This window comes from Salvia hispanica, chromosome 2 (genome assembly GCF_029641045.1).
Source record: "Salvia hispanica isolate PSC_SH4W2 chromosome 2, Shi_PSC_v1, whole genome shotgun sequence".
Classification (NCBI taxonomy): Eukaryota; Viridiplantae; Streptophyta; class Magnoliopsida; order Lamiales; family Lamiaceae; genus Salvia; species Salvia hispanica.
In genome coordinates, this window is record NC_142693.1 from 20,457,433 (window position 1) to 20,518,245 (window position 60,813).

The 60,813-nt window shown below is 37.6% G+C and overlaps 1 long non-coding RNA gene and 2 pseudogenes across 2 annotated transcripts; 2 read left to right on the forward strand and 1 right to left on the reverse strand.

Annotated features, from left to right (window-relative positions):
* Nucleotides 1-19,307: 19,307 nt before the first annotated feature.
* Nucleotides 19,308-19,973, reverse strand: LOC148931775 (secreted RxLR effector protein 161 pseudogene; annotated as a pseudogene).
* Nucleotides 19,974-31,779: 11,806 nt separating this feature from the next.
* On the forward strand, nt 31,780-53,317 carry LOC125188886 (polyphenol oxidase I, chloroplastic-like; annotated as a pseudogene).
* LOC125208030 (uncharacterized) lies at nt 50,040-51,883 on the forward strand. 2 transcript variants are annotated; one of them, XR_007174047.2, is made up of 5 exons: nt 50,040-50,353; nt 50,863-50,962; nt 51,121-51,205; nt 51,412-51,590; nt 51,686-51,883. It is a non-coding gene; the product is annotated as an uncharacterized LOC125208030 (long non-coding RNA). The 2 variants fall into 2 exon arrangements; XR_007174048.2 differs by having other exon boundaries at nt 50,041-50,353; nt 50,914-50,962.
* Nucleotides 53,318-60,813: the final 7,496 nt, after the last annotated feature.

Consider the following 60,813-nt stretch of genomic DNA (forward strand, 5'->3'; position numbering starts at 1 on the left):
GAGACTTCAATATTAATGATTAATCAACTGGTTGAGTGCACTCGAGAGAGGGCTTAGCCTAAACTAGCGGCTTTCCTAGTAATCCTAGAGACTTTAATTGGGTAATCGAAGTTGTTGAATTGTTCGCATCGTGTTCGTTGTAGTTGGATCCAAGGCTCTACCGTGTTCTCTTATTTGAAACTTTTCTTTGTTGCGTGCTTTTAGCTTGTTTATGTTTATTTGTTTTTCAAAATCAAAACCAACCTTTCCGGATTCTCTAGATAGTAGTCAAAATCGGTTCGTGGTACTTAAGTTGCACAATTTTTCTCTGTGGATACGATACTCTTGACTTGCCTATACTACTATAGCCCCGTACACTTGCGGGTAATTCTCGAGTCAAGTAGTAGTAGGAAATAAGTAAAGGATAATTAAGTGCCATTAATAGGAATTTGACAACAAGAAGCAAAGTAGTAGTACACATAGACGGACAATATAAACCCTATATAATAATTAGTCCTTATTTTGATGGCATATAGAGTAGAAAACGATGAAATCAGGAAACTTGGCGGATGGAAGAAGCGATATAGAAATCCTAGTAGGTGATTTCATGGCGGGCGACGAATGAGCCGGTGGAGGCAGAGAGCCCCTCCTGAACTCTCTTCTAGAATGTTCCCCAAGTTGTAGACCGCGCTAAGCTCCGTCGTCTTCCCGCCGGCCTCGACCGACACGGTTATCTTCCCCGTGGCGGCGGCGTAGCTGACGGAGGCAGTCACCTCCTCCCCGACCAGCCCCTCGGGGACCGCCTCGGACGCCCTCGACTCCATGTCGATGCCCACGTAGGGCCCGCTCGGGTCCCACTCCTCGTTCGGTAAGACGTCGAACTCCACGGCGAACAATTTTGGGATGGTCCCGATGTACCCGAAGATCCCGAGGTTACCCCGTAGGAGATGGACGGGAAGCGGGACCCCACATGGGCTATGAAGAAGGCCAGGCCCTCGGCCGTGTTGGCGTCCCCGGGGTTCGGCTTGATCAGGAATTTCACGGTGCTTCGGAAGTCCGTGCCCCCTGGGCCGAACGCGAAGGCCTCCGAGTGCAGGACCCGACCTACGCTTTTCGGGGACGCATCGTCGTTGGGGGCGGTGAATGTGAGGTGGAGGTTGGTTGTGTCGAAGGCGAAGCGGGCGTCGCCTTGGTAGGTCAAGGACGTCGGCCGCTCCCCGCCCTTGAAGTCGTAGGCGAAGAACTTGTCTGTTTGTGATCGTGCCGTGTTTGCGAGGACGAGGACGAGGATTAGAAGCTTGCCCATTGTGGGGATATTAGTTACTACCTCCGTCCCCCAAAATTCGATACACTTTGACCCGGCACGGGTTTTAAGAAATATAATGGAAAGTGGGTTGAAAAAGTTGGTGAGATGTGGGTCCTACTTTTAAAGTATTAGTTTTATAATAAAATGTTAGTAGGAATGAGTTAGTGGAATATGGGGTCCACTACCAAAAATGGTAAAAGTGAAGTGTATCAAATTTTCAGGGACGGACCGAAATGGTAAACTGTATCAAATTTTAGGGGACAGAGGTAGTAGGATTTAGGTTTAAGGTTTTGCTTTTGAGTTTAATTGTGTGTATTGGGCTATCTCTTCACCCTTCTATTTATATTAGTTTAGTGTGTAGGAATAATTGAGTGAACAATTACATAAAGCTCTATATGATGATTAACCAAGAAAGACGGAGAAAGGAGCATAAACTGTAAAGCGGAAGCGTACCTTGATCCATCTAGAATTGAACGGTGGAATTGCTTTGCAGCGGCTATGGATCTTCCAAACGATCAGAGACATTCTTCGCAATAGTCTGCCGAGAGAATACAGAGATATCGAATGTTCTTCAGACGTCTAGGGACCATAACCCTAGCTTATATTTATATGAAATATAAACCTCTTTATTTTCTATTCGGTCCCTCATCAAATAGAAAATCTCATATGGTATCTACACTTATTTCCATAACAAATAAATACACTTTAGCCCAAACTTTAATCTTTAATAGATCACTTTAATTGGGCAACTGAAAGATAGTCATACACATTAAATTAGTCCCGTGGAAGCCCAAAATTTCAACATAGTGCTCTATATATTCAATTGTAAAATGTGAATATGCTAGAATATGCTAGTACTCCCTCCGTTCCAATTAAGTTGAGTCGTATTTCCTTTTCGGATGTCATAACTGAGTTGAGTCATTTCTTTTTTTTTAACAAAAAAAAAAATATTCAATCACTCTTACTTTATTCCACCATCAACTTTACTTTCTCTTTATCTTTTCTACTTTATTCCTTTGTCCTACTTTTCAACATAATTTCTTAATCTTCGTGCTCAAAAGATTTGTATCAACTTAGTTGGGACGAAGATAGTATTTAACTATCAATCAAGCTTGTATAAGTTGGGGGTCCATGATTTTCGATTGGGGGTACGATAAATTGTACTCTCTCCGTTCCACAATAGGAGTCACTTTTATTGTGGGTACGAATTTTAAGGAATGTAAGGAATAGTGGGCTGAAAAAGTTAGTAGAATATGTGACTCACTTTTTTATATTGATTTTATAATAAAATGTGAATGAAGTGAGTTAGTGGAATGTTAAGACCTATTTACCATTTATGGTAACAATGAAGTGTGACTTTTTATTGTGGGACGGACCGAAATGACAAAGTATGACTCTTATTGTGGGACGGAGGGAGTAACAACAATATAAAACTTCAAAGTCCGAGTGATTGATTTTTTTCTCTTTGTTCTATTTCTAAAATAAAATCTTTGATTTTAAATATTTTACTTAAGAAACTTTATCGTGTATAAAGAATGATTATTAAAAATTTTATTTTAATTTTTGCAGAACGTGTTATTTTTATTAATAACTATATTTTAATTTATTTAAGGAAAATTTTCAATTACTTTTATAAACAAAAAAAGACATGCAGCCTTACATTTTCTAGAGAATTTATTTCTCATATTTATATCAAAAATATTTTTTATAGATTTATGTGTATGATTTGACATCTACATGATCTTCAAGGAAAAAAAAAATACTACTACAAAGTCATAAGAGAGCTACAAATGAGTTAAATAAAATGTACTGTAATAAAGAGTAAGAATAAAAAAACAAAATCAAAATAGATCTATAAAAGAGTGTAAGAAAGAGGATAAAAAAATTTAACAAAGAGTAAAAAAGGCAAAGTCATAAGAGATCAATAACAAATCAATTATGGAGTGTAGCATGGAAATTTCATGCAAGGTGATCATACATACCTATTTCCAACTGGTCCTCCTAAAGTGAGATCAAACCAAAATAATGGACAAAACATAATACTTTATTTCTGCAGAGAATAACATGAGTTTTATAACTACATGTTCAAAACACAATATAGAGCAATAACCAAAACTACTCCCACTGAACGGAAGTATCCTTAAACAATATAACACCCGTTTGGGCTACATGCCCATGAAAGACCTTGGGTGATAGTCCTTTAATGATTGGATTTGTAATCATCAAATTCATTCCCTTATGCTCTATATGTATTTGTCCATTCCAAACCCTTTATTTAACAACTGGGAAGCTCCTGTTGTTTTAGAATATAATACTGCAGAGTTATTGCCACAACATAACTTAAGTGGTCTTTCAATACCTTACAATATGCAGCCTAGTGACAAAATTTCACAGTCATATTCATTAACTAGATGCCCCAAAACAAGTTACGAATTCTGTTGTCATGGCAGAAGTAGCTACAAGTGTTTGCTCAACACTTCTCCACGAAATGGCTTTACAGCCAACAGACACACGTAACCTAAAATGGATCATATACTGTATTGGCATCTAACAAAATCAGAATCAAAATGCCTAAAGATCTCTCCAAATGATCTGATTTTCTGTATGCGAGCATGCAATGCTTAGTTCTCTATAAATATCTCATAACCCGTTTTGCTGCTTCTTAATGATCCATATCGGGTTATTGAAATATCTGCCCAACATATAAACAATTAAAACCAAATTGAGTCTAATACACACTTGAGCATACATTAGGCTCCCACTCACCGAAGCATATGGAACCTTCTGCATTTTCTAAATCTCAAGATTTATCTTAGGGCACTGAATGAGACTAGGTTTGTCTCCTTTAGTCATAGGGGTATTTCTTTACTTGCAATTATGCATCTCAAATACTTTAGACACCTTTTCACTATATCCCTCCTGTGACAATCGAAAATTATTTCTTTCGATTCCAAATACAAAAGTGGCTTCCACAAGATCTTTCATCTCATATTTCTTCGAGAGAAAATTCTTGGTGTTAGTGCAACATAACCTTATCGAAAATTATTTCTTTCGATTCCAAATACAAAAGAAGATGCATTTGCTCCCACTGAACTTGTGATACACACAAGCATCAATAACATTCTTTCTGAATCCAAATGAAATAACTACTTCATAAAATTTATGGTACCATTGGCGAGAGTCTTAAGAGGTTGTTGAGATTGACTTTAAATGATATCATCCACATGAGATTGAATGTTTACAATAATATCATCTTGAGGTTCTTAATATGCTTCTTCTTCAATGATAGTAATTGATACCTGATCATTGTCAGAAGCAGTAGTGGGTGTCTATACAGAATCCTCCTCAAAAGTAATGTTCCTTAACACATTCTTCCCCCCAAACTCAACATCCTCAAGGAATACTATATTCCTCGTCCCAAAAATTAGTTCTTTTTGTGGGATAATTTGTTTTTTAAAAAACCCCTAAATTTTTCTGGATGACCAAAGTGAGAATATATGCTACAGTCTTTAATGCCTCTCCCTAAAGCGAATGTGACAAGGAAGAATGATAAATCATACTCCTTCATATATCTTTAAGAGTTTTATTTCGTGTTTTAGCTACACCACTCATGCTAGGCGATCCCGGCATGGTGTACAAAAGGACGATCTCACACTCTTCCAAATAGAAGGCAAAAGGTCTTTGACATTGTTCACCTGAGCAGTCATTTCTGTCGTAGTATTCGCCACCACGGTCAGATTTGACTTTCTTAATGCCTTTGTTGAATTGGAGCTCAACATCAGCCCTAAATATTTTGAACTTGTCTAAAGCCTCAAACTTTTAATAGATTAAATGTAGGTGCCCAAAACAAGAATGTTCGTTTATGAATGATATAAAATATTGTTGATCATTCCAAGAAACCGAAGTGAATGAACCACAAATGTCCGTATATATCAATTCTAGATGTACAGCTCTATTAACACCTAATTTCTTAAGTTTGGTCTGCTTTCCTTCGATAAATTAAACACACAAATCAAGTTCTGAAAAGATAAGTGTATTCAATACAACATCTAACACAAGTCTCACAATCCTTTATTTTGAGATATAACCAAAATACTTGTGTCATAAATTAACCAAATTTTCATTATTTAATTTGCTTAGTCCCTTTTGATTCAATATGTAAAGCTTCTGAATATGAAGTAACATAATCGAGCATACAAAGATTGTTATATGCACTTAAGAAACAGTGCCCACAATACTAGAATTATTTGAAGGAAGAACTTTTATTATTTCTGAATGAACAAGATAAACCAAATTTGTCCAAAGCCGAAATAGAAATCAAATTTTGTCTAAAAGACAGTACAATAAAGTATCCTTCAAAACTGAAAAATGCCAGTCTTTAATAACAATCTATAATACCCAATAGCCTATACTTCCACCGATTTGTCATATCATACTTAGTTATATCTTTCAACATCAATTGACTTGCGGCAGCTCAGACAACCTTGCATATGATAACCTTATGTGAGTAGTAGCACCAGAATCTACCCACTAAATATCATTAGGGACTAAAATCAAATTAACTTTAGAACAGACCAAAACAAGAATTATAACTTCCTTTGCACGCCATGTGTGATATGTACAATTCTTCTTTCTATATCCATGTTTACCACAAAAGAAACAACTATCATTACCCATATGTTATTTCTTTTGTGATGAACCCTTATCCATAGTAGCATTCTCAATACACTTTCTCTTAATGCCCTTTACTTTATTTCTTGAGATACTGACCAGATGTGCAACACCAAATGCACAAACAAGTCTTTAGAATTCAAGCTTAAGTGAAGCAACGTGAGACATTTTCATAATGTGCTCCCTTATGTTGCCCTTGCCCTTATATACTTTATTGAGATCAAGCACGCTTGTCTCAACCTTATTGTTTTTCACAAAACGTTTTTTAATTTTGGCAAGGTATTCACTGGCCTTAGTGATATACTCAGATGCAGTGCCTCAAAAGGCTTTTGGGATGCTAAACCCAATGATCAGTAGACTTACAAGATTCAAGTATTCCTACTTCTCATAGTTTTTCCTTTGATAAGAAGTACTATCGTCCGTAGGAGAAGAAGGTTGCTCAATCCTTAGCGCGTAATCCAGATCCATGCAACCCAGAACAATCAGAACATAATCATTCCAATCCATTAAAATTTGACCCATATTGTTCATATTGGAGAAAGCTATAGGAGTAGATATCATGACATAATAGAGAACCAAAACCGAAATAATTGTCATGCTCACATAATAAAATTCAAATAAAAAGGTAACATCTCGAGGTACCAACACAACATTCATATCAAGTCTTTGGACAGTAATATGAACTTGTAAGTGGAAACCTCTTTGTAGTGATCAAACACTGACAATAAGATCATGTCAAGTAATGTCCACCTTTGGGCATCACAATTACTTACACAAAAGCTGGATAATTGTCACCTATTTATCACCACAGGTATATGTGTATCTCGTGACAAATATTAATCTTACTTTTGCATTAAAATACACACACACATCACCGTCCTAACATTCGCAATAAAGAAGTCTAGACAAGAGAGGTTACTTTTGCAACGTCTTGCTTCAACTAATCTACTTTGAACATTAGTAAAACATTACGAGGTTCCGAGCACAACATCCACATCAAGTCTTTTGACAGTAATGTGAACTTGCAAGTGGCAACCTCCTTATAGTGATCAAACACTGACAATAAAATCATATCAAATAGTGTCCACCTTTGGGCATCACACTACTTACACGAAAACTGAATAACTGTCACGTATATATCACCAAAGGTATGTGTGTATCTCGTGCCAAATATTAATCTTCCTTTGGGCCGACTAATAGTCGCATTAAAATACACACATCTATAAAGGAACATGAGATGCACCAAAATTATTGAATTTATAATTTTTAAACTGAATACAAACGCTTGCAAGCAAGTCGTTGTTAACTTTTCGGAACACAGTGGCTTGCCAACGAGTCACTGGGTTCGCGTACCTCGCGAACTCAGCAAGTCGCCGAATCCTGATACCCAGTCCAATAACTCCCTAGCAAATCACAAATTGCTGACTCCTAATGGGATTCCATATAATTTTTCCAAATTCGACTTTTCCATAAAAAATCGATAAAAAATCCGAATTTTGATGTTTCCAAGATCGTAACTGACGAACATAAGCACATCCAAAAGCAACATAAAAACAACCAAAAAAAAAAAACCATAAAACACAAACTCTAAACTTTATGAATTCACATAGCAAATAAGAACATAAATCTTAATCACCCCAAATGAGATTTGCAGTTTACAAGTTACAGAAACTTTTAACCAAACATCCGTAAGCAGAATTCCTAATTTCTCAGTTCATCCAAAGCGATACTGTATACATGGATATAACAATAAAGAACTGAAATATCCATTCCTAAACCAAAAGGCGAGATTTACGCATACATGAACTTAACCAAGAATTTGCAAATTCTCAAACATAAATACGTAGCACACAAGTAATAACCTATTCGTCAACCAAATTAGACTTACCTTACGCCGTGTACATGAATTGAAATATTAATTCCTAAACCAAAGAAGTCAATTATGCAAAACATGTTTGTACAACAAAGTCAATCATGCAATCTCGGTAACTGTGCATAAACATTCATAATTAGAACTCTTCACAATATGAATTGAAATAAGAAGAATCAATTCTAGTACACTGAAAACAGATTCCACAACCACCGAAACATTGATTCAAAATATTATAAACAATTCCTTTTGTTTATAAACAATCAATTTAAGCGGCGGCTATAAATATACTTTAAGAATAAAACCCTAATAACAAGAAAACTAGTAATTCCTAGAATTTCAAAATACGATCAAAATTATAAACCTAACTTCATTTTTTCAATTCTCAGAGAATCATCAATAGAGTGGCTCTGATACCACTTGTTGGAATAATTGAGTGAACAATTACATAAAACTCTCTATGATAATTAACCGAGAAAGACGGAGAAAGGAGCATAAACTGTAAAGCGGAAGCGTACCTTGATCCATCTAGAATTGAACGGTGGAATTGCTTTGCAGCGGCTATGGATCTTCCAAACGATCAGAGACATTCTTCGCAATAGTCTGCCGCGAGAATACACAGATATCGAATGTTCTTCTGACGTCTGGGGACCATAACCCTAGCTTATATTTATATTAAATATAAACCCCTTTATTTTCTATTCGGTCTCTCATCAAATAGAAAATCTCATATGTATCTACACTTATTTCCATAACAAATAAATACACTCTAGCCCAAACTTTAATCTTTAATAGATCACTTTAATTGGGCAACTGAAAGATAGTCATACACATTAAATTAGTCCTGTGGAAGCCCAAAATTTCAACATAGTGCTCTATATTCAATTGTAAAATGTGAATATGCTAGAATATGCTAGTACTCTCTTCGTTCCAATTAAGTTGAGTCGTATTTCCTTTTCGGATGTCATAACTGAGTTGAGTCATTTCTTTTTTTTAACAAAAAACAAAATATCCAATCACTCTTACTTTATTCCACCGTCAACTTTACTTTCTCTTTATCTTTTCTACTTTATTCCTTTGTCCTACTTTTCAACATAATTTCTTAATCTTCGTGCTCAAAAGATTTGTATCAACTTAGTTGAGACGAAGATAGTATTTAACTATCAATCAAGCTTGTATAAGTTGGGGGTCCATGATTTTCGATTGGGGGTACGATAAATTGTACTCTCTCCGTTCCACAATAGGAGTCACTTTTATTGTGGGTACGAATTTTAAGGAATGTAAGGAATAGTGGACTGAAAAAGTTAGTAGAATATATGACTCACTTTTTTATATTGATTTTATAATAAATGTGAATGAAGTGAGTTAGTGGAATGTTAAGACCTCTTTACCATTTATGGTAACAATGAAGTGTGACTTTTTATTGTGGGACGGACCAAAATGACAAAGTATGACTCTTATTGTGGGACGGAGGGAGTAACAACAATATAAAATTTCAAAGTCCGAGTGATTGATTTTTTTCTCTTTGTTCTATTTCTAAAATAAAATCTTTGATTTTAAATATTTTACTTAAGAAACTTTATTGTGTATAAAAAATGATTATTGAAAATTTTATTTTAATTTTTGCAGAACGTGTTATTTTCATTAATAAGTACTCCCTCCGTCCACAAAAAATAGATCATTTTGTTTATGACAGGGGTTTTAATGTAGAATTGGTAAAGTAAGAGAGAGGGGGAGAAAAAGTAGGTAAAGTAAGAGAGATAGGGAGAAAAAGTGAGTAAAGTATGAGAGAGGGAAGAAAGAGTGAGAAAAGTATGAGAGATAAACTTTCCATTTTAAGAAAGTGATCTATTTTTTGTGGACGTCCCAAAATAGCAAAAGTGATCTATTGTTTGTGGACGGAGGGAATATCTTTTAATTTATTTGAGGAAAATTTTCAATTACTTTTATAAACAAAAAAAGACATGCAGCCTTACATTTTCTAGATAATTTATTTCTCATATTTATATCAAAAATATTTTTTATAGATTTATGTGCATGATTTGACATCTACATGATCTTCAAGGAAAAAAAATACTATTACAAATTTAAGAAAACGAAGTCATAAGAGAGCTACAAATGAGTTAAATAAAATGTATGTAATAAAGAGTAGAATAAAAAAACAAAATCAAAATATATCTATAAAAGAGTGTAAAAAAAAGGATACAAAAATTTAACAAAGAGTACAAATAAGAAGACAAAGTCATAAGAGATCAATAAAAAGGGTACATGCAAAATCGAGGCAGATGAAGGGAATCACCAATGACTTGTATATTCATGAGATCTTATCCTCTTGGGTTTAACTAATTGATTAATACAAATATACCACTCTTTACATGCACCACACCCATCTCATGTCTATATTTATATTATACACAAAATTTCAAATTGTTATTATTAAAATTTGTATAGATGCACCTCTATTTGTTGCACTAATTAAAGACCTAGCTATCCATTACTGATTCTATCAATTTATATAGTTAAACAAATTTTACATAACATAATTGTTTTATTAGAGAGGACGTGTCCACATTTAATTGATTTGACCTTTCTATGTCATTTGAATAAGACCTATCAATAATTGCACAGTTTAGTGATACCTCTCAATGATACAAAATTACCTTGAAAAAGCTATTATTTTAATTACCCTGATCTCTTAAATATATAGTAGTAGTACAATTTTGTGAGATGTATATTAAAAAATAGTGTAAAATTTGAATTTGTTTTAAATGGTTGGAGTAAAGCTATTTTTTGGTGTAACATATATTTGTAAAAGAGTATGAGTTTTGTGTAAATGGTTGTTGATGATCTTAAGTATAATATATACCATGCTGCACATGCATCTAATACAAAATTATCAACGTTTATTATATACTAATCCCTATATTACAAATTGAATATTAATTCTCCACATTGAAGCCGACTTTATAATGAAGTCGCATTAATCCCTACCTACTTATTAAATCAATCTTTTACTATCTATCAATCTATTACAATCTTCTTAAATTTGAGCTAAAAATTTGACTTGTACATCTGGAGGATTAATTAAACTACAGAAATATTAAAATTATTATATTTGACAGAGGCAGTCCAATTTGGTGCACTAAAGACCTGGCAGTTATTGATTATATTCGAGCTCAATTACAATTATTATATACACCGCGAGATTTACAAAATAATTAAACAAATTTAGCATATTAAAAAAATTATTACTGAAGACTTGCTCACATTTAATTGAGTTGAACGTAATAGTATCCCATTCTATCGATAATTCTACACTTTATAATGAGTTCTCTTGAAGAGACAAAAATATCTTAAGCGCACATATGACTAATACCTAGAAAATACACTAACTGTGTCTAAATTCTGGCATTCACCATCAATTTTAAATGTGGTGAAAAACATATGAACTTTTAGTATGTAGCCAATTTCATATAACTGCATATGCGGTATATCTAGTAATAAATTTGAATAGCATCAGTGGGGATCCAGAAACTTCGTATTGGGGTGTGATAAATAATTACGGCGACTTGAAAATGTGAAATTCAATTGATCTTTATTCATTTGTTATTTCAATCATTTTTTCTTATGAGTCACTTCATTGTACACAAGAAAAATAGATTATTTTTAGTGATATTAGCTTCATATGCGCGTTTAAGAAAATTTTGTCTCTTCAAGAGAACTCATTAAACTGTACAATTATTGATAGGTGTTATTCAAATGACACGGAACGTTCTACTCAATTAAATGTGGGCACGTCTTCACTAATACTACTAACAAAAATTATAATATGCTAAATTTGTATAATTTATTTTGTTAATCTCGTGGTGTATATAATAATTGTAAATTTAGGGGTGGGTCGATACAATATATCGTATCGAAAATGTTGTATCGCGTTTCATATCGAAAATATCGATATGAAAGAATTTCATATCGTTATCGTATCGAAAGTTTCGATATATCGAACTTTTGATATGGATAATATCAATATCGTTATCGTATCGATATTTCAATATATCGTAAGATCGATACGATATATCGAAATATCGTTATCGTATCGAATACATATATATCGAAAAATATAATTTCAAAACTGAAAAATAACACAAAAATTAATAAAACTTCAACACAATAAAATAAATAGTGTTCTTATTAGGGTTTCATATATATATTTTCTAAATATATGAATGAATTAAATGAATTTATATATATTTATAATTTTAAACTTCAATATGTATCGTATATTCGATATAAAACGATATATCGCGATATAAGGAAATTCATATCGTTATCGTATCGAAAACTTACGATACGATACCGTACCGAAAATTACGATATACCGAAAATTCGATAATTTTCCGATATTTTTCAATACGATACGAGCGAATATCATTTTTTCGGTATTTTTTCCCAACCCTAATTATAATGGACTTATGCCCTAATTATAATGGACTTATCTAATTAATACACCAAAATGGGCTGGCTTTGTCAAATATTAGTACTAGTATATTAATCTTACCATTTCCGTAGTTTAATTAATCCTCGAGATGTAAAAGAATAAAGTCAGCTTCAATGTGGAGAATTTAATATTTACTTTGTATACTTATAAATGTTGATGATTTTGTATTAGTTAGATGCGTGTGCTGCATGGCAGTATATTTTATAGGAGTATATTTTTTGGTTTATATTTTATATTGCGTTCCGTCAGTGTAGAGTTTTATTTGTTTTGGTTCGTCTATTACAATTGAGCTATTTCTCTTTATGATTAAATTCAACATATTTATCGAATTCAAATGTTACATTTAATTGCGAATTAGATGAAAGTCATATAGAATTGCTTTCCGTTGGTAGTAGCAGTAGTTAGCAAGTACTTTCTTTTTTTCCATAGTAGATGTCACACTTTCATTTTTAATTTGTTCTAAAAAGATGTTATATTTCCCTTTTAGAAAAATATCTCTCTCATATTAATGTAAATATATTATTTTCTCTCTCCACCTAACACACAAAATAACACCTCCTAAAATCCAGTGCCAATTCCCAAGTGTGACATCTTCTTTGGGACGGAGGGAGTACTACTTAGTAGCATTAGTAAGTACTCCCTCCGTCCCGGCTAAGATGACACATTGCTTAGCCGGCACGGGGTTTTAGGAGTTATTGGTTAAAGTGTTTAATTGAAGAGAGAGAAGGTGAGTGTAAGTATTAAAGTAGAGAGATAAAGAAAGATGTATATTTTAATAGGAGTGAGAAAAGTGGTTGAGTGTATTAATTGGAGAGAGAAAGTTACCAAAAAAGGAAATGTGTCATCTTAGTTGGGACAAACTAAAAAGGAAAATGTGTCATCTTAAGCGGGACGGAGGGAGTAGTACTCTCTCCGTCCGCCATTAAATGTTCCATTTTTCTTTTTTCGTCCGTCCACCAATAAATGTCTTATTTCACTTTACTATATTTGGCAGTGGACCCTATATTCCAATAATTCATTCTACTCACATTTAATTATAAAACCAATATATAAAGTAAGTCTCACATTTCACTAATTTTTTTATTCACTTTTCTACAGAAAAGTCAAATAATTTCTTAAGACTCGTGCCGATCAAATATGAGATATTTAATCATGGATGGAGGGAGCAAGCAGTAGGTAGCAGTAGCGTTTTCAAGGTAATTTTGTCTCATTAAGAGAAATCACTAAATTGTGCAATTATTGATAAGTCTTATTCATGTGACGTAGAAAGTTCGAATCAATTAAGTGTTTACATGTCTTCTCTAATAACAAAAACTATGTTATGTAAAATTTGTTTACCTATGTTGATGAATCTAGAGGTGAGCATAATTGTTATACAGCTATCTGGATAAGCTCAAATATAACTACTTCCTCCGTTTACTAATAGGAGTACAAAGAAAGTTTTGATCCGATATGAAATTTAAAAATATATTAGAAAGTTGGTGGAAAAGATTAGTCATTAGTGGAATGTAGATTTTTATTTTCATACATTATTTTAATAATAAAATGTGAATAAAATAAAATTAATGAAACGTATAATTTATTACCAAAATTATTAAAAAGCAAATAAGAAATTATAGTGATTGTAATTGTAATAACCGCACCTTTAATTTTTCCTTTCGTTATGTTAATGTCGAACTAGAGATGTATCGTTCTCTTGTTTCGTGAAAATAAATGGAACTCGAGCCTTTGATGAAACTTAATATTGTTAGTTGCAAAGTAAAGGTTAAAAAAATAATCGAACGAACTAAACAAACTAATATACGTTACGGAATAAAAAGAATGCTACAAGGATACGGAGTTTTTCCCCGAATGAAGGTGTTTGCATACATCTCGAATAATACCTTAATTTTACATGATCATCCTACATGAATAGAGGTAAAAATATAAGAAAACTTTATAAATAGTCATGAATGGGCCAAAAAGCTAAGAAACAAAAATCTTTCTTTTGCTACACTTTGGGCGTCTTTCTCCTCGAGCCCAAGTCGCACCCCTCCACAGCGACCATAACCGATCAGCTCGTTGGGCCCGGGGCAGCGAGCCCAAGGGCCCTAGGCAGCAAACCCGTCGAGGACAGCAGCAAGGCGGTCAAACCTTTTCTTTCACCTACAAGAGAAGTAAAAACAAGTTTAGTGACTAAAAAACAAAAGAAAATAAAGGGGCTACTAATTGAAGAAAAGAAACAACATCTCTTTAGCTAAAGAGATGAAGGACTAAGGACTTACCCAAAAGAGGCAAGTCAAAGCTGCCATTTTGCTCCTACAACAGCCGCTGCATACATCCCCCACTAAACACCAAGTTTCATTAATCAAAAGTAGTGGAGATCAAGAAAGTAAGAGATTTTCTGCAGCATGAAAACAAAGAGGCTGGGCAGCCAATAAATTCTCCTAAGTACACCACACTCTGCCTATAAAAACCACCTTCTACACCACCTATGAACTCTCCGACACACCATAAGAAAATTCCAACAACATAGCAAGATTGAGAGGAAGAGAGCTGAGGTTTTAAGAGCTAAAATTCAAAGCAACCGCAGCTTTCATCGGGTAAAACACAAGCACACTCTCTGCTTTTGTTTCGAACATCATGCTAGGCTCAAGAACATGAAATTATGACTATAGGATCCTCACACCAGTAGCTAATCTGTTCTAGTATCCAAATCTTTTCCCTAATGCAAGTCATGAATCTTGCATCTTGTTCATCATACATCAATCTCCCACAAATGAACTCAATCAATAATCAACTCAATCAAACACAATCAAGGTCTTTAATCACATATAGCTACTGCCCAAGTTTTAAAAAAAATGCTAGGAAATGAAAGGGGGTGAAAGAACTTAGCTTTTAGAATTGTGCTTGGGTTGCCGAGGATGATCAGTTGAAGGCGGAGCCTCGAAGGCTGCCGTGTGGGGACTCCACTGTGATTTCCGGGGCAGAGGAGCCTGATAGACTGGGCTGCCCGATCTGGACGACGACGGAGGGCTGCGAGGCGGCGACGCTGGTCTGCGAAGCGGACCGAGAGCGTCTGCCTTAGCCAGAGACGTCGGCGACGGCGTAGTGGGACGGTGAGACAGTCGGAGGTGCTTGCCATTTCTGGGGGAGGATATGGTTGTGATAGGGCTCGTAATTGAGCGACGAGCGAGCTTCGACGGAATCGGGAAGTCTCGGTAAATCACGAGACAGCAGCGGCTGTTCCTTGGGTGGTTCCTCTAGATCAACCTCCTCCTCAACTATCTTGTCCGAAGTGTAATACTTCTTCACACGGTGGTCATTGGCTTAAAACAATTGTCCATCTGAAGCCAGCAATTCCACTGTTCCACTATCATATATCTTCTTAATCATGTAAGGGCCGACCAGTCCATTTAGACTTCAACTTGCCGGAGAATAGAGAAAGTCTCGAGTTGTGCAACAAAAACTACATCCCCCAGCGTGATCATTCGGTCATGGTAAGCCTTCATTCGTTCCTTATAAGTGGATGAACTGTCATAAGCCTCCATCCGAAATTCGTCCATCTCATTAAGAAAAAGACGCCTTTCTTCACCGGCCTTGTGGAAGTCTTGGTTCAACTTTTTGATTGCCCAATATGACCTGTATTCCATCTCAAGAGGCAAATGACAAGACTTTTCAAACACAAGTTGATAAGGGGACATACCTATGGGGCCCTTGTAAGCGGTACGATATGCCCACAATGCGTCATCTACCGAAGTGCCCAATCCTTTCGGTTCACGCTCACCGTCTTTTGAAGAACCGACTTGATTTCCCTGTTTGCTAACTCAGTTTTCCTATTCGCTTGAGGATGATAGGGCGAAGTAACTCTATGCTTGACTCCGTATTGGACAAATCTGCAAAAGATGTTTTTTCTAACAAAAGCAGTGACAACTTTAGAATCGTTAGTTTTGGTTGGAATTGCTTCCACCCATCTAGAAACATATTGTACTGTAAGTAAGATATATTGGTACTCTCCTGATTTTGGGAATGGTCCCATAAAATCTATCCCCCATACATCAAACAACTCTACCTCAATGATGGTATTCATAGGCATCTCCTTCTTCTTCGAAATTCCCCCCGTCTGTTGGCATTTATTGCATTGGAGAACAAAGCTAGCAGAGTCGCGAAAAATGGTAGGCCAATAGAACCCACTTTGCAAGATTTTTATCGCGGTTCTTTGCACACCAAAATGGCCTCCAGTTGGAGACGAATGACATTTTTCAACTATAGCCGCCCAATCCTCTTGAGGGACACATCTCCTAGGTATAGTATCTGCACATCTTTTGAACAAGTAGGGCTCATCCCAAAAGTAAGATCGTACATCTCTATAAAATATCTTTTTCTGATAAGGAGTAAGATATGGAGGATGTACCTTTGCCGCCAAATAATTTACAATATCGGCGTACCATGGGAAAGTGGCTTGAGTGAAAAACGGATGCTCATCTGGGAAGTCCTCGTTGATTTCTTGAGATAAATCTTCTCCTTCCACCGGGTGCTCCAACCTTGACAAGTGGTCCGCTACCACGTTCTCGCACCCCTTTCTGTCCTTTATTTCCACATCAAACTCTTGGAGTAGAAGATCCATCGGATAAGTCTGGGCTTCGCATCCTTCTTTACAAACAAATGCCTAATAGCTGCATGGTCAGTATAAACAATAGTCTTAGTTCCAACAAGATAGGCCCTAAATTTATTAAAAGAATAAACAATAGCAAGAATCTCCATTTCAGTAGTCGTATAATTAGCTTGAGCAGAATCTAAAGTTCTACTAGCATAATAAATGACTCTAAAAATCTTGTCCCTCTTCTGCCCCACAGCTGAGCCAACTGCGATATCACTTGCGTCGCACATGATTTCAAATGGTTGACTCCAATCAGGTGTGATGAGGACAGGAGCACTTACTAGAGCTTTCTTCAAGGTCTCAAAAGATCACTTTTCGTTGGATGGAGGTGGGAGTTTTTCAATGGCTGCAATCTTTGCCCTGTCGACTTCTATCCCTGCAGAAGACACTTTATATCCTAGAATTATACCTTCTTTCACCATAAAGTGACATTTTTTACCAATTGGGAACAAGGTTAGTTTCTACGCATCTCTGCAAAACCTTAGCTACATTGTCAAGGCAATGATCGTAAGATTTACCAAACACAGAAAAATCATCCAAAAAAACTTCCATCACTTTTTCAATCAAATCATGAAATATAGCCATCATACATCTCTGAAAAGTAGCAGGAGCATTACACAAGCCAAAAGACATCTTCCTATAAGCATAAATATCATAAGGACATGTGAAAGCAGACTTATGTTGGTCTTCGGGAGCAATTGCGATTTGATTATACCCAGAATAGCCATCAAGAAAACAGTAGTAATCATATCCCCCTAGTCTATCAAGCATTTGATCAATGAAAGGCAAAGGGAAATGATCCTTCCTAGTGGCTGCATTTAACTGTTGGGGATAATCGCAGCGGAAAATGCAAATTAAATAAATCCACATAAGAATCTATTTAGGTGATTATGTGGGTCGATTCAATTTCATGCTTGAACATGTAGAAACATATAATTGTGCAATTAATCACATAATTTAATTTAAATTATGTTGTTGAATACTTACAACAATGATTCTCCAAAGAATCGAAGTGGCTTGCTACTTCTCCACGTGTAGATCTTGAAGCTTGATTGTGAATGCAAGACCAAAGATCTTCTAACCTATGACCCTTAACTCTATAGATCTAAATTCCTTGTGGGAGGAATCTCTTAGAAATTATAAGAATCTTGAAGGAGAAGACAAGAAAGCCAAGTGTGGAGGCTAGGGTTTGTGATAACATTTATGTCTCCTCCTTACATTCTTATTTATAGAGTTTATGATGGGCTAGGTTAGGGATCTATGGGGCTTGGATTGGGCCTCCCCTATTGGACCTTCTTTACTAATTAAATTATAACCCATAATTTAATATAAGGCCAATGGAATATTTTTTGTGCCACTATAGAAGAAATATGGACCGCCCATCCAATCCGTGATTACAAGCAATCCGGGTTAACCTCTTTAATATATTATTTCCCGTGTCTAAGACTTTCTATATCCATCAATTAATTTGTAGTCTGCTATAGACTTTAAATTAATTAATATCTTTATTTCCAAGAGTTTGTCTTGTACGAGATGTATATTAAAAATATACTTTTCCTTTTCTATTTATTCTTGGATTAAATCCAAACCGGCCGGGTTTCCGAATAATAGAACTTCTCTCGAACACCTCTTGGGGATATAGTCAAACCACGCAGGCACATGATTCAATGTAATAATAAAACTGACACCATACTAGTTATTAATTACTACTACCCAAGATATCAGGAATATTGGGTTGCGAAAAACCCGCACCTATTGATAAGTCAAAGCAGCGTATGATTAAATAACGTGTGTCCTATATTATTACAAAGATTAGGAAATATTAAATCTCCAAGACATCGTCTTACAGTAGATAGCAACAAAGACGTGTCTATACTTTAGATCCATTCAATGCTATACCACACCAGTGTCACTAGTCATTCTCAAGGTAAAGATGACTTTTCGGATGGACACTACAACCTTTCACGATAGGTAGCCAAAGCCTATCTAGGTTGTGAAAAAGTTTTACTTCTACAAGGTACCGGTTGGGCCACCTACTGTGATGACCTGTTCCACGACCCAACCTTCAATGTAGAAGACTTAGACTGATTTTACTTTCCGGCGCTTTAATTATATAATTTAATATATAATTAAATACGGTCAATACCCATTAAAGTAAAATACACAGTGTGAAGAAAACATTTATTATTCTCATTAAATGAAGAGTGTTTACAATATACAAGCAATTTATCAAATTCAAAAACTCGAAAAATGCTTTTTAGTATATATGTTCCAACAATCTCCCACTTATACTCAAAACATGCTTTCGAGTATACTACTGTCAATTTTCTTCAATTTCTCCCACTTATAGAGAAAGCAGGTCTGAGTCTTTAATGTATCTAACACCTATCCCTTCCATATGACGATCAAACGTCCCACCCGAGAGGGCTTTCGTGAAAGGATCAGCAAGGTTGTTTTCTGTTGCAATCTTGACTACTTGTATGTCACCTCTCTGTACAATCTCCCGAATGATATGGTACTTCCTCTCAATGTGTTTGCTTGCCTTATGGGATCGTGGTTCCTTTGAGTTTGCAACAGCTCCAGAGTTATCACAATATACCGTGATGCTCTTGGGCAAACTCTGAATCACACCCAACTCCTTTAGAAAGTTCTTGAGCCATACAGCCTCTTTTGCAGCTTCAGAAGCAGCTACATACTCGGCTTCCATGGTCGAGTCCGCAATGCATTTCTGCTTTGCACTCTTCCATATAACGGCTCCACCTCCCAAGGTGAACACATAACCAGAAGTAGACTTCCTCGAATCACGATCAGATTGAAAATCTGAATCCGTGTACCCCATCGGACATAGATCAGATGCCTTGTAAACTAGAACATACTCTTTAGTCCTCTTCAGGTACTTGAGTATATTCTTTACTGCAGTCCAATGCCCTTGGCCAGGGTTTGACTGATACCTAGCCACCATGCCTACGGCAAAGCATATATCAGGTCGTGTACACAACATAGCATACATGAGACTTCCAACTGCCGAGGCATATGAAACCTTTTTCATGTCTTCTATCTCTGTATGTGTCGTAGGACACATCTCCTTTGATAGATAAATTCCATGTCTGAAAGGAACGAAACCCTTCTTGGAATTTTCCATGCTAAAATGTTGTAGTACAGTATCGATGTAGGATTCTTGAGACAAGCACAACATTCTTTTCTTGCGATCTCTGATCACTTTGATTCCTAGAATGTGTCCCGCATCTCCCAAGTCCTTCATCTCAAACTGGGTAGACAACCAGTTTCTTACGGACGACAACATCTTATTATTGTTTCCAATTAGTAAGATGTCATCCACGTAAAGTACCAAGAACACCACATTTGCACCTTCAACTTTCTTATATACGCAACTCTCTTCTGGGCACTGATCAAAACCAAATGATTTAACAGTTTTATCGAAGCACACGTTCCATGCTCTGGATGCTTGCTTGAGTCCATAAATGGATCTTTTAAGCTTCCACACCATGTGCTCCTTGCCCTTAACTTCATAGCCCTCGGGTTGTTTCATGTAAATGGTTTCCTCAAGACTGCCATGCAAGAAGGCGGTCTTGACATCCATTTGCCAAACTTCCCAGTCCATGTAAGCTGCGATGGATAGGAGAATCCGAATTGATTTAAGCATAGCGACGGGTGAGAAGGTCTCATCATAATCGATGCCTTCTCTCTGGGTATAACCCATTTGCCACTAATCTAGCTTTGAACAATTTAACCTTCCCATCCGGACCTCGTTTACGCTTGAATACCCACTTACTCCCAATGGCAATGCAGCCTTCGGGTAGATTTTCAAGGTCGTAAACGTCCTTATCCTCCATTGATTGTAATTCGGAATCCATTGCCTCAATCCAGTTGAGACTATCCAAATCATTTATTGCTTCTTTGTAGTTCCAGGGGTCAGGTTCCAGATGTCCGGAAACTGAGTCTGAAGACTCTCCCAGACCAATCCACCTTTCCGGTTCTTTTGAAACCCTCCCACTACGACGAGGCTCTACAATCGTAGAAGTAGAAGAAGTTGTATTACGTGGTGCAATATTTTCTTGTGGAGTTTTCTCTTGTGTAATTGGAACGTCATCATCTCTCATTTCTTCAAGAGTGATTACACTTCTGGGTTTTTGATTCTTAATATACTCCTCTTCCAAGAACTTTGCATTTGTGCTTACAAATACTTTGTTGTCTTGAGGACTATATAATTCATAGCCTTTTGTTCCTTTGGCATATCCCACAAACAAACATACCTCTGTGCGAGAGTCCAATTTACTTGGATCTTTAAGCAGCACATGCGCCGGACAACCCCATATCTTGAGATGTTCTAGGTTGGGCTTACGCCCAGTCCACAACTCATGAGGTGTTTTGGGCGCTGATTTTGTAGGTAAGTTATTGTGGGTATAACACGCTGTTTCTAGCGCAAACCCCCAAAGGAATTTTGGCAACTAAGCATAACACATCATTGATCGAACCATTTCAAGAAATGTTCGATTTCTTCTTTCCGCAACTCCATTTTGTTGAGGAGTGCCAGGTGCAGTCAGTTGGGATTCAATCCCAGCTTCCGCTAAGTAGCCCAAAAATTCATCACTAAGGTACTCGCCTCCTCGATCAGATCGTAAGGCTTTTATAGTCTTACTATGACGCGTTTCTGCAAATGCCTTGAATAGTTTGAATTTTTCAAAAGATTCTGATTTGCGTTGCATCAAATAGACTTGGGCTAGTCTTGAATAATCATCAATAAAGGTGATGAAATATACATAGCCTCCCCTAGTTTGAATTTGGAATGGACCACACACATCCGAGTGAATGAGATCTAGTACTTTCTTGGCTCTATTTCCTTTGATCTTAAAGGATCTTTTGGTCATCTTGCCTTCCAAGCAGGATTCGCAAGTTAGAAAAGAGTCTAAGCTTAGTCCCTCAATTTAGCCAAGGCTCGCCAACTTTTGGATCCTTCTCGGATTGGCATGCCCAAGCCTTAGATGCCATAAGTACATATCATTCATATCATGTGGTGAAGTCTTTCTCTTGCGAGAAACAGATATGTTATTCGACTCAACAACTTGATGCGTAGAGCGTATAGTATACAAGTTATTATCCATGATACCTTGACAGATAAAATAATCATCTCTCCTTATAATGCAAGCATCATTGAAAGAAATAGAATATCCGTCAAAAACCAGTTTAGAAACAGAAATCAAGTTCCTTCTAAACGAAGGTATCAATAAAACATTGTTTAATAGCAAAACTCTACTACTAGAAAAGCGAATATAAACAGCTCCCACTGCAATCGCTCCCACTCTAGTAGCATCCCCCAGATGGACAATGATCTCCCCTTCACTTAGTTTCCTTGAATCCTGCAACAAAGCGGGATCGAAACATACATGATCAGTTGCTCCCGTATCTACTACCCATTGATGGGTAGAAACAGTTGCTAAGTAAGTTTCAAGAACATGAGCTTGGTGTTTACCTTGACCATTTGGACCTTTACCCTTCTTGGGGCAATCAGGCTTCCAATGTCCCTTTTCACCACATTTGAAACACTTTCCAGTTTTTCTTGCTTTAACCTTCTTCTTGCCCTTCCTTGCCTTCAATCCCTTGGCAGCCTGCTCCGCCTTGCCATCCTTCCTAGGTCTAGTGACTTTGGAACTGGAGGCGCGGTCAACCAACATAGCTTGCTTGGCTTGGGCATAAATGCCTTCAGTGTTTTGAAGCTCAGTTAGAAGCTCAGCCAAGTTAAGGTCTTGCTTAGTCATCTCATAGTTGACTTTAAACTGTTGAAAGCTGGCCGGAAGACTTTGGAGTATTATGTCCACCTGAGAATCTGGATCAATCGATCCTCCCAAGACCTCAATTTGATTGAGATGGCGCATCATTTCAAGGACATGGTCCCTGACTGGCGTGCCCTCCTTCAACGTCTTATTCATGAGACTCCTAATCGCTAGAGATCTAGCAGATCGACTCTGAGTCCCAAAAAGAGATCTAAGGTTCTCCATGATCTCATAAGCGGATTCGTAGGAATGATGTTGATGTTGAAGCACATTTGACATAGAAGCCAAAATATAGCACTTCGCCATCTCATTGGCCTTAATCCACTTATTGTACACGGCCTTATCTTCCGCGGAAGCATTATCAGCAGGTTTTGCAGGGCAATCGGTCTCAAGCACAAACTTATAATCATCAGCGATAAGGACAATGTCCAAATTACGTTTCCAGTCTACATAGTTAGGCCCCTCGAGTTTGTTTTCTTTCAAGATCACAGATAATGGATTGAGAGACATAATTGATATTGACTGAGAAAAATAAAAGGTATCCATCACACAACCATACATGATAAAAGAATGTAAAAACCATAAAACATTCGAAAATCACATATGCTATTAAAACGCTAAATAAACAAGCACCAAAAGGATGTCATGGATTATTTAGATTTTAAAAAAAAATTCTTGGTCACAATACTGACAGATAGTCCAGAGACCATAAGAATGGCATGGCTGCCTAATATTGCCTAAGCTAGTACCATAATTCTAGTCCTCAAGAATCTTATCTTGCTTTGAATACTCCTCTAAAGAAAGGTCACACGCCACTCAACAAGATTCTAAGACCATGGTTAACATCTTTTAAATAATGCTCATTTCGTGATAATATCGCTCCCACTGGAATCAATATTCCTTCAGAAACATGCCTTTTATTTAAAAGAACCATTTTAGTTATTCAAATCTTATGAAAGCTGTAAATATTACTAATAACATAACTCCTCTAAAGAAAGGTCGAAATGTTATATAATTTACTTCACATTTGAATACTATTTATGGAGACCATATACAACATGACTGTTCGTAATTATCGCTTAGTCATTTTTGTTAGAATGGTTTTCATTTGATTATCATGCAAGCAAATAATTACTTAACTCACATAAGATGTAAATCACATAGGCAAATAAATTTGCACACTTTGTCACATCACACATAACCAAATAAATCATTTGATTTTAAACCACTAAGTGTCTAAAACCAAATAATTAAAATAAATCACAATTTATCCTTTCCATGAACCATGGTACTCCGGATAAAAAGGATTAAATAAAATATATATCCCATTTGAATAAAAAAAATATCTAGGGTATAAAAATTAGGTCAAAACCACACATTGGGCCTTGCCTATTAATCGGGCCATCTAAAACCCTAATTAGGGTTTCGCCCTAAAATAAAAACAACTAGCCGCCGCCGCCTTCTAGGGATCCGCGCCGCCGCCGTCTTCATCGTCGGGACTGCCCTGCCGCCGCCAAGCTCTGGGAGCTGCCGCCGCCGTCAGCCACCAGCCGCCGCTGCCTCGATCTGCGTGCGGTCGAACCCTAGGGGTCTCGACCGCCGCCAAGGCTGCGCCAGCCCAGCCGCCTGCCGCCAACCGCTGCCGTCTCCCCCGCCCAGCCGTTGCCGCCGCCGCCGCCAGCCTGGAGCCGCCGACGCAGCGCTGCTGCGGCTGCTTCGTAAAGCAGCCGCCGCCGCCACATGGCCTCCTGCCGCCGCCGCCGTTTGCTCAGCCGCCAGCCGCCACCGCCACCTAGATCTGCGTGCGGCCGAGCCAGCTAGGGTTTCGGCCGCCGCCTAGGTCATTGTCGCCGGTTCCGTTCTTCGTCTTGTTTGCTCCATTGTATTACATTTCTTTGTATTCTAACTATTACATTTGTTTACAAAAGAAATATACAAGGGAAAAACAAAACCTAATCTACCACGGTCAACCCCCGTGGGTTTACAATAAAACGAAGAACAACAAGATTCAACAATCACGCAATATTGCAAGCATGAAAACAATCATCCATCACATTTTTCAAACATGTAGATCTACACAAGTAGAACACAATAAACATAGATCAAGAATAAACTATCATAGATCTACAATATTCTTAAGAATACTCTTATAGATCTAGAATATTCCATTTAACAACTATATAAAATAGATCTAGAATATATTCTATAGATCTTGGAGTACTCTATTGTAGATCAAGACATTCTTCATCAATCTTGAATAAAATTCATAGATCTAGAATGTTCTTTAGCCGATCTAGAGTATTCACTTATAGATCTAAAATATTCTTCATTGATCCATGTAATTTTGAAAAAACAAGATTAAACCCACATAATCAGAGCCTAAAAGCATGGCTCTGATACCAGATGTTGGGGATAATCGCAGCGGAAAATGCAAATTAAATAAATCCACATAAGAATCTATTTAGGTGATTATGTGGGTCGATTCAATTTCATGCTTGAACATGTAGAAACATATAATTGTGCAATTAATCACATAATTTAATTTAAATTATGTTGTTGAATACTTACAACAATGATTCTCCAAAGAATCGAAGTGGCTTGCTACTTCTCCACGTGTAGATCTTGAAGCTTGATTGTGAATGCAAGACCAAAGATCTTCTAACCTATGACCCTTAACTCTATAGATCTAAATTCCTTGTGGGAGGAATCTCTTAGAAATTATAAGAATCTTGAAGGAGAAGACAAGAAAGCCAAGTGTGGAGGCTAGGGTTTGTGATAACATTTATGTCTCCTCCTTACATTCTTATTTATAGAGTTTATGATGGGCTAGGTTAGGGATCTATGGGGCTTGGGTTGGGCCTCCCCTATTGGACCTTCTTTACTAATTAAATTATAACCCATAATTTAATATAAGGCCAATGGAATATTTCTTGTGCCACTATAGAAGAAATATTGACCGTCCATCCAATCCGTGATTACAAGCAATCCGAGTTAACCTCTTTAATATATTATTTCCCGTGTCTAAGACTTTCTATATCCATTAATTAATTTGTAGTCTGCTATAGACTTTAAATTAATTAATATCTTTATTTCCAAGAGTTTGTCTAGTACGAGATGTATATTAAAAATATACTTTTCCTTTTCTATTTATTCTTGGATTAAATCCAAACCGGCCGGGTTTCCGAATAATAGAACTTCTCTCGAACACCTCTTGGGGATATAGTCAAACCACGCAGGCACACGATTCAATGTAATAATAAAACTGACACCATACTAGTTATTAATTACTACTACCCAAGATATCAGGAATATTGTGTTGCGAAAAACCCGCACCTATTGATAAGTCAAAGCAACGTATGATTAAATAACGTGTGTCCTATATTATTACAAAGATTAGGAAATATTAAATCTCCAAGACATCGTCTTACAGTAGATAGCAACAAAGACGTGTCTATACTTTACATCCATTCAATGCTATACCACACCAGTGTCACTAGTCATTCTCAAGGTAAAGACGACTTTTCGGATGGACACTACAACCTTTCACGATAGGTAGCCAAAGCCTATCTAGGTTGTGAAAAAGTTTTACTTCTACAAGGTACCGGTTGGGCCACCTACTGTGATGACCTGTTCCACGACCCAACCTTCAATGTAGAAGACTTAGACTGATTTTACTTTCCGACGCTTTAATTATATAATTTAATATATAATTAAATACGGTCAATACCCATTAAAGTAAAATACACAGTGTGAAGAAAACATTTATTATTCTCATTAAATGAAGAGTGTTTACAATATACAAGCAATTTATCAAATTCAAAAACTCGAAAAATGCTTTTTAGTATATATGTTCCAACATTAACATCCTATAATCAATGCATACTCTCCAACCTGTAGCTACTCTAGTGGCTATCATCTCTCCATCCTGGCCGGGCACTACCGTCATCCCCCCTTTCTTAGCTACTACTTGCGTAGGACTTACCCATTCCCTATCAGATATTGCATAGATAATTCATGCATCTAGTAACTTTATCACCTCTTTCCTAACTACATCTTGCATGATAGGGTTAAGTCTATGTTGGTTTTGCACACGAGGTTTATGCCCTTCCTCAAGTAAAATTCTATGCATGCATGTGGTTGGGCTAATTCCTTTCAAATCACTAATAGACCATCCTATGACAGACCTATACTTGTTCAAAACACACAAGAGCTTCTCACACTCTTTCTCACTCAAAACAGCGGACATAACAACCGGGTAGGTATTATCTGGCCCTAGGAATGCGTACCTGAGATGTTCGGGGAGAGGGTTTAGCTCTACCTTGGGCGGTCCTCGTGGCTTTCCCATTGCTTTCTTCCTTTCTGCCTCTTCTTCGGGAGTGCGTAATGGCAAGAATGCATTCCCCTTTTGAGGGATTCTTTCCGATTGCACCTTCAATTCTGCAATGATGGTTCACACGTTAGCATCACAAGAAGATAAGTCAGCACTAGATGTGAAAAAATTTATTAGACAAGATTCGAGAGGATCCTGGGTTTGGCGATAAGTGACTTCCACTTCTCCCACACAATCGGTGACGACTTGGATGACACTACATTCTTGGTAGCCTTCTGCCCCTCCTTTCCATAAAATTTCAGGGCGTCATAAATGTTGAATGTAATGCTATCATCGTGTAGCTTAAATGTAAGCTCTCCTTTCTGTACATCTATCATGGCTCCCCCAGTAGCTAAAAATGGTCTTCCAAGAATTAAGGGCACCTTCTTGTCCTCCTGCATATCTAACACTACAAAATCAGCTGGAAAAATAAACTCTCCAACCCTTACCAAAACATTTTTTACTATCCCCATTGGTATTGTTGTGCTTCGATCTGTCATTTGTAGCGTGATTGAGGTGGGACGGATGCTATCAACGTCAAGTTTCCTGTAAAAAGATAAAGACATCAAGTTAATACTAGATCCTAGATCACATAACGCCCTACCTTTCACATCATTCCCTAAAACACAAGACAAAGTAAAACTCCCTGGATCTTTGTGTTTAGTGGGTAGTCCCTTTTGGATGATAGCGTTGAAATTCTCTGTTAAGCCCACTAGCTCGTACTTCCCCCACTTCCTTTTCTTGGCCACCACATCTTTCAAAAATTTAGCGTAATTTGGAATTTGTTGCAGGGCCTCTACTAGTGGAATGTTGATGTGGACTTTGTTCATTGCTTCCAAGAATTTGGCAAACTGAGCGTTAAGTTTCTTGCTCTTCAATCGTTGAGGATATGGGACGGTAACACCGCAGTGTGGTGGTTCTTCTGGTTGCTGCTTCCCAGCCGGCGGGCCGTCGCGACGGGGTGTGGCGGCCGCCGCGTTTTCATCAATGACCAGGCCAGAGTCTATCTCGATCTGCTGGGGTGTAGACTGTGGGTCGCCGTGTTGGGGTGCGGCGGGCCGCCACACGTCTTCGGCAGACGTGTTGCCAGGTGACTTCTCTGCCTCCCTTCTTCCCCTGCCTAGGTCTCCTACATCCGGAGGTTGATATGTAGTTCCGCTATGCAGCTGCACGGCGTGGCACTTTCCTTCGGGTTTACCTCTGGCAGGCTAGGAAGCGTACCTTGAGTGTGCCTGCTTCCTATGGTTGTGGCAAGGATCCCAAGGTTAAATTCCAGCATCCCGACTTGAGTAACAAGGGTTGCCAACCCCCTTTCCAAGGTGCTTGTATTTCTTTCCAGATTTTCCAACCACTGGTTCGTCACCTTTCTATGTTCGAGAACATCTGCGATGCAGATTTCCAAAAGATTCTCCCAATTGGAGCGGGGTTGATCCTCCATACCTGCACATATTTCAGAAGAATTATCAGAATAGTAGTCTTGTGCATCGTAGGAGTTGTCAGAGCAGTTTGGATTGTAGTATGATCCCCCATTGTCGGGGTTATAGTACTCATCGCAAGATTCCCCTTGCTGCTCATCACAGTTGCCATATGGATCCTCCATACCTGTAGGAAAATCCATTAAAACAAAATTAAAATTAAAATTAAAATAAAATGAAAGCGATTAAAATCCAAAGTAGTAAAATTATCCATTTGACGATATCACTCCAAAGTGAATTGTCTTCTCCGGCAACGGCGCCAAAAACTTGATGCACTTTTATTAGCACTATAAATACCTGCAAGTATAAATAGTAGGAATAGTATAGCTAAAGGTTAATACCGAGAGGGAAGGCAAACACAACATCCTCTACTAAGACTCAATTACTATTTGGAAGAACAAAAGGTTTAGGAAAACTTTGAAAATAGAAAACAATAAAAAGCAATGAACAACTAAATGCGAGTAAAACACAGAGACAATCGATAGAGATATGGGAATCCTAGGGATGTGCGTTCACAGTTATGGTTATACAAATTCCAAACTACAATACCCTAGCACAGTTATTACTTTGATAGGACGAGTCGCCTAGCTTATACTCATGCAATGCAAACGTTGATTACAAGATTAGGTTTGTCAATCCTAACACGTAACTCCGAATAGCTCCTAATACCCTTGAAAAGTCCCCACTCTCAATTAACAGTGTCGTTTTAAGGGAAGCTAACTGTAGCGTCTATTAAGTGAATCTAACTTGCTAGAACTCTGTCACAGATATGAAGAAAGCTATATTAAATCATACACAATTGTGTCACTCAATATGCAGCATAAGAACTACTTAGGGAAGATACAAAGTAAGAACAAAACGAATATTAAATAGAAAAAAGGAATTGTATAACCAAAGTCGTTACTAACACATCCCTAGAATCCTATGAGTTTAGTTACACATGGTGAAATAAGCTAAACACATAGATTGAAGGGAAGACAATTTGAACATAAAACTAAAGCAAATAAAACCCGTAGGTTGAATACTTGTCGTTCTTGATGTTATTGAAATCCTTCTCCAACTCCTTGCACAAGTGAAGTACTCTACCTTTTGATCTCTATGAATTATTTTGCAAGTAGAAGCTCTCTCTTTTTGATGAAGCTTGAGGTCTTATTTATAGGAGAAAGCCAATCCTTGTTGCAGAAGGAAAAGATCTTCAAAATATGGTAAATCTTGGAGCAAATCTAGGGCATCTCGGATTCACCGCCTTTCTCCGGCGGGCTACCGCACCTTGGCTTGCGGTCGCCGCGTTGGAGTCCAGAGAGTCAGTCTCTTCGGCGGCGGAGTGCGCCGCACGACTTCCGGAAGTCGTCGGACGAGACTTCTCTTCCAAGCGTATTGTTCCGAGGCGGACCACTGCATTGATCTGCCCGCCGGACGCCGGCAGTCGCCGCACACATCCGCGGCGGTTGCCGGTCGCCGTCTGACTCCAGATTTCCAGACTTTGCATTTTGACTCCCTTTTTCGGCTCAATTATGCACATTTCTTACAAAACACATCAAAATACCAAAATAGATAAAACTATGCTAATAATGGACGTATAGAGTGACTTTGCCATAAAAAACAGACCAAATTACGGCCTTAAAATAGTGCAAAATCAGAGCGTATCAACTCTCCCAAACTTACATTTTTGTTTGTCCTCGAACAAAACAATAAAGACACAAGAATAGACGCACGGAATGCATAAGGACTAGACATCATAATTGCCTCAAAAGATGAAAGAACAGATTAAGCATGTATTAACGCAATCAAATCAAGCAAGGCATATTAGTGCACTTTCATTACTAACTCGTGGAACACCTTGAATTCAGCCCTCACATGTGGTAAACTTCCAACTAACTTGTACTTCACCATCATATCCAACATCTATCTAATCTTTAAATAAAAATTGTTTCCTAGATCATGTAAAACAAAATATATTTAGTACTTTGCATTCAAGATCTATCTTATATTCAAATAAAAGTTGTTTTCTTGATAATGTAAAATAAAATAAATATTATACTAGTACTTTGATAAGATTTAGGTTTCTGCATTTTGCTCAATGCACACTATTGGATTTAACTACCCACTGATCAAGAATAATTAAAAAACACACTCATAGGTTCTAGATCGATTCATTGACTTTATTAGATAGAATAAATCTCGTTTTTGATTGAAAAATTGAACTAGTATTTTGAATTGCCACGAGAAGATTTTTTTTGCTCAAGTAGCCAATTGGTCTTTCAAATGGATTAGGGTTTTTCTTCTCTCTCTTTGGAGGATCTCTAGGCATTATCGTAATAGTAAGATGTCTTTGGTAGTACATTGGAATTGGGATTGCAACTAAAATTAAATTGTAATTGGAATTTTATGTATCACATGGAATTGAGGATAAAGAACTAGAATGAGAATCTTCAATTTCAAATTGAATGTTAGTACCACAAAATTACAATTCCAAATTATATCAGTTTTACAATTTGAATTCCATGTACAAAGTATATATTTGAAATTCCTAAGAATTATAAAAGTGGACACCTTTATACATTGTATACACATATCACACATGCTGCGCACATACTCACACAAGACACACATTGCACGCACACTATGCACACATAGTGCACACACACCTATACAATGTACATATTGAGCACGCACACACATGCAACCCATAATTCATACACACATATGATATATACACACATAGCGCACACAATGCACACATACTAAGACAATACACACACCACACCCACATGACATACAATACATATATCGCACACTGATACTATCTCCGTCCCTGAAAGTTTGTCACAGTTTACCATTTCGGTGTGTCCCTGAAAGTTTGTCTCACTTCACTTTTTACCATTTTTGGTAGTGGACCTCATATTCCACTAATTCATTCCTGCTCACATCTTATTATAAAACTAATACTTTAAAAGTAGGACCCACGTCCCACCAACTTTTTCAACTCACTTTCCATTACATTTCTTAAAACTCGTGTCGGGTCAAAGTGTTACAATAGTTGGGGACGGAGGTAGTAACACACAATACAAACACTGCACATATATAACACACAATATACACATAACACACACACTACATATACAACTTAATACAACACATATTGTACACACATACAATGGCTGAGCTAGGATTTTGATGATGAGAGCTCAAGTAAATGTTAGCAGTTGTGAGGTATTTATCGGTGTCAGCGTTATTGGAAGCAGTTGCGACATTGACACAATTAACAACTTTTTGATGATGGGGAAACAATCTTTATCCATAGTTTGCACAGCCACAAAATTTCAATCAAACTACTCTGATAATAATTTATAATCTTCAGGTGGTCCTGCATGTATATATCATGTATACAGTTGAAATATCATTTTGTATTTCTTGATGATACATGTGCCCTTGATAGAAAAGGAGAAGAAGACGACGACAAATCTAATTAATAATTTATGAGGAATCCCAAACCTATATTTAATAGATGGAACCAACAACTTGTGCACGACTTATAATGCTACTGCTTAATTAATTTCGGAATAATTAGTGAGCTTAGCACATGCCATTAATTGTTATATTTTTAAATCATCTTCTAAATAATTAAATGTAAACCTTCAGTCATCGTGCGTCGTGCGAGTGGTGATGGATAAGTCTCATCATACATAAAATAGATTGAAACATTGAAGACAGAATAATTAATGTCTCATTTAATAGCAATCCGAAACCCTAGTTTGTAAGGGGAGAAGTATCAAATTGATTATTGTAACGAGGATGGAATACAATACAATAGTTATTTTTAATTATCTAGATTCACTTTTGGATTTCGGAAAAGAACCGATAAAGAATTTCAGTAATGAAGCATAACTTATGATATTAGACATTAGTTAGTTATTTATCCTACCAAACATATGGTTGTTGAACATGGTTTCTGGAGGAAAATAATTTAATTCCTAATTATTATATTTATGTGTTTGGATGAAAAATAGAAAGTAATATTATTCGTAGTTATTAAATTCATGTGTTTAATTTCAAAGAACATGAAAAGGAATTTGACTCCTAAAAGGTTAAAAAGAGAGGAAGTTATGTCCCCAAAAATAGTTCTCTTTTGCTATTTTAGTCCATTTTTAAAAATTTGTTACTAGTACATAGTTACACTACTAATGAATGTTGACGTGGGTTCCATCATCAACTAACACCGATTCAAATATTTTTTTCTCTCTCTCTTTTGTACACTACCGGTTTTGCTTAATTTGTGTCGTCCTCCAATAAGTAAAAGTACTTGCCCATATATTTTGTCTAACTATAAAAATCATAATCTCAAAACTAATTTTTCCAGATAACTTAACTTTCCTAACATATAGTCACTCCGTCCCGTCATAAACGAGACGCTTCTTTTAAGCACGAGATTTAAGAAATTAATATTTTTAAAAGTTAAATGGTGATAAAGAAAAAAAATTAGAAGAGTGAAAAGAGAAAAAAAGTAAAAGTGACTCAGTGTATTATTATACGATGGAAGGAGTAACATGTTTAGCCATACTAGTGACTTATCAGTCTCAACAAATAAAACTCATATTATGTGCTAGCACTACCCTTATGTAAAATATAAAATGATTTAGAATACTTCTTAGATCATTCAAACGTCTATTTCATATATCGATGTGTTGATGATAATATTCTTAATTATGTATATATGAAAATTTTCCAATTTCAGTATTCAATTAAATCGGGCATGGTGCACATGGAACTGAATGCTAGCTTATGAAGATTAAGCATATAATCTGACATTAAAAGAATAATATAATACATCCTGCATCCTGCTTGTAGATGATTGAGGCATCCACCCAATATTTATTTGTTGGTCTTTGGCAAGTGTGTACCGGTGTATAAGGAAAAAATACACTAATAATGACATAACATAAAAGATATTGTTCAAACACTTTTTAAGGTACATTTAAATTTGACATCAGACTATATATAGTTTGTTCGTATTGATTATTGAGACAATCAACCCAAAATATGAAGTATAGACTAATAAAAATATTCATTTTAAGATAATAAAATTTAAATTAAACTGTGATTGAAGGAGTGGGTTCCGAATATTCATTTAAGATAATAAAATTCAAATTAAACTATGAATGTGGGAGTGGGTCGTTACAGTATACCGTATCGAAACTACCATATAGTAGTCATAGCCGTTTCGGAAATTTCAGATTGAGGAAATATCATATCATTACCTTCTCGGATTTTTCGGTATTGCCGAACTTAAAAGTATGACCAATTTTCAATATCGATAGCATATCGATATTTCAGTATGTTGTGTCAAATCCGATATATTTCATTCTTTTACAGTGTATCGAATTGTAATACAACGTGGTACAATACCAATTTTTAATGTCCTCTCACACATGATAGAATATTTGGTATAACGAAATATTCTGATGCGATATAAAACCCTTGCATGCATGCAACTACGAGATATATCCATTGGCGGATACACATTTTATGTGTGGGAGGGCTTAAGCCCCTATTAAGCAAATTTGTTATTTATTTTTATACAGATAATATTATCAAAATTTTAATGTTTTGTGTTAATCATTGTGAAAAGGCCTCTATCTTCCCAAAATTATTGTTTCATTAAAAATTTAGAAAGTATAGCTCCTATGAAAATAAATTCATTCATCCACCATCGAAAGTCGCAAAGCATTGAATAGAGGAACTCGCTTACCCCTTATTTCCAGGATCTACTGAAATTGTTAAATAACCTCGTTAAACACATGCTTGATATATATACAAATTATTTTTCAAATTGGTTGTATATACTAATTGTATCACACATTTTCCCAAGAGAAAATAGCGCCACTTCTGTCGCTTAGCATGTGATTCATCTGTAGTTCATATGATTGTAGTCATGGCCTTTCGATTAATTAAAAGGTTACAATATATCAATTCTTTTACTCCTAGAGTATTTCCTTATATGGTATTTATTGCAAATTTAAAAAAATAGAACGAGAAGAATAATGAATGATAAATATTCCGAAATATATGTATCCCAGTAGTTCTTTGATGCAAAATGGAGGAAAATTATTAGTAATTTTTACTCTTTTCCACACTTTTTCATATATATTTTGTAGAATAGATTTTCCGTCATGATGAATTTTTTTTTTTCTAGAATAGGTCTTTTTGGTGCTTTTCACTCCAATTATGGTTTATCATATTGAGTCATAATATTTCCATATATTCCATCCTAGAGATCATGAGATAAAAAAAGACGGTGATCACTAAATTTGATAAAGTATTTTATTTTTTCTTTATTATGATAAAACTACAAACAAAAATAATGCTACACAAATGGTATATTAGTATTAGGAAATAATTACAAAAGTAATCACGAATTTATAAAATTATTTTTCCGATTCGATATGCTATGTATTTGTGTCGGTGGTGGGTGATATATGTATATACTCTGGCTCAAAGTCCACAGAGGTAAAGGCGTGCCTTCACTTTACTCCAATTCCTACAAAAGGTAACTTTCACAAAGTCTTTTTTGAGAAACATAAATTTTAAATCAAGAAGACTAAGGCCATTTTATTATTTTAAAAATTAATTAAGAACATAAATCACAGAAACTGATACGGGATAAACTGGTCACGGCATGAGCCTGCAGAAATCACCACGCCCAAGGCAGCCCACGAGGCCCGAGCCTCGCCCACGATATACCCGAGCTGCCCCAAATCGCTACGGAGACTATGTTGAGTCAAGGGAGTAGTATTTATCTTGCTTAATCATAATGTATTTTCTTTATTATTAAGTCGAATATAATTATAATATTTTCTGGTTTTTCATGTTAGTTTTTTTTCCTGATCGCAAAAGAGAGTTGAACTTCATAGGTCCTAGATAACTTTACAAATATGTATTCTCCTTTCTCTCCCTTTTAAAAAATCTCTCAAAACCCTAACCCTACGAAACTAGGGTTTCATCCCGTCGTCCTTTTGCATTTATTTCATTATAACTTAATCTTTTGATTGTAATATAAGAGCTTCAAAAATTGTATGGATTGGTAGCTGGTTCAAATACAAAATAGATTTATAAATACTGATAAATTTTATGGATTTATTTAGCTCGGTGAGGGTTTCATGCAATAGTGGCGACGCGGGTGCGGCCATGTAGACCGTAGAAACATGCTCCTTGAGCTTGGCGGGCTGGAGCAAGCAGCCTCTTGAACGGCCGTAAATCTGAGGCCACTCCGCTCCAACCTCCTAATTTGGAAATTTGCGACCACGAAGGCACAACTACTGTTGAGCGCGACTCTAACATGGTAATTCGTATCGACACTGACTGCTGCCCGCCCTACACCGATGTGGTCGCCGACTACATGTTCCCAGGGCAGCCTCGAAGGGTTAGGCCGGCTGCTCACTAGATGACGCCTGAATACTTAGCCAAGTACAAGCTAGCTATCCAGAGGATGAAGGATCTCGACACCACGGACCCTGACGATCCCCGTGGGTTCGCACAGCAAGCCAACGTCCACTGCGCTTACTGCAATGGCCCCTATGATCAAGTCAGCTTCCCGACCCTGGATATTCTTCCCTTTCAAGAGGTAATTCCAAAGGGTTCCATCCTAAAACTAATACTCCCCATGTTCGTCTATTCACAATTAATTGACACCAATTTCATTTTTCGTCCGTTCACAAACTCCTGGATATTCTTCCCTCTCCTTTAACTACTGCCTCCGTTCCATAGTAGTGGAGTCATTTTGCCATTTTGGTATGTTCCATAACAACGGAGTCATTTCCTTCTTTAGTAAAAGTCAACACATTTCTTCTCACTTACGTTCTATCTCTTACTTTATTCTCTCTTCATCTCTCTACCTTTTTCATTTCATACTTTATTCTTCCTTTACTTAACTCACTTGACTAAATATTTCTTAAATTGCGTGCTGAAAAGAAATGAAAACTCAACTATTGGAACGGAGGGAGCACAAGTTTCGGTAGTGGATCCCACATTCCACTAACTTTTTCAACCCACTGTCTACTATATTTCTTAAAATCCGAGCAATTAATCGTAGATGGAGTAAGTAGTTGTTACAATTGTCTATTTATTTATTCTATTTATTTATATTGAAATAGGTGGTACCTGTATTTCTTCGGGAGGATCTGCGGTGAACTCATCGGAGATCCCACCTTCGCCCTGCCTTACTGGAACTGGGACCACCCCGATGGCATGTACATGCCCAAACCCTTCACCGAGCCCTACTCGCCCCTCTATGACTACAATGATGGAGAGAGTGTCAAAACTAATCTTAACCAAATGCAACAGGAAATGATTGTTCAATCTGACAACGACGCCCTCACCTTCATGGGCACCCCGTACAGGGCCGTAGATCCACCACACGGAGTTCCCGATGGCAGGCCAACCGAGGGCGGTTCCTACATTGGCATCCATGTCTGGACTGGAAACCCCAAGAATCCTTACAACGAAAACATGGGGAACTTCTACTCTTCAGCATGGGACCCCATTTTCTACTGCCAACACGCAAACATCGACCACTACAAAAAAACGCACAATAGTGACGAAATTAGTAACCATCAGATGCCCAATAAATCAAAAGAAAATTTACTTTGCGCAACGACAAGAGGCGGTGCGCAAGAATGTGGAACGAGCATTTGGTGTGCTCCAGTCTCGATGGGCCGCGGTGAAGGGTCCAACACACCTGTGGTATGCTGACTACATTGCTGATGTCATGTACGCATGTATTATCATGCACAATATGATAGTTGAAAATGAAGGTCCATAACTCACTTATTGGGCCGCTGAAGATGTTGTCGAACCAAAACACGGTGTGGCAACCACCTCGAATGAGGATACCCCGGCGGGATGCCAAAAGGGTCCAAGCATTTGCTAATATGCGTCAGCAAGAAACCCATATTCGACCCCAGCGTGATATAATTGAAGAGTTATGGGCACGTAGGATTGCACATTGATATCGTTTGTAATTTGTTTGAGAGAAAATATAATTGGTTTTTTATTGCATTAGACTCTTTTTTTAAATTGTACTCCCTCGTCCGTGAATAGGAGTCTCGTTTTTTCATTTTATTCCGTCCGCGAATAAGAGTCCCGGTTCACTTTTACCATAAATGGTAATAGGGTCTCACCTTCCACTAACTCATTCCACTCACATTTCATTTAAAACTAATATATACAAGTGAGACTCCTATTCCACTAACTTTTATCCACCCACTTTTCTTAACATTTCTTAAAACCCGTGTCGCCCATGAATGGGACTCCTAATGGTGGACGGAGGGAGTATTTTTTATTTTTATGAAATTATGTTTTCACTTTCTCGGTATTTGTGTCCAATTTTAATCTGAATTTATTTGCTTGGCTAAGGCGTCGCCTAGCCTATTACTGGGCTATGGGAAGTTCTTGATGATGTTGCAAGCTATGGGAAGTCCTTGATAATGTGGCAGGAGGAGTTTTTCGCTAGCCTATTACTATCTCCGTCCCCCAAATATTGACACACTTTGACCCAGTACTGGTTTTAAGAAATGTAATGGAAAGTTGAAAAAATTAGTGGGATGTGGGTCCTACTTTTAAAGTATTAGTTTTATAATAAAATGTGAGTAAGAATGAGTTTGTGGAATATGGGTCCACCATCAAAAATAGTAAAAAGTGAAGTATGTCAAACCTACTTCATTTGATTTGGGTTCGTTGATTTGTGGGTCCACCACCAAATAGGAATGAGTTAGTGGAATATGGGTTCACCACCAAATATGGGTTTGTTGATTTGTGGGTCCTACGTATTAGTTTCCTAATAAATTTTTGAATTTGTATAATATATAAAATATTCATTTAATTACATTCCTAGGTAACAGCACATTTCATATTTTAATTTTGGCCTCTAAACAGATGGCCTCCAAACAGATGGGCTTCAAATAAGACAAGTTTATAAAATATTTAATAAAGTGATCGTCCGTCGTCCTTTTCGGCATACCTTTTGGTATCAGACGCACATACTTATTTCATTATATAACTCAAACTCATGATTGTAATATAAAAATTGTATGGATTGGTCTACCTCGTCCAAATACAATATAGATTTATATATGCCTACAAATCAACGAAAGGTTAAATTATGCAATTGATTACCTGGTCCAAACACGTCATTAAGTAGCACCACAAAAGATGCTTTGTGGGTTACATCATTAAATATTGTACGCGTGATTAACGAGATATGTTTAATTACTCCCTCCCTCCAGTAGAGATAACATAATTTTTTACACGTATCATCTTAGCTAGTGATACGATCATGGAAACCGTGTATCAAAGTTTGTACCTGCAGCTGTCTTCAATCAGTATATTGCCTATTGATATGAAGTCCAAAAGCTCTGAAACTACTAACAATATCTCCGTCTTCGAAAGAGCTTCGCTGGGTACCTTGCACTCCCCAATCGGAATCCGGTGGAGGGAGTTATGGTTGTTTTACGAAAGGCGCGCAGTGCAGACAAGTTCTACGCGGCCCGGTGAATTTCTAGGGGGATAATTCACGCGGCCGGGAGTCATTTTCGGACCACATTCTGGCCCAACGGGTCACCCAATCTTTAAACAGTATTTTTCCTCATTTTTCATAGTTAGACTTTGATGAAATTAGATGTTTGAGGGGTATGATACCAAATGATAAGGATCCTTGTATTTTATGATCTATTTCCCAAGGATTTACCCAATTGTAATGTTTGATCTAGGTATTTTTTATTGTGAGCATTGATTTTCTATTTTATCAATAAGAGCAACTCAACAAGAAATAAGGAAACTAAGATGAACAAAGAAGGAAATACCATTGGATAGGGTGGAAATTGGGAGACATAGTCATTGATGAAGCAAGCTAAGACACTTACAACATAACTAACATGCATCCATGGCTATATCTTCAAGGGAACCACAAACCTCAAAGCATATCTCTACTTTATCCATGCTTGAACTAGCAATTGATGGATTCAAGCAACCTAAATCTAGGAATTAGATAGAAAACCCTCTTCAAGAGGAACAAATCTCTCAAGCATCTATTTTCATCCAAGTCTCCATGAAAAAAGAGTAAGAACACTATTTAAAGCTTGGGTGGCCCGTTGGGTCAGAATGGGGTTCGAAAATGACACCCAACCGCGTGAATTATCCCGCTAGAAATTCACCCGGCCGCGTGGAACTTGTCTGCACTGCGCGCCTTTCGTAAAACAGCCATAACTCCCTCCACCGGACTCCGATTGGGGCGTGCAAGGTACCCACGCGAAGCTCTTTCGAAGACGAAGACTTTGGTAGTAGTTTATGGGCTTTTGGACTTCATATCAATAGGCAGAATACTGATTGAAGTCAGCTGCAGGTACAAGCTTTGATGCACGGCTTCCATGATCGTATCATCTGGCCTCGGCTTTACGGCCGCCGACAAGGCTGCTTGCGCCATACAGACCGCCAATACCTAGAAGCATGTTTCGGCGGTCTACACGGCCGCCCCCGTTGTCGCCACCGTTGCATGAAACCCTTGCCCTCGAGGGTTTCATGAAGGCGGAATTGCGGGGTTTGGGGGTGGTGGCGAGAACCGTGAAGGAGGATTGAAGAGAAGCCATGGTTAATATCTTTGATGATTTATTTGGTGCGAATGTATGTCTATTTATACTACCCTCACTATCCTAGCTGATATGGATCCTTGTATTTTATGATCCATTTCCCAAGGATTTATCCAATTGTGATGTTTGATCTAGGTAATTTTTTTTTGTGAGAATTGATTTTCTATTTTATCAATAAGAGCAACCCAATAAGAAATAAGGAAACTAAGATGAACAAAGAAGGAAATAACATTGGATAGATTGGAAATTAGGATACATAGTTATTGATGAAGCAAGCTAAGGCACTTACAAATAACTAACATGCATCCATGGCTAGATCTTCAAGGGAACCACAAATCTCAAAGCATACTTCTACGTGATCCATGCTTGAACTAGCAATTGATGGAACTCCCATGCTTGAACTAGCAATTGATGGATTCAAGCAACCTAAATTTAGGAATTGGATAGAAACCCTCTCCAAGAGGAAACAAAGCTCTCAAGCATCTAATTTCATCAAAGTCTAACTATGAAAAATGAGGAAAAATACTATTTAAAGCTTGGGTGGCCCGTTGGGCCAGAATGGGGTCTGAAAATGACACCCGGCCGCGTGAATTATCCCCCTAGATATTCACCCGGCCGCGTGGAACTTGTCTGCACTGCCCGCGTTTCGTAAAACGGTCATAACTCCCACTACCGGACTTCGATTGGGGCGTGCAAGGTAACCACACGAATCTCTTTCGAAGATGAAGACATTGGTAGTAGTTTCAGAGCTTTTGGAATTCATTTCAATAGGCAATATACCGATTGAAGCCAGCTGCAGGTACAAGCTTTGATGCACGGCTTCTATGATCGTATCATCCTTCCCTTCTTGGAAAGGATCTGTCCTCAAATCCGAGCCTTCTCTATTCCTCGCATCCTCGGGAGGCCCTCTAGATTTATTGGATCCTTGGCATATCTTCTCTTTCATCCTTGGACCCCAATCAACCCATGACTCACACCGAAGGGAGGACCCTTGACGTCTAGCACTCGTGGTCATATCATTCTCCCCTTCTTGGAAAGGATTTGCCCTCAAATCCGGGTTCCATACATATATAAAATAGCAGGAGATCAAATCAAATATCCAAGTAGGATGATAGATATTAAGACCACTAACGACTCTAATAGAAGTCACCATACCACGACGGCTGACACGCTCTAACAAGCTTAAAACTAAAACATAAGCTATGTGGAAATAAATATCTAGGCAATATTTCACATTGAAGTCCCAAACAAAACCATGTGATGCATAGTCTTTGACAAAATGACAATAAAAGATACCAACCCCACTAAACGGCTTGATTGTCATGCAATGAAAACAAGTATTATGCCAGACACAAGCTTCACACAATTTGACTCTTTTTGCCTCAAACATTTCCACATTATCTATGCCCATGTCCTTCAACATCTTCACAAAAGATTTGGCATTCTCATCAAGACAAGGCATATACAAGAAAGGGTCTTCATATGGTGCAAAATGGAAAGTTATTAAGAGAGGCCTAAGCACAAAAATCTTATTCTCACGCTCATGCAATGAACAATCATTTTCATTCATTAACAAACCATTCTTGCTCAAATAAGAAGTTCTCTTCCACAAATTGACAAACTCTTGGTCAAAATATAGAGGAGGTTCATGATAATTCATATTAAGCTTGCAAGAAGATAGAACATTCAACAAGACAAGTTTATCATAATGGATCAAACCCCATTGCTCCAACAATTTTAAAACAAGATCACAATTATGGGAACAATGTATCCTTATGCCATTAAACACAACACAATCCACAAGAGACATACGAGTGGAAAAATCCTTCACAAAACGACCATATAACACTCCAGTCCCATTGAAGGGTTTAACCACTTTGCAATGGAGACATAGCAAACACCAAGTCCTAAAGTCATTATCCATGTTACTCTTCTTGGTCCTACTATCCTCATCCACATACTTATGAAGCTCAAAATTACCAACAAATGAAAGCATAGGCATCTTAGTATGAGAGGAATTCACTCCAACATTCAAGGTAGATTCCACAAGAGAAATGTCATGTCTCTCAATGCTTGGGCTTATCAAGAAAGGATCAATATATGGTACAAAGGTAGATTTAGAATTCAAAGTTTCAAGCTCATGAGACCACTTTTTACACAAGTCATCAATAACAAATCTATCAACACAAAGGGGCTTCTCTAATGTAATCTCATTCAATGAAACATCACAAAGAGAAAAGGATAGTGCACTTGAACCTTGGGCAAGGAGTTCATCCACTTGCCCTTGTTCCTCTTGTTCCTTCTCCGGGTGAGTAGTTTCTAAGCCATGTATAACATGATGCTTCACTTCCATGCCTTCAATTAAATTTTCTACAATCATCAACACAAAAAGACATAGAAGAAGTGTTAGTGGATAAGGGTTTAGTTTCCTCACCAAGGGAAAGAGGCAAATGATCATTTGGTGCCCACCCAAGGTTGACCTTAGAATCTAACAAGCACCCTTTACTCACTTGTGCTTGTGGTTTTTCTCTCATTTGATATTTTTCTTTTCTCTCACCTCCACCACTCTCTCTTGACTTTTGCACCTCACACTCTTGTCTTTTATCACGCTCTCTTGGCTTTTTAGACTCACATTCACTCTCAAGCATTTGCTCTCTCTCTCTCGTTCTTTTTCTCTACTAATTTGGATTAAGCTCATCGAAGAGGAGACATTTCCATATACATCAAGAGGCTTATGTGAGAAATGGAAAGAAAATTATGTAATCAAATGACTTGATGAGTTACCCATTTGGTTTGTGTCAACACCACTGTGTCGATAGGTAGGCCTCAACCGAGCGCTATATGAGACATCTTCTTCAATTGGCCTCTCAAACCCCTTATGGCTAACATGATCTCTCATCCTCCTAGAATGCCACTCTCCATGAGACTTGGGAGCTCGTTTCCCACTATATCCTCTATCAAGCCCATCTCCATGGTACCTTGATTCATAGTCACCTTTAAAACGGCCATGGGCTCCATTTCCTCCCCCAAACCAACCATTTCCCATGTGATTGACTCTATTTCTATCATTACCCCTTTGCCATCTCTCATACACCACTTCTTCCATCATATCCTCCGAGGCAACATTAGGTACATGGTTGCCCCTAGGAGTAGGAGTCCTAGATGTGCAGCCTCCCTTCAAGGTGTTGAACTCTTCAACTAGGGTGTATTGAGCGACAATCATACGATCCTCGGACTCCTTCATTCGTGCCTCCATCTGGGTGTCTCTTTCTCTAATCTCAAGTTTGAAATCTGCCATCATTTGAGCCATCATGCTCCCAAGGTCACCCTCGGGTGTAGGATGGATCATGCTTGTTTCCTCCCCCTCCGCACTTGTCCCCACCATTTTGTTAGACCGGGTGCGAGGAGGAATAGAGTAAGTACCTACAAATCAAAAAAACACTAAGAACTAGTCCTAGAGGTTAGTAATAAAAGAAAAGAGAATTTAATTAAGAAGATAAACTCAACCTTGATGTCCGAAACCCCCCTCAATTCACTCCCCAATAACTCTCGACAACGGCTTAGAATATTGTGAGAATGTGGATTCACTCACACTCACAACTCCAATTCCAAGATTTAGGTGCTTGAGGTGGATCAATCAAGGCATACTCCTTGGCAAACAAAAATCAAGAAGACAAAGCCATAAACACATAGTAGGAAGATGCAAGTAGGTTCAACAAGGCCTTATGCAAAACACCCACAAGTCAAAGAAAACCAACAAGGGATGAAACTTTTGCTGAAATCTGGCTGATCTTTATGAATTTTTTTGGTATTGATTCCTGCGCCCAACTTGGATAAATTTGGTGGATAGATTCACAAACAAGTCTAGATCAAGGGAAAAATATGTATATATAGTCAGATTTGATAATTGGATATGTTTTGTATAGTTTTCGCCAACTATGATAGGGTGGAAGTTTGGATAATTCATCAAGTCATTTGATTGCATCATCTTCTTTCATTTCTCACATAAGCCTCTTGATGTATATGGAAATGTCTCCTCTTCGATGAGCTTATTCCAAATTAGTAGAGAAAAAGAACGAGAGAAAGATAAAAGGCTTGGGAGTGAATGTGAGTCTAAAAAGCCAAGAGAGCGTGATAAAAGACAAGAGTGTGAGGTGCAAAAGTCAAGAGAGAGTGGTGGAGGTGAGAGAAAAGAAAAATATCAAATGAGAGAAAAACCACAAGCACAAGTGAGTAAAGGGTGCTTGTTAGATTCTAAGGTCAACCTTGTGTGGGCACCAAATGATCCTTTGCATCTTGCCCTTGGTGAGGAAACTAAACCCTTACCCACTAACACTTCTTCTATGTCTTTTTGTGTTGATGATTGTAGGAAATTTAATTGAAGGCATGGAAGTACATTGTGTTGTACATGGCTTAGAAACTACTCACCCGGAGAAGGAACAAGAGGAACAAGGGCAAGTGGATGAACTCCTTGCCCAAGGTTCAAGTGCACTATCTTTATCTCTTTGTGATGTTTCATTGAATGAGATTACATTAGAGAAGCCCCTTTGTGTTGATAGATTTATTATTGATGAATTGTGTAAAAAGTGGTCTCATGAGCTTGAAACTTTGAATTCTAAATATACCTTTGCGTCATATATTGATCCTTTCTTGATAAGCCCAAGCATTGAAGACATGACATTTCTCTTGTGGAATCTACCTTGAATGTTGGAGTGACATGCTAAGATGCCTAAGCTTTCATTTGTTGGTAATTTTGAGCTTCATGTGTATGTGGGTGAGGATAGTAGGACCAAGAGGAGTAACATGGATAATGACTTTAGCACTTGGTGTTTTCTATGTCTTCATTGCAAAGTGGTTAAACCCTTCAATGGGATTGGAGTGTTCTATGGCCGTTTTGTGAAGGATTTTTCCACTCATATGTCTCTTGTGGATGGTGTTGTGATTAATGGCATAAAATTGCATCGTTCTCATGTTTGTGGTACTCCCTCCGTGCCAGATTAAGAGTCACTTTTTTCCATAAAAGTCCGTCCTAGTTTAAGAGTCACTTTTAGAATTTTCCATATTTGGTCATATAATTTTACCCCATTCTTTATCAAAATTACATAAAAATGCCATTATCTACATTAAAATAAATCAAAACAAAAATCAAAAGTCAAAAGGGACCCACCTTCAACCAACTCCACCATCTCACTCCATTTATTTCATACTCTATTATCTCACTTCATTTATTACATATTCCACCATCTCACTTCATTTATTACACACTTCAACTCTTTCTTAAAACCCGAGCCATAACAATAAGTGACTCAAAATGTGGGACGAAGGGAGTATTATTTTAAAATTGTTGGAGCATTTGTGTGGAGATAATTTGAAAACATTTCCCTTGATACTTGATGTTGCTTCTCATAAGTTCCTCATGCATGGTGTTGTTCTTACTCTACATGTTGTGCATGAAGGTATATGGATGCATTGCTCATATATTTTTGATCATTTCTTGAAATTGTTGGGACAATTAAGTGAGATCCCTTGTAATAAACTTGGTTTGTTGGTTGAGACACTTTCTTGCAAACTTGATGTGAATTATGATGAACGTACCCTATATGTTGAACTTGAGTTTGTCAATTTGTGGATGGGTATTCCTTGTTTGAGCAAGAATGATGTGTTTATGATTGAAAATGATTGTTTGTTTCATGAGCGTGAGAATAAGATTTTTGTGCTTAGGCCTCTCTTGATAATTTTTCATTTTGCACCATATGAGGATCCTTTCTTGTGTATGCCTAGTCTTGTTAAGAATGCCAAATCTTTTGGGAAGATGTTGAAGAACATGAGAGTAGGTAGTGTGAGAATGCTTGAGACAAAAATGGTCAAATTGTGTGATGCTTGTGTGATGTGGCGTAATACTTGTTTTCCATGCATGACAATAAAGCCGTTCAATGAGGTTGACATCTTTTATTGTCATTTTGTCAAAAACTATGCATCACATGGTTTTGATTAGGACTTCAATGTGAAAGATTGCCTAGGTATTTGTTTCCACATAGCTTATGTATTAGTTTTGAGCTTGTTAGAGCGTGTCCACCGTTGTGGTATGGTGACTTCTATTAGAGTCGTTACTGGTCTTAATCTCTATCATCCTACTTGGATATTTGATTTGATCTCATGCTATTTTATAGGTGTACGGAACCCAGATTTGAGGGCAAATCCTTTCCAAGAAGAGGAGGATGATATGACCACGAGTGCTAGACATCAAGGGTCCTCTCTTCGGCGTGAGCCATGGGTTGATTGGGGCCCAAGGATGAAAGAGAAGACATGCCAAGGATCCAATAAAGCTAGAGGGCCTCCCGAGGATGCGAGGAATATAGAAGGCTCGGATTTGAGGACAAATCATTTCCAAGAAGGGGAGGATGATACGATCATGGAAGTTGTGCATCAAAGCTTGTACCTGCAGCTGGCTTCAATCAGTATTCTGCGTATTGATATGAAGTCCAAAAGCTCTGAAACTACTACCAAAGTCTTCATCTTCGAAAGAGCTTCGCGTGGGTACCTTGCACACCCCAATCGGAGTCCGGTGGAGGGAGTTATGGCCGTTTTACGAAAGGCGCGCAGTGCAAACAAGTTCCACGCGGCCGGGTGAATTTTTAGCGGGATAATTCATGCAACCGGGTGTCATTTTCGGACCCCATTCTGACCCAACGGGCCACCCAAGCTTTAAATAGTATTTTTACTCATTTTTCATGGAGACTCGGATTAAAATAGATGTTTGAGAGATTTGTTCCTCTTGAATAGGGTTTTCTATCTAATTCCTAGATTTAGGTTGCTAGAATCCATCAATTGGTAGTTCAAGCATGGGAGTTCCATCAATTGCTAGTTCAAGCATGGATCAACTAGAGGTATGCTTTGAGGTTTGTGGTTCCCTTGAAGATCTAGCCATGGATGCATGTTAGTTATGTTGTAAGTGCCTTAGCTTGCTTCATCAATGACTATGTTTCCCAATTTCCACCCTATCCAATGTTCTTTCCTTCTTTGTTCATCTTAGTTTCCTTATTTCTTGTTGGGTTGCTCTTATTGGTAAAATAGAAAATCAGTTCTCACAAAAAAAAAATACCTAGATCAAACATCACAATTGAGTAAATCTTTGGGATAAAATACAAGGATCCTTATCACCAAGCCGCTCGAACCTCCTAATCCGGGCGTTTGCTATCACGAAGGCGCAACTAATGTTGACCGCGAAACTAGAAAGGTGGTTCGTCTCGACGCCGACTGCTGCCCGCCCTACAATGGCACTGATCCCCAAGAATTCTACGTGCTCCCGCCGGTTGATCGGCTTCGGAAGAGACCCGCAGCCCACAGGATGACGCCCGAATACTTAGCAAACTACAAGGAAGCCATCAGACTGATGAAGGATCTGAAGGAAGACGATCCCTGTAGCTTCACGCAGCAAGCCAACATCCACTGCGCTTACTGCAACAGCCCCTATGATCAACGGGGCTTCGGGACCCTCGATATCCAGGTCCACAACTCCTGGTTGTTCTTCCCTTTCCACAGGTAAATCCTCCTGAAACTAATACTCCCTCCGTCCGTTACACCAATTTCCTTTAGGTACCCGCGGATTCGCGATTCGAAAATTTCGGGTACCCGATCCCGAATTTTCTAAAATCTAATACCCGATACCTGATCTGAAAATGATTTCGGGTACCCGACTCGGGTATCCAATCCCGATTTCGAATTTTTATTTTATTTTATTTTATTATTTATTTAAGAAAATTAGCTACAAACTTTTAGAAATATGAACCTATAGTTCGAATTTGATACAAACTTAAAGTTAAGAGAAAAAAAATTGTGTTAGGTGAGTTAAGTAATGGGAGAATAAAGTGAAAAATGAAAAAGGTAGAGAGATGGAGAGAGAATAAAGTAAGAGAGAGTAAAGTAGGTGTGGAAAAATGTGTTGACTTTTACTAAAAAGGAAAATGACTATATTACTATGGAATGTACCCAAATGACAAAATGACTCTATTATTATGGAACGGAGAAGTAAGTTATAACACCCCTTATTCATCTATAATACATAATCACAATTCATGCATTAATTATTTAATTTTTAAATAATAGAATAAATACCTTATTTATTAAATCTAACAAATAAAATATAAAAAATTGGGTAATTTGGATATACTTGATCGGGTATTGAACCCGATCCCGAAACCTGAAAAAATCGGGTATCCAATTCCCGATATCCATTTTGACACCCCTACTTTTCATTATTTTTGGTAATGGATCTCATATTCTACTAACTTTTTCAATTTCCTTGAAACAGGTGGTACTTGTATTTCTTTGAGCGGATCTGTGGAGAACTGATAGGAAACCAGACTTCGGCCTGCCCTACTAGAACTGGGACCACCCGGATGGCATGTAAATGCCCGCCCCCTTCTCTGAGCCCTACTCGCCCCTCTACGACTGCAACTACTAGAAAAATAGCTTCTCGCCACACTTTTTTTACCACACTTTATAAAAGGTGCCAGTATAGATATATAGTCACTACACTAACTTTTCACTACACCTTTATTATATCCTTTAACTACACCTCAACATAAATGCCATATGGAATCTTATTTACTGACACTTCTATTAGGGCGTTTTTTATAGATGGGTTTAGGGTAGATTGGATTATTTAATCCACTTAAAACCAATGTTTTATAGTCTGGATTATTTTTTAAGAAGCCCGACGGGCCTTCCAAAATTATCCCGGGCCGACGCAAATAGTGCCCATTTTCACTGTTTGAGCTAGAGATATAGTCCAACAAAATTTGAGGGTTTATTTACTGTTTTTGCAGGATTTCCTTCATCGCCCTCGTTTCCATTCCCTTCCTTCTCTCTCTACGGGACTCCATCCTCTCTCTGCAACAATGCAACAAGCCATTCTGTATGCCATAGCCGCCGGCGATTTTTCCATGGATTTCGTCGTCCGGTAGCCGGCGATAATGGTGCCACTATTCACAAACCTTCTATGCGCTCTCTCTCTCTCTATCTCCGAGCACCCTTCTCTGTCTAATTTCTGGCTCGTTCATGTCTCTCGCCAGTTACTCTCTTTGCACCATGACGGCCACCATTGTCGAAGTGGTAGTGGTGTCGCCCGAGATTTTTCAAAAATCGACATTGGCGAAGGGGATCTAAGTCGATTAGCACCACGGCCGCTGTCGATTTCTGGATTTAGGCATCGATTAGGGGTGATGAATTCAACCTCTTTGTTGTTTAGTTCAGTGGAATCGATTTCTCCACCGGCATTCTTCTTCATTTTGAACTCAAAATTCATCTTTGTTTAATTTGTGGAATCGATTCTATGTTTCATCCATTTTGGGATTCTTCATTTTGGACTCAAATTTCATCTTTGTGTAATTTTTTGAATTTACTGGATCTGATTACTATGTTTCGTCCACTTTGAATCTTCTTCATTTTGGACTCATAATTCCAACTACATAATTTGGGATTCTTCGTTATTTGGGAATCAAAATTCATCTCAAACATATGCGAATGTGATACAATATCCTGATGAATTATTCAATCTATAAAACATCATCTTAAAATCTTTATCCATACATTATCCTACCTTTGGCTCGAAAATTTTATCCTAAGTTAACTATCATGTTATATCCTATCCACGTTATAAAACGGGTCCTTAGTGTACAATAGTGGAATCGAAACTTGACGTGTACAAATTGGATTTAAGATGTAAAAGTAATTTTAAACAAAAAAAGAAAAGGAAAAGGAAAAGGAAAAGGAATTAAATAAAATAGAAAATGGGGAATACTAACTTTTCTCTGCAACTTCCGCATGACTCCTAAACCTTCTCAATTTTAACTTGCACACATACACACCCACAGATCGTGACACACGCACACATACAACCCTCCTCCGGCACGCCGCGCCTCCGGCGACCACTTCCCTCAGCCGAACGTGGCGTCCCCTCCTTGTCTCCCTCTCTGTCTCAATATCTGTCTCCCTCTACACACACCTAGACATACATTTCATCTTTTTGTACATCGGTTGTACGGTCGATTCTGCCGCCACCGTTGCCGTCGCTGGAATCCAGCATCTCTATGATATTCATGTCTATCCTCTATGTAAGTAACATTCCACATCTCTTTTTCATCCAATTTCAGATTCAGATTTGAAGTTAGGGTTCGTATTTAAGTTCTTCCCCAATTCAAATTTTAGCAAAATTAGGTGGAAATTTCACGTTTCTTTGGATGGTTTAAAAATTAAGCCTGATTTGTGAAGTGACTAGAATGAAATTGTTGAGCTTGGTGGGTGAAGGTAGAGACAGACGTAGAGTTTTTCAATAGAGCTTAAGAATTGGTGTTGCTACTTTAATTAGCTTTAGAATCTTCCTTAATAATGTAATTTATAATTTAATAGATAAAAAATGTGTATTCTTGGCATGCGAGATATTGGAACAGCCTATAAATGCAACCCGGATCACCTAATGGGGCAAGACTTTGATGATTTTTGTATTTTTGCTGATCAAAGAAGTTTAAAATGAGTGGAGTTTAGCTAGTCATTTTCTCTCAATTTTCCAAACATGTCTTCAATCTATGATTTTGGAATACATAAATTCATCTGTTCTTGTTAGAGGGAGTCTAACCGCAATGTTGACTTGACTGACAAATTCTGTAATGACAAGATGAAGCTGGTGTGGGAACTCTAATCAGCCCGGATTTCTTCGTGTTGAGGTTTCATTTTTTGCATATTTCACCTTTATTAGCTTTGTAATTTATTGATCATGAATAGTTGAACTAATAAGCATTTTTTTGTTGCTCCAAAATTTAAACTTGTATTTACTCCACTACTCTAGACTTGCCCGCTAAAATTCTGATTTGATACCTCGTAGAAAATATCACCGTGTTTTGGCTCATAGACTAATCATAGAAGTATCCTCGAGTTCCATCAATATTCTGGCACAACACAGAAACCAGGTAATCTTGCTTATCTATTTCACTATATATTGGTTATATTTATTCTTCTACTAAGAAATAAATAGTTACACCTTGCCTTGTAACTACTAGTGACCAAAGATATATATGATGTTGTTTTCTGTTATCAGTATACAATATCTTTTCTAAAATATACTTTTGTCTTGTTGTTGGTCTTTATATAATTACCGGTGATTATTTGTTCGTAGGTATAGTCAATGTTATGGTCTTAGCCAGTTCTATTTGGAATGCATACATCTTCCTTACTCCCGTCTTCTCAAGTGTTTACTGATGCAAGTACAAGTTGCTATGTGAATAAAGTTGAGGTGGGTGATACTATTGATGAAGTTGATGCGATGATGCCCAATACTCTATCAGCATACGAAAGGTAACGTCCTCTTTATTTTGTGTTAGATATCAGAATTCCATAATGCTCTAAATGGTTGTTCTGTTTAAATTTTGATTTAATTGTGTTGGATGCAGGGGCTTGAGTTGCTTTTACAATCATAATGGTCAAATATTGGAGAATATATGAGAATGAAGGCTTATTAGAGTAGTAGAGGTTAAGCAACTTTGGAATGTAGTTTTGTAGTAAGATATTTTTAACATATCGTATTTGGATATTGTATGACTTGGATTTTATCAAAAGTATTATGTAAATTGTTGATGACAGTTTTTATACTTCAAGGTATTTTTATTGTTTATTGTAACTTGGAGTAGTATTTTAGAAGCAAAAATACGATTATGTTTATTTAAAGGAAGAATGATTAAATAATTGAAGAATGCAATAGTTTATACATATTTCAAGGAGTAAAATATAAATTATAAATATTTACAAATGAAAAATGTAAATTACGGAAATTGTGGATAGGAAATGTAATTGCCAAAATTTATGGGAGGTAATTAGTAATATTAGAATTGCAGTATTCAATGTAGTCATAGATTACACTACGTGGCACCTATAAATGTCAACACATGTTATGCTTGATGCCATTTTTAGGTGAAGTAATAGTTTGTCTATTATCATGTTATGTCTGTCATTACACTCACCGTTAATACACTTGCTTAAGGTGCCCCTATAAATAAAGTGTGAGGACAACATATTTCTAGTGGCATTTTTGAGTGCCACAATAAGCCAATTTTCTAGTAGTCCAAACGCATTGGGGACCTGAACTTGTCGACCTTGACATTCGCAATCCTAAAACGAGTGTAGAAGCTAATCTCAACCAAATGCAACAAGAAATGATTATTCAAGGAGACACCGCCCTCAAATTCATGAGCACAGCATACAGAGCCGGATATCCTCCACGAGGAGCCGCCAGTGGCGGAACATGTGGGGGGGGTCCCACGGTGCCATCCATGGCTGGACCGGAAATCCCAAAAACCGCTTCCGCGAAAACATGGGGAACTTCTACTCTGCGGGAAGAGACCCCATCTTCTACTGTCATCACGCTAACGTCGACCGAATGTGGTCCATCTGGAGCGGCCTCCACCCCACTGTACCACCCATCGAGGATCCCGATTTCTTGGATGCCGCCTTCTTGTTCTACGACGAGAAGAGGAACCTTGTCAAGGTCCAAGTCCGCGATTGCTTGCGCAACAAAAGCATGGGATACGAGTACGAATACAGCGATATTCATCGATGGCTGGACTACGTTCCACCTAAGAGAGAAATCCCAGCCGACGTCAAAGAACTCGCAAAAACGTCGCAGGCTGCAACAGAGGCCTTTCCTATAACTCTCACCGAGACTATAAGGGTTGTTGTTGCCAAACCATCCAAAGGAAAAGCAGACGAAGTGCTCGTGAATTGTGATCGAGGGCATTGTCACAGACAGCAGCCAGCTCGTTGGCTTCGATGTCTACGTCAATGATGACGAAAGTAATACGGATGCCCCCGTTATTGCAGAGAGAGCCGGAGGACTCACGCAGATACCCCACAGGTCTAGGACCACCGAGACCCCCAGCGACCTCAGCATCAACTTGAAGGAACTCTACAAGAACATTAATATTGCTGATGATGATGACATAAGAGTCGTCACCATCGTTCCCCGCTTCCATGGTGAGACTGTCACCATTGGTGGGGTTAAGATCATCCCCCACGTTCCCGCCGCTTAGCTCATTCGCCGATCTTTCTCAGCCTTTGTTTCAAGTTAAATGTTTCCAATAACAGCGCATTGTTGGCGCTGCTTTCTTTGTATTTTCCATGTACCAGTGTGCTAAATCAAGAATCATTTCCTTTGGAAATGTGTATTTACTGTGCATCTGCAGGAATGTTAGTCTAATAATTAGAGACTACTCCTTCTGTCCCTAATAATTCATCACCATTTGATCGGGCACAGATTTTAAGAAATGTAATAGAAAGTAAGTTGAAAAATTTGGTGATATGTGAGTCCTACTTTGATATATTAGTTTTATAATGAAATGTGAGTGTAAAAGAGTTAGTGGAAAGTAGGGTTCACTACCAAAAATGGTAAAAGTGAAAGATGACAAATTTTTAGGGACGGACGAAAAAGGAAATAGGTAACAAATTTTCAGGGGGACGAAAGGAGTACTTGTTATTTGTTTAGCTAGTTTTAGTTCTACAATTATTTAAATATGTTTAGTACTTTTCCCAATAGCATATGTTTATTTTAGGAGCAAATGTTCTTTTACCTATGAATATATATACTTTCGTCTTTTATTCTTTGCATTAAGTGTATAGCTCATTTGTCACACCATAATCCCAATTTATCATTTCAATCTAAATTCAATTACATAGCCATTCGCCTATAAGTGGGATCATCCCTTAAATACTACTCCAAACGAAGCTACAATCTTGCAATAATTGAAATTTTAGGGATAATAATTAAACATGTTGTCTGAACATCATACTCGAAGGCTGGATTATGAGGCGAGGCACTGTCTTTGACCAACAACATCCTAGTCTGGTCAGGGTTGCCAGCCAGACAACCCCGACTCAGACTTATCAGACGCCCTATCCGTGCCTCTAGGAATCATCAACATTCTAGGATGCGGTATCAGAGCACCAGAGACATCACCCCACCAGTCCAGGTTTCTACGTACCACTCCATCGTCTTCCTCAACCCGTCCTCCCAAGCGGTCCTCTCAGCCCACCCCAAACCCCTTAGCTTCTCGTCGTCAAGGAAATATCTCTGATCATTGAATGGCCTATTCTCCACGAACCGAACGCACTTGCCAGCATCCTTGTTAAACATCTTGCATATATCTCGTGCAACGTCGATAACCCTCCTCTCCCGCTTCGTCCCAATGTCGCCCGATTTCTCCTCTGCGGAGCACCACCTCAAAAGCCTCCGCAACATCCTCACAATACAGATAACTACGCAAATTAGAGCCGTCGCCATGGATAGGCAGAGGCTGTTCCATCAGTGCCAAGAGGATGAACTTGGGGATCAACTTCTCGGGGAACTGATTCGGGCCATAGACGTTGTTGCCACGTGTCGTGATCATAGGCAATCCGTAACATCTACCATAGGCCATGAAAACCATCTCCGCCCATGCCTTGGACAACGGAGAAAAATTGAAATTGTTCTGATTTAATACTATTACGTTTTTAAACTTATTTGAATTGATCATAATTTTGACCGAACTTCGAGGTTTAAATGATTACAGTCTCTTTTATACTCCCTCCTTTCAACAAAAGTATGCACTGTTTCCTTTTTAGTTCATCTAACAAAAATATGTGCTTTCTAATTTTAGCAACTCTTTCTTTTTACTGAGATGAGACTCATTTTCTACTAACAATACTTTAATTATTTTTTCTTTCTATTTCTCTTATTTTACCAATTATTTATTAAAATCCATGTCTAACAAAAAATGCATTATTTTGTGTGACGGAGGAGGTATATTGTTATCAGAATTGGTAGACTAATTAAGGTTTTATTTTTATACTATTATTATTGTTATATTAAGTACGTCGGTACGAAACAATCTGAGAATTTCTGACATTGCTTTATAAGTTTGTTTTGCAAGAAAAAAAAAAAGTTTGTTAAAGACTTCGTCTTATATACAATTGCTTAGGAAATGTTCGGGAACATGGAATTGAAGGTGTGGAATTTAAATTGAATCCTTCAATTCCAAATCCAATGTTTGATACCAAAAAAAAGTTTAAATTTGGAATTGAATTGCAATTCCAAATCTTTTAATTTCACAATTTGAATTTCATATCAAAAGTAGAAAATTGGACTTTCAAATAGTTATAAAATTACATATTTTCGCTATATATATACAACATATACTTCACACATTTCACATACTACACAAATTTCACACATTTCACACACTACACAAATTTCACACACTATACGCAATTCACACACTACACACAGTACACAAATTTTACACTTCACACACTACACGCATTTCACGCACAACACAAATTTCACACACTGCCCACACTACATGCATTTCACACACATTTCACCCATTCGGTGCCTTTTTAATTGATTTGAAGAAACGTCAGATGTGTAGCCATTTTTTTTTTATTCCATGTCCATGATCTTTCGACCAAGTATTCGAAATCCGAATGAAGAAGAATTTCATTTTTATTTTCCCTAAGCGCCTCGATCTCCAATTTATCAACATCTTTTCTTCTACAAAGCAGAGGAAAATATAGATTTTGGGCTGATCCAAGTACATAGATATTTTTATCCAAACCCAGGTCATGTTTTAATATTTCAGTTGAGCCCAGTTTCGTATCTATAGCACAAATGAGATCAATCTGAGCAGTACCACGTTCTCCCACCACCTTTATTTTTCTTACAGGGAAAAGAGGAAACCGAATCATTTTATACACTCACAAATCACTGCCAAATCTCAAACGGAAACCACCTCAACCTATATGTACGCATACCATTATTCAGTTTAGTTATGCACATCATAATTAGGGCTGGGAATACGGAGATCGGGTAATGGGTTTATCCGTACCCGACCCGATATCCGCCGGATATTGGATATCCAATATCCAATTTTACGGGATTGGGTATGAGATTGGGTAATGAAATTTAAGATAAATCGGGTATTGGGTAACCCGAATAAGTATCGGATATTATCCGAATATCCAATTTATTATTTAAAGCAATTTTTAAATTAAGTTTAGCCATTTTGGACTTAAGAGCTAGGCTAATTTATTTACTAATTACAACTTACTAGATTAACTTTCTCTAAACTTATATAAATAAGTCAATCTCTCTTACTCTCTAGGTCACGGCATCTCCAAACTCCCAAGTTTTACGTATTGCATAACCAACTCATATGGTTTTTATGTTTTAGTAAATTATTTTGACTTTTGAATTATATTATTCGTTGCTTCTACAATTTAATTAAATGCGTAACTTTTATTATTTTACTTACATATTGTATAACCAATCTTAATAAATATAATCACATACTTTAAAATAAAAGTGACCCACTTTTTTTATAGTTGTATACTACAAAATAAATGCAACATTAAAATATTAATCAATTTAAATATTTCTATATTTACATCAGTATATGAAATTAAATTTTTTTTATTAGTTATTAACATATGTAAAGAGTCAGGTATTTGGGTACCCGATACGTCGGGTATGGATACCCGAGGCGGGTATTGGAGTACCCGAAAATATATCGGGTCGGGTTTTGGATAGATATTTAGATGATTTTCGGGTTTGGATACCCGGTTTTTTTGGGTGGTCTCCACGGATACCCGTATTCGCACCCCTTCATAATTACCATACCGAGAGCAAAAAGAAGAGAAGAAATACGTTTACTTTTATTCTGAAATTGGGAGCTGCAAGAGAAGAAAAAAATCAATACAACATATACTTTCATCAGTTCCGCAAGCATCGTTGGAATGACGAAAATCGAACGGCATCGGCGGCGGCAGCATTGCTAGGCTGCTTGACGAACCTCAAACAGCAGCAGCGGAGTCTAGGCAACGGAAATTCTCAGCAATCGAACACTGAACGGATTGACTGTGTCCCGGTGCTGAAACTGTAACATCCCGGAATTTAGAACCCTAATCTTAGAGCCCTAGAATTAATTGTTGATGACGTGGAATCGAGAATGAATTTATTTCATGAGATGTTATGGTCGAATTGAGTTTAGGGTTTGTGTTGAAAGTTTGAAAAGTCAAACTATTTGATTTAAATGATGTGGCATGTGATATATTAAGTTATGAGATTATGTGGCAATTAATTGTTTAAGGGTGAGTGAGAATAATTAGAGAAATTTCCATAAATACTTGTCACCCTAGTTCTTGTAATTTTCGAACCCTAGACTCCTTTGAAGAGAAATTCTATTTCTTCCGGAATTTATTTAATCCTTGGGATATTTATCCAAATTAATTCCAAGAGCCAGTTATTTCCTTGTTTAAAGATGGAAAAATCGAGCCCCCTTATTTTTCTAGTGATTTTCGAAAATCACCATATTTGGGAAGGAAAGATATTATTATATTTTATTTGGTTCCTTACTTGATTTCCTTCCATACCTAGAATTTAATTATTCTACCAAATCTTTCCATACCTCAAGAGATCTTGCCTTACCTTATTCTAGGCAATATTTGAAAACCCATGCCTTATTTACCTAGGCATAGAGGCGCCACTTTTGACTCCACGAATGGGAGAATTCTTATTTTATTTTTGCTCCATGATATTTTATTCTATATGAAAAAATACCAAAACAAAATCTTGGCTATCCTAGAGGCCCAGTTTTCGAAAATTGCCATGCTTGATGCCTAATCTATTTTTGTTAATTCTTCTTCCCTACTTCACAATATTATTTTATATTATTTAATTTGGGGAGAATGAGATCTTACCAAATATTCTATTCTAATTACCTAAAGATCTTGTTGAGCACTATAAATAAGAGAGACATCAACCCTAGCCCCCATAATTTTCGGCCCCCACCCTCCCACACACTCTCTCAAATTTTCTTCTTCTACTCTCCAATATTTTGCTATCTTTTGGAGAAGAATTGAAGTTTAATCCAAGAACTTTGAAGAATCAAGGCTAATACTTGTTTTCTACCGATCGTTTTTCTCAAAAAGGTATTTTTGTTTAAGAGTTATGCTTGTTCTCCTTCTACCTCTTCTTTTTCTTCTTCTAACCGATTAATCGGTCTTCTTGAACCCTCATGCATCTTGGTCGAGTGAAAGAGGGATAAAAAGGGATGTGGGAACATGTGTATGTGTGTGTGCCGTGAGTGTGTGTGTGGCGTGTGTGTGTGTGTGCCGTGTGTGTGTGTGTGTTGTTGTGTTGTGTAGTGTGTGTTTGATAGTTAAATAATCTTGTGTGATGAACATGGTCTTGATTAATTGGTAATGATAAGATGAATCGTTGGGAACAGGGGAAAAGTAATGAGACATGCATGAGTAAGAGTAGTATCGAACCTAATTTGTGATATGTGCCTATGTGATTAAAAGGTGAAACTTTGGTTGCGAAGCCGGATAACGGAAAAGCGAAACTACTTGAAAACTAAGCAATCGAGGTGGGCTTTACTCTTAAAACTCTCTTTTATTTTGTCAAAAGTATTGATTGGTGTTATAAGGGTGGTTTAACTGTTATGCCATGCCTATGTCTGTTTTATTGTGATGTTGTGTGCCTGATGCCTAGTTTGTGAGTTCGCTCCATTGGGCTATATGGCTATGGATATATTTATACGAATTCGGGTCTGAGTATGGGCCGCAAGCCCTATCAGGCTGTGTACACGAGGGGATCGGGAGCCGTCCTTGCTAGTCGGCCGGTCTCGTGGGCGAAAAGTGTGGCCACACTTTCGTCGCACCATGAAATGATTGTGATTGTGGATTATGTTGAGGAAAATGGGGAGTTATTTTGACTGACCAGTCTATGGAAAATATATTTTGTGATACTCGTGATATTCTTTTATAACTGCTTAAAAACTCGAGTTCACTTGGTAAGGGTGGCATAACTTATAAAATATTTTGGCAATGAGCTCACTGAGTATTTCAAAATACTCAGCCCTGCATGTGTTTTCCTTATGTGCAGGTTGAATGATGACGAGCGGTGGCGGGTGTTGAGCAGCTTAATTAATTAATATGGATGTGTTGAACTCTAAGTGTAGTTGTGTCACCATACATAGCTATGCTTTTCTCTTGGTCGTTTTCCGCTGAATTTTTGATACTCTTTAGAATTTCTTTTGGAATATTTGCATCTTGCCTTCGGTTTGAGGCCTTAGTCTTTTCTCGTGATTTTGTCTTGGATACTATGTCGTACTCTTAAGGTTTTGACCATCATTTATGATATCTATCTTCCTTTGAACTTCTAGGTTAAGTTGTTGCATTAAATACTCTGATATTTCTTCCAATTCTTTTGGTTAATACTCTTTAAATGAAACCCTAGCCTATGTTTACTTCTTTTGAGTCGGTTTCGGGTAGCAGCCGCCGCATTTATTGTACCCTAGGAGGGCGGGCTGTTACAGAAACTGATCGAGAAAGCGAGTCTGATGATACGACAGCAATCGAGAGACAAGGCTGGAGCATGGTGGTCACAAATCAAAGACGGAGCGACTTTGCTGCTGAACGGAGAAGTCGGCGGTTGGGATGCGAATCAAAGGTTGCAGTAGCGAGTGACAGCGAGAGAGAGGGAGAGAAACAAAGCTGCTTTGAGAATTTGAGAGATGAAGATAGAGGCAGTTTTGAATTGAGGAAGGAATGAGAGAAGCTGAAGGAGGTAGCGGCGGACTTCCGAGCAGGCGCTCGCTGGCTGGCTCGACCAGCGACGGTCACGAGAGCAAGGAAGGAGACAGCGGCGGAGGGCAGTGAAGCGTCGAATGAAGTAAAAGAAAAACGGGAGGCAAGGCTTCCAGATTTCACAAATCGAAAATTGACCGAACTAGAAAAGAAAATGAGAAAGAGAGAAGTGACGGCGAGCGAGAAGGCAAATGGAGTTAGGACATTTTCACATCCCATTTGGAGTTTACGTAATGAGAAAATGAGAAGTGAGTATAGCCCCTTTTTCTATTTAATATTTTGGCCATAAGTTTTGTTTCAAGAAGTATTGATAAATATAGTTTAGGCTCTGAGATGTTGGGCTACAGTTTTAATTAGGAGACTTGGGCAGCTTGTGTATTTGAGTTGGACTGGAAATCGAACACAAGAATGATGAGGGCTCGGTTGGCAGTAAAAGAAGGGGAGATATCTAGGGTAAGATTTAATATAGTGTAGGATGCACGCATTGTTTTAACTTAAACTATTTTCGTAAAGTCTAATTCTTGCATGTTATGTTTATTCATAAAAAGATGATTTTTGCAAGCTATTTGAGAACGGAATGAAAAGACAAGTTGAGGATTTTAAGCGAACGAGGTGGGCTTTCTTTTAAATAAGGACTATGTGCTAAATATGTTTATTTTTTTTAAATGGTGCAAAATATGTTTGTCATGCCATATTTTTGGTGTTGATGTGGGACCTATCTGAAGTGGCTTTTATAATGTATGGTTAATCGAATTCGGGTCTGACTAGGGAGTGACTAGGGAGTGATCTATCTGAAGTGGCTTTGTCACGCCTGTATTTTCTAAGGATAGAAAACACGATTGAATCGCGACTAGGGGAGGGTTAAAGAAGCGAGGAAGAAAAAGGGAAACAACAATACTCGACC